The sequence below is a fragment of the Lingula anatina genome, chromosome 9 (assembly GCF_051362555.1).
Source record: "Lingula anatina isolate TDL-2025a chromosome 9, LinAna3.0, whole genome shotgun sequence".
Classification (NCBI taxonomy): Eukaryota; Metazoa; Brachiopoda; class Lingulata; order Lingulida; family Lingulidae; genus Lingula; species Lingula anatina.
The window spans coordinates 13,033,434-13,102,592 of record NC_141775.1 but is presented as its reverse complement, the minus strand read 5'-3'; the positions used below and the strand labels follow the sequence as shown (position 1 = coordinate 13,102,592).

The following is a 69,159-nucleotide window of genomic DNA, read 5'->3' as shown; positions in this document are numbered from 1 at the left end:
AAAATACAAAAATGTAAATAATGATTATAGTGCATAAAATAACATTGCATTATACTTTTCAGTTAAAACAGCACAAACACTAGTACTATTATTTGTGTGGAAATACATAAAATGTTACTAGTTCAGGTCTTTAATGGCACTCACAAGTGACTCTGGAATGGTGTTAATCTTCATTTTCAGATCAGACTTGCTCTAACATGGTCTTAAGCATGAAGGAAATAGTCTTAAGGATATTATAACCCTTTATTATCGTCAATAAAAAGAATTTTTCGTGCATATTATTGTTATTTTTTATTTACAATTCTGCTTATTAAAAACAATAAAAATTCCCTCGAAAATATTACATTTTTTCAGTTGTTAACCACAGCGAATACTGTTGGTTGACTCCACCCTAGTTGCTATGGAATGGGTGGAGCTACTGTTGTGTCACGTGATACGCAGACACCTAAACAATGCAGTCACCGGCGCTGCCTGTCATGAGTCTTACGGATGTGAGCAGTCAACATAGGGAGACGAAAGCGTACCGAGCGAAAAAAAATCAGAAGACCAGAAAACGTATCTAAGAAAAAACCCACGTGGTAGCTGGGCCAACTGATGACAGCACAGACGGTAGAGGGAAGTTTGAGAGTGCCAGTGCTCGAAAGCTGAAGAAAAACGAGAAACATTCTGACATAATGAACATTGACAGAAAGGAGGAATATTTACCTATCGGCAATAGGATTTAGGAATAAACGCATTTTAAGCTCTGCTCAGATATATTCAAATAGTTATGAAATGAAGAATCCACAAGCCTGAAGCACATGTCACCGTAGGCATTTCGCGCAATAGTAATAGTAAATGCAGATTTGTCATAATATTATTTTCATATTTTTTCAAGATATTTCCACCATAACGATATCATGCACATCGTTTGTAGTGCTATTGTTTATGTAGAGAAAACCAGAATCTTACAGCTTCACACTCGTTCTTTTTTTTTAATTTAAATGTTTGATAAAGTGTATATGGAATTAAATATCGTTATAAACTGCTCAACAATATTGTTTGTTCTCCATCTCTCTCCCCCTATCTCTCTCTCATTTTACATTGTTAATTCTGTTTATTAGTATTTTCCAAAATGGAAAAGAAAATGAAGAAAACAAAATATACAATAACGCTTCACACACTCCAGATTGTTGTTGTCAAGTTATGTTTTTAAACAAAACAAAACAAAACTGCACGAAATCATTTTAACAAAATAAATCAGACAAGAACGTGTTTGTGCTGATTTTGGTTTGTGGGGCTATTGAAGCGGTGGAAAACTACAATCTTCTTGTTGTTCATGATAATATTGAATGTTAATAAATGTGGACATCAGTGGTTACTTGTACTTGCCTAAAGTCTGAAACATTATACAAAACTTACCATGTATCCGAGTCCGGGACTTGGTATTTCACGCACCCCTGATTTCTGAAATATCGGGACCCTGGATAATAGGACATTTCTCACTTTTTCCTGTTTTACAGGTACCGGTACCCGGCACTTATTAGTCAAAGAGTTATGTAGGTAAATTATCAATAAGTCGTACCTAACTCGGAAAAATATTTCGAATGTTGTGTTGAATAAGTGGTGATGTATCTGAATATCTTGGCCTGGTTAGACGTCAGGGCTTTCGAGGCTGACTTGCATTATGCATACACTTTACTGCGCCTTAGAAATAACATTACAAGTATACATTATGCGATATAGCACGTTAATGAAGACCGCACTTCTGCTGCTAATGATCCTAACTTTTGTTGAGGCTTGGTAGGTCTATAGAAATTTATTCTATCCGTAGTTACGTGCACTTTAAATATACCGCTTTTATGTTTATTCGATTGGCTATTTAGTCATTTCGGATTTGTAACTGATAAAACTGTTTTCTTCGTTTACCTATAGCTAACCGACCTTACTGTATATAAGGGGTCTTATATAGCTAGCTGACACAAAATGGCCGAAATCCATCAACCAAATTTGTGACAGCTAGAAGGGCCTCTTGTGGAGAGTACACGAGCATCATGTTTCCTTATTCCTCATTTAATGGTAGCTGCAGTCATACTACGCAGTATAAATTCTGAGGGATTTATCCGGAATATTTTTCTTTACAGGGGACTCATGAAAGAACTACCTGCCAACAGTCGGGCAAGGTAAGTTATTTCTACAACACTAGTATTACGATGTTTTTATATAAGCGCTTTTCAAAGGCTATGATATAACAATCATACAGATCAACTTTGACATGTGCTTATCTATAATGAAGGTGGGGAGACTTTATCGACATTTAACAACACTAGCGTTATTAATGCTTGAACATTGGACAATGTGAGACGTCCCCTGACGAATTTAAAATGATTTAAAATGAAAATGAAATATATTAGATTAAAAATTTAATCAACTCTGTAATCTAAACAGAAAACTTGAATTTAAGCTTCAATGATAAAGTACATGGTTTATATCTTGCTGTTTTCTTTGACCACTACAAGTCATCGCAACAGGATTGTCACTGGTATGGAATATTTCAACCATTACACTAACTTAATGAAAAGGTTTACGATTCACATGGTGCCGAGCATCAGTTTATTTGATAATAAAAATAATAATGATTAGTTCTTATATGGCGAATATTCCATTAAAATCTCAATGCACATTGCAATAGTTTTAAATAGCTACATATATGTAAAATATATGTATTACAATTTAAAACAATTTTAAGGAACAAAACATTACAATAAAGATTTGAAATGAACATTACAATAAAGATTTGAAATGATAAAGTTGAGAGCTAAAATAGCAGTTTAAACTTCGTTATAACACTACAGATATATAGCTTATTAATAATCTAAAATTTAAGTTTAAGAGTTAAATATTGTCAATTATGAATACTAGGATCTTAAAGTTTAATAATTACTTGATAATTAATAATGATAAATTGTAAGTCTTTAAGAATGTCTTTAAAAAATCTCTGTCATCCGCTGCTTTTATTTCACCCGGTAAACTGTTCCAGAGTTTGGACACGTTTAGCGTTAAGACCATTTCTCTGTAAAAGTTATCAGGCTTTTTTCTCTTAAACGATATATTCTAAGAGTAAGCGGCTAAAAGTTGAAGACCTAGTAATCCGTCCCTGCTGATTTGGCTTAATTAGATATAGAGTGGTTTGTTTTTGTAACTGCTTTAAAAATTACAAATAGAACTTTTAATAAAACTCTCTGTCTTATGAGAAGGCAATAATATTTCGTCAATACAGGTGTTACATGTTCTAGACTGTACATTCCTGTTTTTGTTAGCAACCTGGTTACAGAATTTTGAAATAAGTGCAGTCTGTTCAGATAATGGTTGGTTAAACCATGTAGGAGACTATTGCAGTAATCTAGTTAACATGTAATGAAATAATATACTAATATCTGAGATGGTTTTTTTGTCCAGTAAGCTGTGCATCTTTCTTAATTGCCAGATGAATATTATGCTGATTTGCAAATTCCAGATACCCGTCTATCTTAAGTTCCATATGTGTCAAAAGTGACATCCAGATCTTCCACGTAAAAAGATATGGTGTAAAAACACTAGATTTTGCTGTTTATCTTAAACCTTGATGTAAACCCTATCAGTTCAGTTTTGCCATCTTTTAAGGCTAACATGTTCGTCCTCAACCGACCTGCATGTTGTTCTGGATGTGGGCTCGCCCCATTGAACACACAGGTGGGGACAACTGCGTCACGTCTCTGCGTTCAGAACACTTAAGCCTCGTTTCAGTTGTTGTGATCACTCAAAAAGGCAGTTAATAATAAGAACAGTAATAATGATCTCATCTTTTAAACATGCTTGGTACATGCTTGCATCTTTGCAAGCTCTGTAATTTTTTGTGTTATTTGATTATGTATTTGTGAGACAAATATTGACTATAGATCTAACGTCTTACATAAATACATTGTAAAGTATATATAAACAGTGTGTTTATAGGTTAAGTGCTTCAGTTGTGAAGGCATCTGTTTATTATATACATTCTACATGTATATGTATATATGTATACAGTGCCTTTCTTAAATATAGCTTGTAATGGGTGGGTGCGTTACCGTATTGACTCGACAGATGTGACATTAGATTAAAGAATCTTATTTTTAAATATAATGAGAGTAAGAAACAAGGTACAAGCTATAGATTTAAACGGCGGCCAAGAGGGGGTAATTCAAAGAGAACCCAGGGGCACACTAAAATTGTGGCATAAATTTTCTTTTTAATTCTTTATCATTATTTTTTGCTTGCACGTTCTCCCTCTTTTTCTTTATCCACCAATAGAATGTTGACTTCGACATACTTCCGTACTCCCAATACATTCTGACCAACGCTGTAATGCTCTGCTGGTTGTCCGTTGGACGGTCGTAACTGGTGTCACATTCGTAAATTCAAACAATTCTTTTGCTTTCTTCCTCAGAGTACGTCCAGATATTACCAAGGATATCATCATGAAGGTCTTCAGACGTGCGGTTGACAACCAGATGATGGAAAGGTAAATTCTTGGTGTTCTGTTTTTGCCTTACATTACAAGGTCTAAGTTGTATACAGTGCAGGAAACTGCAATACTTTGTTCACGTAGCCAGGCATGAAACCATCGGCAAGCAGATGGGGAAGGTCCAAGGAACACATAGGAGAGGGAGACAAAAACTAACATGGATGGATGACATCAAAAGTTGGACAAGTAAATCAATGGAAGAGTGCAATGAAAGAGGCCATTTCACGTCAACCTCAGAAGAGAGGACACACATGGATGGATGGAAGTTGTACAATACTCGGTGAAATTCTGTATCCCCATAAAGATAATCGACAACCACATGAAGACGTACTTAATGCATTTCGATCAGTCATTCAGAATGTAAAGTTTAACACAGATCCACAAAGAAATTGCAAAGCCTACAATATGCAATATACATGTATGAATTTTAAGTCAAACTTTACATAGTACAATCCAAATTATATAAATTCAAATCAATACAGTTAAGCTAAATTGGCAATAATTCTGTAAATAGCTAATCATGGAGTGTTCTGAAAAAGATTTAAAATAACATTATTATATTATATTATATATAACAAAGATATGAAAATGTTACCGATCATGCAATCACCTAACCCTACCGCCCCAAAAGAAAAGCGTCTTGAGGGTTATGCATGTATACGTTAGGATATGTATCCTTATTTCTTTAGACAAAGTTGTCATGTTCTGTAATTTTGTGGCGTTGATTCAACAATCCTATTTTAAATACATGCACATACTTATGTAAGCATTAATAACACAAGTGTTGGCACAAGACGGTCCAATGTTAAGTTAAAACTCAAGATTATTTCTTTCCTCTCAGAGTACCACTTGCAGAGAGATCTTCCCTGAAGAAATCCAAACGTGCTCTGGAAACCCAGAATTTTCAACGAATTTTAGGAAGGTGTCCGCCGAGTTGTGGTAAGGTGTAAGCGGTCGTCGGTCGATAAGATAAACTGATAAGATAAACTTTGATAAGATAGACATTGCGTATCTTAAATGTCGTTTAAGGTCTTAAAATTAAAGACAAACAAAGTGACCTTCATTTAGACCTTCATTTAGCAAAAAAAAATAAATAAAATAAAATAAATAAATAAATAAATAAATAAATAAAATACTGATACGTTCATCACATTTCCAGTAATCGCCAAGGCATAACCTATCCAAAATCCTTGAGAAACCGTTTTTAACGTATTTATTTGAGGCTTTCTTGTGACCTTAAGTTGCTATCCATGTTACTTTATCTCTTGAACATTGTGATTTGTCGAAAGCGTGAGATAACTCTACATCATGTACCTCAGTTGACCTTCTAAATGCAGATACATGGTGTTCGTTTCCTAATTTTTATTCTAATTTCAGTAGGTTAAAACAGTCTAGTTTCAATGGGTGTGAGAATGGATAATCAAAAATAAGATCACACAATACAAATGTGATTAACACTTTCCTTCAAAACTATCCCTGTACAATGGTCTAACGCACGTTGTTTGTCTTTATATGTGCTTGTTTAATAACACAAGATAGCAAAAGTGAAGTAGATAGAGGTATGACGGCACAGGTTTGTTCTCAGTATCTTCACGGTACATATGGAAAAAGCCGTTTACTCATAATTGGTTTGAGTAAGATAATTATGACCATTTTTCGATTTATTATTGGCTTTTTTTGTTCACCTAGTATATTACTTACGTATCCCCTCTTCCCTGTTGGGAACTAGGGTCGCGACACGGTGACGCCATTCTTCGCGGTCTTTCGCTACCTTACCTATCTTGCCCCGGGTCAAACCCATCTCCTTAACTCGGCCTGGACTGTTTTTTTGTCTAGTTTTTCTAGGTCGCTCGTCCAGTATATACTTATCCAAATAATAATAAAAAATACAATAAATGCACCTAAATGCACAATAAGTTTATTATGATATATATTCGGTTAAAGTTCGTACCTTATTTTATTGCAGGTGCCGTGTGAATGAGTTCCTGACAAGCATAGGACCATTGACCAGAGGCAAATTAGGGAGCAATTCTGGAAGAAATCTTGGATAGAGCATCCATAAACATTTCTTGTTGATTAGCAATGCTTGTTATTCAAGAAAGTGCATATTCATGTATTTTGACGTATTTGTTAGTAAGATTTATAATTTTATAATTTGAAACCCAAGTTCTGCGTGCGTACGCATAACTTTTCGCAAATTCAAAAGTAATGTCAAACCCAAAAACATATAGCAGAACAAGGAAAAAGCATTGTTGCTATTAGCAGCATGTTTAAAAATCATTACTTATTTTGTTCTTAAGTGTCATTGCTACAGAGTGATTGGGCAGGAATACATCAAAAATTTTGTAAAACAAAGCAAAGTGTTTTCAAGCTTATTAAGTCGTTATCACTTAACAATGTTTCACAATTAAACAACTTAGAAAAGAACTTAAAATGCTCATCGAAGTTATGATTAACGTAAATCTGATGAGTTTTTTTATTATTACTATTAGTAGTTGTAGTAGTAGTTGAATTGTTGTTGTTATGACTTTATATTTTTACTGCATTTCATTCTGATGAGCTGTAGGGCTCAAGCGTTTCATAAATTGAATTGAATTGAATTTTAATTAAAAAATTTCACAAATAATATGAATCTCATATTGAATGATCAAAATTCCCTCAAGTCATTCGAATGCACTATTTTATACTAGTTGGGATAATCGTAATTAAATGCTAGTTAAATAATTGAATAGACAGGCACCTGGTTCACCAGGATATAAACTCCTCAAGTAAGACAGGTGAATGGGTACAAATCGTTCTCAGTAGTTTGAAAAGTCATCTTTCAAGTAGATAATGGTAGCTCAGTTGACAGTTTACATAACAAGCTGGCTCTCTCCTCCGGTAGCTTGTATGTCGTCACCGGACCACGTGATCACGTTGCTCATTAACTCCCAGACCTAGCTAAAATTGAGGTTTTTCGAAGCTCAAAATTTACAAAATTACCTTCTAATTTGTGTATTATGATAACATTAGTTGGGCATGTTTTCTGAAGAATGTGCTCCATGTAGGTCATTCTGACGGTCTGACGATAAACCTTTAAGTTTTTTCTATGTATTTCTGTGAATATTTTGACAATTATGAAAAAAAAAAGACGGACGGAGACCACAGATATACACAACGCAAATTGAAAATACCCTCATCATGATCAAAACTAACGTTTATAAAATTCTATGAATAGAATTGAAGTGGTATTTTTTCTTAATAAAATTTAAAATTAACAATTGCAATGCTCAGAGGTAAGTTTGTTGTTAATTTTTGACTTAAGAGACTCGTTCAAACGTGGAAACAAAATCATTCTTGGTTTACGTAAAAAAGTAGATAACATGGACCAGAGTCATAACCAACACAGCTGTGTTTGAACTACTTTTGGTTCTCGGGGCTGTCATACAGACATTAATGAGCTAGAAAAGAATTTCATCAGCTGTGTTGGTTATGATTCTTGTATAAGAATAAGTAGTCCTTTCTTGAATCAACAGCTAATATTCTTGAATACTAAAAACTACTAGTATACCTGTATATTACATGTATATGAATATTATGTATATTATGTCATGATTGTAATATATAATCGTGAGCTAGGTCATTATCTTTAAAATCCTTGGAACAAATAAATTTTGTTTTCAACTTATCCGCCTTCTTGCAGTGCCTCACCGAGCCCCCACCTGTTAAGACAAAACATAGGTGAAAATTTTTCGAAAGTTTTAAGAGACCCGAATATGGTGAAGGGAGACGGTTAGAAAATCTTTATTTCTATAAACCTAAAGACTGATTAACCATTTAAAAGAACTACATGTAATTGTGACTTAGGAGAGATGCGGAGACCTACTAGGCCTCAAGAACCGTAACTACCAGAAGCAGCACGCGTGTGGTGTTAATCTTCGTGTTGTATTTTAAGACGATGCTATATCCAAGCTGCAGTGACAATGTAAGTGGCTAAGCTAGTGCTTATATAGCCCTTACACAGCTTATATAGTCCTTACACAATCAGTAGGCAGCTTATCAGGCTGAGTCCTATAGTTGCCTGCATGTCACCGCTTATTAAGCAGGTGCTGAAACTGCTAGACGATCTAGCTTGTATATATTTAAAGCCACTCGGAAAAATATCGTGAATTTGTTACGACGGCTTTTTTTATTAAGAAAAAGATAAGGAGGTTAATAGTAAGTAAGGCAAAAGTTAAAGAACACAAAAAACTTGGTAACTTCAAATAACATTTCAGACCCGTGAGAGGGGGGGGGGTGTAGGGTTCGAAAGAATCACCCCTTTTGCCGGGAAAAGGTACCCTCTGGGTAAAATTTTATCGAGATACATGACGATTTCATGGTAAAAGAACCCCCTTTTGAAATTGCTAGCTTCGGGCCTTAATTTGTAAGGGGGCAAATAGTATATATCATATTATGCTCTCCTTAAGATAACAAAAGAAAAAAATTTATATACCACACGTAAGTCAGTTGCAAAAGGAAAAGAAAGACTAGAACATTAACATGCGCATAATAGCTCGCCCAAGGTATGTTTTTGCTTACCTTGGACGAATAAAACGGGCTGTGCATGACATCTATCTAATAACCTGTCAAACACAAATAGCAAATGTGTATTTTTAGTCTTTTTATTCATCTACAAATGAGACATAACAGGCATTTTGTAATGCAATAAATTATCAACTCCTTCGGAGCATCGTGCATCTAAATATTAAAACAAGGCAGCAAAGCTTTCAAATGCACAGAGCAAAGGCAGAAAATAAGGATGCACTAAATGCTCTTTTTTGTCAATTTTAAACAATAACAAAAAATGCTTAAGAGCAAAATGATCAACACATACCTAAGAGATGGCATAGACAATAGCAATATAACGTCAGGTCCATGAGAGTTCAAATTCACACACTGAAAATACATACATGTGAATAATAATTTTAGTGCATAAAATAATATTGGATAATACTTTACAGCACAAATACTATTACTATTGTTTGTGTGGAAATACAGAAAATGTTACAAGTACAGTGACATGCACAACTGAGCATGTAACGGCGGTAATCTTCAATTTCAGATCAGAAATGGTCAAACATAGTCTTTATCATGAATGAAACGGGCTTAAGGATATTGTATCCCTTTATTATCATCAGAGTGCATAAAAAGAGTTTTTTATGTATATTATTGTCTAATTTTCTGTTTACACTTCTGCTGACTAAAAACAATAAAAATTTCCTCGAAATTATAAGATTTTAATGTTTGCATTTATCCCATTGGTAACCGCAATAAATACTGCCAGTTGACTCCGCCCTAGTTGCTATGGAATGGGTGGAGCTATTGTGGTATCAAGTGATACGCAGACACCTGGGCTCCGTAACTCGAAAGCATCGCGAATTGCGACAGAGCGCAAGCGTCTCGGGATTTGCTGTCTCCATATAATAGCCTCGAAATAAAAGGTGGTATCGCTATTCGCAATTCGCTATGCTTTCGAGTAACGGAGCCCTGAACGATGCAGTCACCGGCGCTGCCTGTCATAAGTCTTACGGATGTGAGCACTTAACATAGCGAAAGCGAACCGAGCAAAAGAAAAAAATCAGAAGACCAGAAAGTGTATCTGAGAGAAAATCCACGTGGTAGCTGGGGCAAACCGATATACAGGGAAACTGATGACAGTACAGACGGTAGAGAGAAATTTGAAAGTGCCAGTGCTCGAAAGCTGAAGAGAAACGAGAACCATTGTGACATAATGGATAGTGACAGCGAGAAGGAATATTTGCCTATCGGCAATAGGGTTTGGTAATAAACGTATTTTAAACTCTGCTCAGATATATTCAAATAGTTATAAAATGAAGAATCTACAAGCCTGAAGCACTTGTCACCGTAGGCATTTCGTGCAATAGTAATAGTAAATGCAGCTTTGTCATAATATTCTTTTTACATTTTTCATGATATTTCTACCATAACGATATCATGCTCATTGTTTGTAGTGCTATTGTTTATGTAGAGAAAACCAGAATCTTTCACCTTTGCACTACATTCTTTTCTCACTTTTATGTTTGATAAGGTGTATATGGAATTAAATATCGTTATAAACTTCTCAACGATATTGTTTGCTCTCTCTCTCTCTCTCTCTCTCTCTCTCTCTCTCTCTCTCTCATTTTACATTGTTAATTCTGTTTATTAGTATTTTCCAAATTGGAAAAGAAAATAAATAAAATAAAATATACAATTATGCAACACACACTCCAGATTGTTGTTGTCAAATTATATTTCAAGAGCCTCGTTCAGAACAAAACTGCATGAAGTCATTTTAACAAAATAAATCGGAGAAAAAGCGTTTGTGCTGATTTTTGTTTGAGGGGCTGTAGGGAAATCTACAGAATTGATCTTGCTGTGCATGTTAATATTGAATGTTAACAAATGTGGACATCAGTAGTTACTTGGACTTGCCTAAAGTAATTAATAATCGTTAAAACCCTATGCAAACTTACCGTGTATCCGAGTCTGGGACCTGGTATTTCAAAGACCCCTGGTTTCTAAAATAAAGGACCCCGGGGTGGCAGGAATGCACGTCCTAGTAACGCAAGTCCGCCCGGACACTAAGTCCTGGGAATGCAAGTCCTAGGGCATGCATTGCTAGGAATGGAGGTCCTAGGACATACGTTACTAGGATTCAATGTCCGTAGGACGAGGGCTTCCAAGTAATGCACGTCCTAATGGGACGTGCGTTCCTAACATTTTAGTAATGCATGTCCTATATAGTTTACACCGAGGCATGACATGAATAAATAGATATAGAGATATGCTAGATTTAAAGATATAATAAAGGTTTGCTTTATTTCATTTTATTTTAATACTTTACGATGTTTTTATGTTCCGATAGGCAGTTTACATACATATTAATGAAGTAACAAAAGCAACACGGTTCCCATAGTTTTCCTTCATTAATTTTATTTTGTGTATTTTTCTTGTAGTATACGCATAGTTTTGTATGAGCCATTGACCTACTTAGGCTTTCAAATGAGGGGAATATCACTTTACACAAAACACGGGATCTCTGTTCTTAGATTAATTTTTCGGTTTACACTAACAGAAATTGAAAAATAACCCTAAATCCAATGGAAATTTGCTCTTGGATATAAGGCAAATCAAGACAGTGTAGAATTTGAAATTATATATAATATTCTGTTATATTCCTTTGCTATGTTGGCGCTTTGAGTTAAAAAACAAAACAAAAAAACTAGTAGTAAGTTTAATAATCACAGAATTTAGAATATTATACATTAAAAACATCAGTAGCTAAAGCAAGGTGGGGGATGGAGGGGGAGGGGAGCAAGGTCACGTCAAAGGTAGGTCTCGAACCTAAGGATGTCACAGGGCACGTTAACCCCTACACCGACGAGCTGAAGTTGCAAACCCTTCATTTTCTGTCTTATATATGGCTCACCAGAATGATTTTCATATACATTTGTAATTGTATCATTTAACCGTATTATTGCATAGGGGTAGGACTTTCAAATGGCCGGACGCCCATTACTGTTATAATGTAACAGGAATAAAAGTCCGCCAGTAATACAAGCTCTACCTACTATAATTATGAGCCAGGAACCTAAGGGTCTATTCCCACAGCTTTAGATCGATCTATCACCGCGGGGAGTCTCACCAGACTACCGTCAGATAATCCCCCTTAAGTGTCCGTCCCCGCCCACTACAAGCCGTAAGGGGCAATTAACTTTCGTGTCCGCCCGGCTGACAGCTATTCAGCGCGAACCCCCATGGAGTTAGGTCGTTCCAAAGTAGGTTGATCTAATCTATGGAAATGGGGTGTAAGTCCCAGTGGGAATACCATTCCCATGTAGGACCTCGGTTCCTGGGGGACTTGGATTACTGTTACACCGGGATAATGCAACAATTCTCACTTTTCCCCTTTCTGCAGGTACTTAAGTCAAAGATGTATGTAGGTAAATTATCAATAAGTCGTACCTAAATCGCAAAATTTTTCCGAATGTTTCTGTTGAATAAGTGGTGACGTATCTGAATAACTTGGCCTGGTTGCAGGTCAGGGCTGTCCTGACAAACAGATACACCTTACTGCGCCTTAGAAATAACATTATACGTATACATTATGCGATATAGCACAATAATGAAGACCGCGCTGTTGCTGATGATGATTCTTACTTTTGTTGAGGCTTGGTAGGTCTATAGAAAATTATTCTATCTGTTATTACATGCACTTTAAACATACCGCTTTTATGTTAATTCGATTGGTTATTTAGTCAAATTTCGGATTTGTAACTGGTAAAGCTGTTTTATTCGTCTACCTATAGCTAGCTGACCTTACTGTATACCAGGGGTCTTATATAGCTAGCTGACAAAAAATGGGCCGAAATCCACCAACCAAATTTGTGACAGCTAGAAGGGCCTCCGGTAGAGAGAAACACCTTTGGGTTTCCCTATTCGCGCTTCTGGTATCTGCAATTCATACTGAGCAGTATAGTTTCTGTGAGCTTTATCTGGAATATTTTTTTACAGGTGGGGGCTCACGGACGAACTGCCTGTCGGCAATCGGGCAGAGTAAGTTATTTCTACAACACTTGTATTACGATATTTTTATATAAGCACTTTTCAAAGGCTATGATTTAACAATTATACAGAGCAACTTTGACATATGCTTATCTACATATACAGTATTGTAGGTAAGAAGACATTTAGTGACATTAAACAACACTATAGCATTATTAATGCTTGAACATTGGACAATGTGAGACATTCCCTAATAGATTTAAATGAATTATAATGAAAATGAAATGTATTAGATTCAAAATTTTATCAACTCTGTAATCTAAACAGAAAACTAGAATTTAAGCTTTAGTAATAAACTACATGGTTTATATCTTGCTGTTTTCTTTGGACGACCACTACAAGTCGTCACCACAGGATTGTCACTGGTATGAAACATTTCACCCATTACACTAACTTAATAAAAAAGGTTTACGATTCACATGGTGCCGAGCATCAGTTTATTTGACAGCCATAATAATAATAAAAAATACCAATTGCTTCTTATATGGCGCATATTTCATTATAATCTCAATGCACCTTACAATTGTTTAAAGTAGCTGTTTAAAGTAGTAATATATGAAAAAGCTAAGTATTACAATTTAAAACAATATAAAAGGGCAAACATTACAATGAAGATTTAAAATGATAAAGTTGAGAGCTAAAATAGCAGTTCAAACTTTGTTATAATACTACAGATATATAGCTCATTACTAATCTAAAATCTAAGTTAAAGAGTTAAATATGTCAATTATGAATACTAGGATCGTAAGTTTAAAAATTGCTCGATAATTAATAATAATAAATAGTAAGTCTTGAAAAGTGTCTTTAAAAAAAACCTGTGTCACCTGCTGCTTTTATTTGAGCCGGTAAACCGTTCCAGAGTTGTGAGGCCATTTTTCCGAAAAATTTACCAGGCTTTTTTCTCTAAAACAGTACATTCTAAGAGTAAGCGGCTAAAAGTTGAAGACCTAGTAATCCGTCCCTGCTGATTTGGCTAAATTAGATATAGAGTGGGTTGTTTTTGTAACTGCCTTGTAACATAGAACTTTAAATAAAATTTTCTTTCAATAATGTTACGTCGATACAGGTGTTACATGTTCTCGACTGTTCATTCCCATTTTTGTTAGCAGCCTGGTTACAGAATTTTGAAATAATTGCAGTTTGTTCAAATAATGGTTGCTTAAACTATGTAGGAGACTATTTCAGTAATCCAGTTTACAAGTAATAAAAGAATGTACTAAACATATCTTTTTTTTTCATTTCTCATTTCTTTTTTTTTCTTTCTAAATCGCCAGAGTGAATATGATGCTGACTTGGACATTCCAGAGACTGTCTATCCAAAGTTCCATATTTATCAAAAGTGACACCCAGATCTTTCACGTAAAAAGATATAGTGTAAAAATACTAGATTTCGTTGTATTTCCCCTATTTATCTTAAATCTTGATGTAAATCCTATCAGTTCAGTCTTTCCATCTTTTAAGGCTTTTAATGTTCGCCCTCATCCAACCTTTATGTATGTACTGGATGTACTAACAACTACCTGTATGTTGTTCTGAATGTGGGCTCGCCCCATTTAACACACAGGTGGCGACAACTGCGTCACGTCACTGCGTTCAGGACATTTAAGCCCCGTTTCAGCTGTTGTGATCACTCAAAATAGGCAGTTAATAATAAAAACATTAATAATGATAATAATATTTTTTAAATGGTACATGCATACATTTTTGCAAGCTCTGTAATTTTCTGTGTTATATAATTATGTGTTTGTGAGACAAATATTGAATATTGATCAAGCGTCTAATATAAATACATTGTAAAGTATATATGTATACACTGTGTTTATAGGATAAGTGCTCACACTGTATAGACAAATGCTTCAATTGTGAAGGTATGAGGTAATTCAAAGAGAATCCAGGGGCACACTAAAATTGTTGCTTTCATTTTCTTTTCAATTCTTTATTATTTTTTCTTTATCCGTCAAGAGAATGTTGACGTCGACATACTTCCGCACTCCCAAAACATTTCGACCAACGAATTTGAATTTTAACCCAGTTTCTGTCACTGTTGGACATAATGAAATTATATTTGTTCATTCCTACTTAACAACGTTGAAAGTACTTGAAGGGTATCATTTTTTAAATTCAATTTTGAAAAATGGTTTATTTCGAGTGTAAATAGTACAATCGATGTTCTTTCTTCATTCATTCATCTATCTAGTTAGTTGTTTATAAGCATTATGTCCATTTGGTTATGGATGTTTCTATTCATTTTTAAATTGTCTTTTTATCTTTATTAATTTTTTGTATATACGACTCATATAAAAATATATATTTTTGTTATCTTAAGAAGAGCATATAAAGCTAGAAACAATTTGCTTCTTTTCGTTCTTCTGAATAAATTTTGCTTAAATTTTTTAATGTTTAAAAAGCTACAAGCATCAATTCAGAAGGCGGCCATGCAATGCTCTGCTGGTTGTCCGTTAGGCGGAAGTAACTGGTGTCATATTAGTCGTAAATTCATACAATTCTTTTGCTTTCTTCCTCAGAGGACGTCCAGGTATTGCCGAGGGTACCCTAATGAAGGTCATCAAACGTGCGGTTGACAACCAGAGGACGGAAAGGTAAATTCTTGGTTGTCTGTCTTTGCCTAATTTTGATAAGGTCTAAGTTGTACAATACTCGGTGAAATTCTGAATCCCCATGAAGAATATCGAGACCGCATGACTACACACTCTTAACACCTTTCGGTGAGTCATTTAGAATGTTAAGTTAACCTAAATCCACATAGAAATTGCAAAGCCAGCAATATACATGTAACAGTTTTAACTCAACCTTTACATAGTAAAATCCATATTATGTGAGTTGAAATCGAAGCAGTTAAGCTAATTTAGCATTTACAATAATTTGATTGATAGCTCATCAGACAACCCTACCTCTCCAAGGTAATATATCAATCCAAAAAGTACTGTAATTAAAATAAATATCAAAAGGGGTTGAAAATTGGTAACTTATCAAACCAAATAATAAAATGATAAAGAGGATTAGAAACAAAATAATGAACGATCTGTAATGTTAAATATACATGCACAATAATATAAAATAATGTTATTAACCGATAATGGAAAAGGTGGCGTCCTAAGGGGGATAGATACGTTAAGATATTTTTCCTGATCTTCTTAGATAATGCAGAAATAAACATTGTCATTTTCATGCAGTTGCTTCACAAATCCATTGGTGTGCATTTGTTTTATTACATACAAATGGACAAACATCTATATACTTATACTAGTAATACAAGTGGCAACAGTGCACAAGGGATGCTCAAAGGTCGCCATAATATAGGTAAAGCTAAGTTATAAATTAAAACGATTATTTCCTTTCTATGTCAGAGGACCACTTGCAGAGAAGTCTACCCTGAACAAAGCCAAACGGGCTGTGGAAACCCCGAATATTATCAGATGTTTAACTATATATTCGCCGGATTGTGGTAAGGTGTAAATGGTCGTCGGTCTAACCATGTCACGAATTACTGATTATATAAGTAAATTAAAGACAAACAAAGCGCGTTAGACCTTTATTTAGCCAAAAATTAATTTTCTTGTAAATTTCATCACATTTCCCATAATGGCCGAAGTATCTCCTATTCTAAACTGCTGGGAGTTCTAAAACGTTTTTAATTAAGACTTTCTTATTTGAGACTCGCGCTATTCATGTTACTTTATCTCTGAAATATTGCGATTGGTTGAAAGCGTGAGAGAATTCCGTTGATCATCGAAATACAGATACATGGCGTCCGTTTCCTAATTATTTATTCGGTAGGCTAAAACAGTCCAGTTTCAACGGGAATAAGTACAGTATCTACAATCAAAAACAATATCCTGGGACACAAATTCGATTAATATTTTGCTTCAAATCTATCCCTATATGCTCTAACGCACGTTGTCTGTCTTTAAGTGTGCTTGTTAAATGACGCAAGAAAACAAAAGGAAAAAAATAGAAACAAGGCAGTACAGGTTTGTTCTGAGTATATACCAGGTACATACGGAAAAAATATGTTTACTCATAATCAATTATCCCCCCCCCCCAAAAAAAAAAATTATATATATATATATATAAGCACCTTTGCAAAATATTATTATGCTCTATTACATATTTGCATTATGATATTGTATGTTACTTTATTGCAGATGCCCTATGAATGAGTTTCTGGAGAGCTTGTTGACCAGAGACACTTATTAGAAAGCCATTCTTGAAGAAATCTTGGAAAGGGCATGAAAGTTACTTGTTGAATAGTACTGCTTTAATTAAGGAAGCTGCATACATACTTTAATATTTTTTTTTCTGTAGAGAAAACAAATTAAGCATAAATGAAAAACACACAATGTAATTTCAATATACTATCATCATGACCAAATGACCAAAACTAACGTTGATAAATTGGAATAGTGCTTTTCTAAAATAGAAATGAAAATAAACAATTGCTATACTCACCGGTCAGAATGTTGTTTATTTCTATTTTAGAGACTTGTTCAGAACGAGGAAACAAAACATTTTTGATTCACGACATAACTTTTGATTCGTTTACTGGACTACCAATAGATGTCGCTGTAGACACTGGAGGGAGAGGAATTTTAAGTTCCAGGGACCGAGTCCTTCCCTCCCTTTCAAAAAAATCTAACAGGCTGTCCCATACACTGGGCAAGTTACTGTACCCAAATAGGGCTAAAAATCACGTTTTTATAGAGTAAATCAACAGTAAATCTTTAAATAATGCAAATAACCCTCTTCACTTCTCTTTCAAAGAAATCTTGGTCCTTCGTCCAATATATTCACCTTTTAACAGTTTCATGACCTGGGTTGTCAAAATTTTAATTAAAATATGTTTAGATACCTCAGATGTTGCACTAGCTCTACACTATTTTAACACGCGCGTTTTCAGTGATGTCTCTCTGATGTAAAAAGGATTACGGTCCTCATCCCTTTCTGATAAACGGTAACGACTATAATCTACCCTTGGCCTTGCCCAATTAAGTTTTCCTTTAGCCCTAGCACTAACAACTGCCGGTAAGTGCAATAGCTTTTAAAAAACAATCTTCAGTTAGAATAAATCAGTGAATCTTAGGGGGTTTCAGGCCCCGGTTTCACAAAATAATAATAATAATAATAATGATAAATAAATAAATAAATAAATAAATAAATAAATAAATAAAAAATAAATAAATAAATAGTAATAATAATAATAATAATAATAAATAAATAAATAAATAAATAAATAGATAAATAAATTTAAAAAAATAATAATAATAATCAGGTTCCCTGACCAAGAACTTGATAACCAAGGTTACATGGCCACGTGGGCACATCTTAAGTCCACATACTAGGAATGACCAGTTAAATGATCTTTTCCTCGACGCTCGGTAGCTACATACTCTAAGTGAATTCCCCAGGTCCGTCTTCTACATGCTCCCAAGATCGTCTCTCCCAATCTCCTCTTTCCCTTTTCCCAAGATATCAATTCTGATCGCTTATACCGGTATACTAAGACCGCATTCACAACGATGTGAGCCAGGCTTTACAAATCCTGGGACTAAATTTGGCAGACGTACATGAGAGGAAAACCGCCTAATCTTTTAATAGTCTCTCCGCCTCTCACACACCTCCCCACACGTCGTCCCTGCGGGGTACAGTCATTAAATCTAGGCTCCGTTCGCCATGCGGAAGCTACCTGAGAAAAAGAAATGAATCGGCTCGTAGAGCAGCTATGAATCGGGATCAAAATCGTGAACCCCCCCCCCTTCCAGTTCGATCAGGCGTAGGAAACAAGGCAAACATCAGCATCAGAACGAACTGCGCCCTCTGACGAGACTGCATACGCAAAAATTCTGCCCTCCTCCTCCTCCGTCTACTGGGGCTCCATGAATGTCTCCGTAAATATCTCTGGTGACATTAGCTCCGTAGATAGACGATTCATTGCTGCTCTACGGGCCAATTCATTTCTTTTTCGTCTCCTTTTTGAAAGATAATAGAACAGAAGAGCTTTTTTCCTTCGATCGCCTCCATCCGCCATGCTTTCTTCACCTCGAGTTTTATTGATGAGCATGCGCACTTAATATTTCTCAGGTAGCTTGGTGGGTCAAAGCTTGTCTTATATGATATGTAAAGTATAGTCATTTTGATAGTCAACCGACAACACTTCCGTTATTTTTAAGAGAAAAATGCCAATGTGATTATAAATAATAATACATGTATAAAGATGTCACCAGTAAATATTTCATTCAATCTAAGTAAACTTTTGGTTTAGTTTAACAAATCGCACCGTGCCTATATTGTTACTGGTTGATTTGTTGCCGAACTTCTTAAAGTAAGGAAGTTAAAATGGCAGTAACTGCTTGCCTCTCGTAATAGAAATGAAGTCTGGTGGAATGTGTCAGCTGGTTTTATCACAGTGGCGGATAGTACGGTGACCCACCAAACAAAGATTCAGTGTATCAATATTATATTCTTTGTGTCTTGATTTGAGCTTCGAATGTATTATAAATATATACCTCATCTCGTTACTTGACTTTATGGGAGACTGGGGTTAAGGCTGTATTCCCAGAGCTTTTAGATCGATCTATCCCCGCGGGGAGTCTCACTAGATTACTGTCAGATAATCCGGCTTAAATGTCCGTCCCGCCTACTACAAGCTGTAAGGGGGTTATTAACTTTCGTGTCCGCCCGGCTGACAGCTATTTAGCGTGAACCCCCAGGGAGTTAGGTCGATCTAAAGTAGATCGATCTAATCTCTGGAAATGGGATCTAAGTCTGCGGTTTAGGTAACGCGAACAAGTGCGTGGTCACACTGTAAAATTGTTACGGTTGCATGATGTACAGTGCCGCCGGAATCTAACTTTACTAAAAAGCCGCATGGACTCCCAACCCTTACCCGCATGGTTCAACAACAGAGTCCGCATGACAATTACAGAGTAGGAGAATCGGCAAGTAATCCTTATCGGACATCCAAATTAGTCGATCCAACGAACATAATCTGCTCCTTCTTAATTGCCTCACGTTAGTTTCCCTTTTCGATAATTTAAAGAAATTGCTATCGACGTGAGCAAACAATAACGGATTATGTTGCATCAAGTGCAACAAAAGACTATCTAGAGTAAAGGCAGATGGAATATGAGAATAAAACACCGAGGAACAAGACGTCTTAATTTTAAAACATATATGCCATTTTTATTTAACTTTCACTTAATTCATTATAATGAGTCACGATCAATACTTACATAGCTAAAATGAATAATTTAAAAGAGTTAATACCTAAAGTAAAAAGCAATGTTTCAAAATGTTTTCATAACATGTAGTGCTTGTTTGTTGACGCACGACCTTCCCTCTCAATTCACTTGGCAGGTGAAACGATTACACAAAAAAAAAAAAATCAGTAATATAAACATGTTATATTTTACAGAAATGCCTAATAGCCATTTAGGAAGAGGGAAGTCCAGATAGGCAAACAATCTTTTTGACACGGGACAGTTGATTGATAATTAGGTACGACTGAATAGTTTGGGTTGAAAAATTAAGTGTCATCGCAATGTTAAAGTGTCAAGTGTTAGAGGAAATCGTGCCGAGTTATTTACAAAGATGGTAACATTTAATGGCGAAGAATGTTTATTCCCATCGTTAGATTTTATTTGGAGAAATGAATATAAAGGCAGGCGTTTGATGTAAAACTGGTGTGAACAGAAAGTTAATTATTTTAAGACGACACGTGTCACACAGCTGTAGGTGACTTGTACCACGCGACTCAAGGTTACATTGTTTATGTTAGTCTTACATTCTGGGACAAGGTAACGCTTACTGAATCGTAAATTGATGTTAGGCTGTATATATGAAATGTGACTTTTTATCTACAGGCTTGACATTTAATATGGAATATTTTCTCCAAATCATAATTCATCAGTTTTTTCCTATTTTGCTGACTGATAAATGAAAATATAGATTAAAATTGTGTTTTAAAAAATTTTGATAATCTGTGCGATGTCATTTCTGACATCAGTATATTAATTGAATTCGCCAGTGAAGCAAACAAAAATACATTGCCTATTTTAAGTCATACTACAACCATTGAAAGCGATATTTTGGATCTCTATATTTTCCAAATTATCGTCTTTAAAAGAGTTACACGCCCCAACATGGCCCCTGATGTCAGTGTCTAGTCACAGCAATGGTCGCTGTTACGCCGGACCTCATCTTGCTGCTACCAGAGCTTTCAAGCGGCAAGGCATTCCTTAGGATAGGTTTTTAGAGTTTAATCTGGAATAAAATTCCAGGCAACGGTTTAAACTTGTCCTTTTTGGTTCAAATTTGATGTAGGACCGTTGATTCGGCGAGTAATGACCTACCCACATGTAGGCTATATGGTTCAAATATGGCGATTTTGATGACCAAGGTTGCTGCTCATTCTCTTGGTTCTGTAAGTAATCTGCTATTAAAAGTGTTCTGTGTGAACCGACAAACTCATCGTGCAATCTAAAATTGTTCCTAAGGTGTCCCCTATCAAATGATGGTCAAGCGGTTCCCAGAGTATTCCTTTATTTGATCTGGTTCAGATTTTCATCGATGGCTTCCATTAGTGTTTTGGCACCAATGCGGTATCCACTCCAAATAGTGACGTTGTGAATGACCCTAGTCACTTAAGAGGTGGCACACGCCTTGTCGTAGGCCTCTTCAGGATGTCTGTAAACTCTGTTTTGACCAGTTTAGCGGTACGGGTGAAATCTGACCTCTATAAAGAAAGCCATGCGGTTTCAGTGTTCTACCCAGAAACGGTCATGGTCCCCAATTCATTAGAGAAACAGACTACGCTGTTTTGCTGTTTACAGTGGCCTCCACAGAGGTCGCCTGATATCCTAACCTGCTGAAACCATTTTGGTGTTCGCTAAGAGCCTTGAAAAATGCGTTCTGGTGACAATTTGCCCCTCATTTAAAACGGACTGGATGGTTTTGGTTTAATTGCAGCAGCACATCCTGAAGGACAGTGAGTCCTGTACCCTGGTGGTAAGATGTCGATACATTGAGTGTGACCTCTGTGTAGGTACATCAGTTTGGGCATTACTCTATAAAACTGTGCAGACCATTCCGTTTGCCACATTAATCTGTCTGGCAATGTCTGTATTTTTCGCGCCATTCTGGCACAGCTTAACAATCTTATAAAACACTGCTTAATTCATTGTACGCACTGCAAAACCAACAGCTTGCATGCAAAATTTCAAATTCTTCGATACAGTAGTTGCTGACATATGTATACTTTTTTGACAGAACCATGCTTCATCAAAACCAAGCTTTGACCAGCCGAAAGGAGCACTAGCCAATTAAATCACTGCATACTACTCAATGCAGCAGTGCAACAGACTTGGTACTCACTTAATTGGTAGCGACACACCTGATTTCATACTTTTCCAGTCAGATGTCTTATGTGAGATCTGAGTTTTTTAAAAAGAACGCATTTTTACCTAGGTATACCTTTAAAACTGAAATATTCCATATTAAATGTCAAGTCTGTATTTTGATACAGAGGTGATTTTTCAAGTCAAATGATGGAGAGTTAAAGTGATAGGCCAATTAAGTTATAATACTCGTGATTCGTAACCCATGACAAAAGGTCGGTTCTGCCATTTTAATACCACCAGAGCTAGACAAAGCAAACCATGGTTTTGGGTAGCGAAATTATTGTTAAATTTTAATTTAATTTTAATTAATATTAAAATGTTACTAATATGAAAACTAAATAGTACATATACATAGAGGGAAAAGTAAGCATAATAAAAGGATCACCGTCTGGTATTTGGTCATTATATTTTTTTTCAGGATGACCACGCAAGAAATAGCCGAAACATTTCTTTTAATTGTACCAATATAAAATCAAACTAAAAAAATATAGGTTACCGAAGATGTTATATAGGTTACCGAAGATGTTAAAAGGGCTTTACAAAGGTACTTTTCGGGTTTACCGCCACAGCTAATAACAATGTTTAGCGTTCTTAAATTACATTCTCTCTCTCTCTCTCTCTCTCTCTCTCTAAACAAAAATCCGCATTTATTTAGCCTATGAACTAACACTCGCTGAAAAAAATCACATTTCTTTATGTGTCATCCTGATCAGCAGTAAGCTGGCTGGATGCGATGACGTAAGCACTTACTGGTATATTATCACTCCTGCTAACACGTAACATCATTCCACGATAAAGCTCTAATAAGATGAAGACCAAAATAATGTTGATCTTGTTCTTTTTGGCTGTTGCAGCAGCTGACATAGGGTATGTGTATATATGTTAAATATCTGACCCGTAGTTACCCTAAACGTTATATGTAGATTTTTCTTGATTGTTTATTAAGCCAGTTCTAATTTGTACCTAAGATCCATTGTAATCGTCAGTCGTAACTCTCCAAGCTCGGCTGAAATAAGTGGTGATATACCTCCTTTATTACTTCACTGGTCAGTGTGTACCGTCTGGAGGCGAATAGAGGAACACTCGAGGCAGGCTAATGGTTTTCAACAGTAGGCCTATTATTTATTTATTAACGCGACATGTGAATATATAAGCACATAAATCACCCGGTCTAATTGACAGGTATTTTACAGTATAAACTGCATAATGATAATATTTACACGCAGAAGTGAGAGGCAAGAAAAGGTAAAATGTATAAACTTACGACTTACATACATGTACATACTTATTTCGTCTTTTTGCCCCACGTATAATTGGAGCTAAAACCAAGAAACTGGTAGCAGGTGTCATGTCTTTGCACAGACCGATGAACATGCATGTAGATATGCATGTAGATATGCACTCGCAAAAAAGTGTGGATGCTCGAGATGTTTATTTAATTATTTTCATTGGTATTTGGAAGGTCAAACGTACATACAACTCATTCCGTCACACTATCAGGCCTACCCAACTACCAGACTCGGCACCTAAGGATCCTGAATTAACCGGTATATCGGACCACACTACCCGTTTTCAAGGTGTGTGTCAGTTCGTATTTCGGAGTATCATACCCCAGAACAAATTTTGTAGGACGACTGCGAGCTCATCCACGCTCGACTGAACAACCTGAAACAGTACTCTTACTTTAGAGTACTCTATTTCATTGTCTCTATGGGGGTAAATGGGGACTTTACGACATTCGGTTTGAATGTTTTAACCACTTTTGATAGGGCTATTTTGCATTGTATTATATTAATGTGGCAGTCTAAGGTTCATCTAGGTGGCTTTCAAATTTATGCACCCGGTTTTAAAATCATAAAGCGATTAAATACGACAATCGTTTACTATCCAATCAAGGTGACAGCCGAGCGTGGACTCATCCTGTCGGTGTTCTGACTGATACTCCGAAATGCGATCTGACACACACCTTGAAAACGGGTAGTGTGGTCCGATATACCGGTTAATTCAGGATCCTTAGGTGCCGAGTCTGGTAGTTGGTTAGGCCTGACTATCTGATTGTCTAAATGGCACCTGATAGAGTGGACGGCGTCCTTTCTGCGTCCTTCTTGCCACAATGAAACTGGCATCGCTGTGGTCATAGAAAAAAGGCACAAGCATCGCTGTTGTTGTAGATTAAGAATAAATGCTCAATGATCGGCCAGTTGTTGGCACCTTTATTATTTTTTTACTCTCAAACAGACCCGTACTACGGGACACAGAGAGGATGCCGACCAGTATAAAAGGGGCTTTATGTTATTTATCAAGCACTGCGGTAGAAATTTCGAAACGTGGTGGCAATACAAATCTGTTACGGATGACAAATGCAGGCTATATAACGTCTTTCACGAGACCATAGTCACATTTTGCATGTCGAAATTCTATTTAAGATTAAGGTAATTCTTCATACTTTCATACTCTTGTCGTGTGTTTGTAATGAAAGGGATTTAATAGAATTATTGTCTTATACTGTTACCAACATTACAAACATTACCTAGCGGGCAAATTATGTTGTTTTAACGTTGAAACAACGTTGAACCATAACGTTGATAAGACGTTAGATAAACATTGGATTTGAAAGTTGACCCAACCTTAGATAACAATATTGTATCAACCCCAGTTGTTATACAGCATTCTTGCATGAAAAGACATTAAAATGACCTGAAATGTTTTTTTTTTGGTACACAATTAATATCGTACACTGAAAAAACATCCAAGTGCCTGCTTTGTCTGATTTTTTCAACGCATTTAGCTCCTAAGCATGTTTTGCACCTAAGCATGGTACACCCTTTTAGCCTGGATGTGTTCAGCAGTAGGACATGTTTGATGGCTAAATATATGTAGGGTATATATGTATGGCCTTTAAGTTAAAATTTCCAAGGTTTAGATAAATATATATAATAGTTAGTTATTTTCTTATATATATATATATATATATATATATATATATATATATATATATATATATATATATATATATATATATCTCTCGAAGAATTAAGTCAGTTCACCGTGAAAAAGTGCTCCACCCATGGCGGCGGCCCGTGGGGAGCTGGTATAATCAAGGATGTGAATAACTTAGCTTCCTCTCTCCATTTTATTTTTAAAAAAAGCCCTACGGCCGTTTCGGCCCTGAGGCCTCGTCAGGGGCGAAAACAAATTACCGAAATTTGTAAACGTAATGTAAATAATTGATAATTGTAAACGGCAAAATAGCCCTATCAAAAGTGGTTAAAACATTCAAACCGAATGTCGTAAATTACCGAAACGGCCGTAGGGCTTTTTTTAAAAATAAAATGAAGAGAGGAAGCTAAGTTATTCACATCCTTGATTATATATATATATATATATATATAACAAAGTCACAGTCACCTCAACCTGTCTATCTAGGGTACCGAGAACTGTCAACTTTATTTCACTTCACTCCATCAAATTTACAGCAAATTATTCATCCTAGTGTTAGCTGAATAATTTGCTGTAAATTTGATGGTTAATTGGAATGTATTTCTGAATAACAAGTTAAGAAAATTCACTAGTTCACTAAAGACACAAAACAACTGTCACTTTTACTTTAAACATTTTTTTTTTATTTTGATAAAGTTAGTTACAGTATTGATAAACAAAGTATCACGTTTTCAACAATTAATATTTTAAATTACAATCCATAACTGCAAGGTTGTGTCACTGAGTCAACGTCACATTATGAAGGTGTTTCGACGTGGCTGGATCAACGTTGATTTTACGTTGAATTTAGGTAGATCAACGGCAATTCAACGTATCAACCTGTTTTCAACGTTGATCCAACGCGACTATGCCTGCTGGGTATATTATAAAATATTGACTTCTCTGTTTCAGACACGCCGGTGATTATGACGAAAATGTCATCCTGAATGTTATAAAACGTGCGATAAACAACCAGAAATACACCGTAAAACCGAGAAGAAACCCTAGTAAAATAGGAAACCGCGTGGAAATTCATGATGCTCATAATCGAGGGTACTCAGAGAGCACACTGTATTTCACAAATGGTCTCCAGAATTCTTTAGACTTTTAGTCGATCAGAATGTATCTTATTGTGTTCCTTTTGCGAATTTCATGGCATGTTGTTTGAAGACGCTTAGAGTTTCACGAATTTCAGCGGGTTAGTGCCCCCTTTGCAAAATATCAAAATGAACCTTTTCTTCGTGTCTTCCATTTTAACTGAAACAATGGAGAATGTTGTAGTAGCAATATACTGTGAGTGGTCATGGTGACAAATAATGTCACATTACTGGTAGCTACAGGTACCTGTATGTCAAGTACATTTATTATACGTTATGGAGATCATTTGTGGAATGTATTTAGAACAATATCACAGAATCGACTTAACATTGTCGACATTCTGATTTAGGCAGAGTAAGATGTTTCCAAAAAATTCTGCATAAAAAGAAACTGTCGCAATATCTTTATTTCATCAAACAGTAATTGCCCTAAGTTAAGAAAGGAATAATCGAATAAAACTATTTATTAGTTTGGATTTATGCACGTATTACATGTATTATTGGAGTTTTTTCTGGTTTTACAGCTCCGAGAACTCATACTACAAAGATACGCCCCTCCAAAAGGTTGTCGAACGCAGCGTGCTGCAGACAAGGAAGTAAATGCGCATTTAGAAAGGTGACAATCCAAACTTGTAGATTGAATTAGAGACAGGGATAGGGAGAAGCGATCTTAATGTATTTTGAAATACGGAAGTAGTTTTTACCCATTAAAAGTTTAGACGTCAGACGCTGTTTGCCATTCAATTTCTTTAGAAAATATGTTTTTTTACCATAGTTGATACTGATATAGTGATTTAAAACATGGAGCTTAACAAAATGAAAACGCGGCATTTGTGGCGCTATCTATTTACTAAAAGGGGTCGTCCAATTTTCTTTCGTTACAGGTGTCTGTTAAACTTCTGTCGAGAGAGCATTTGCAAACTTCCTGTGGAGAAACAACGAAGCAAAGACAAACATTTACTACTATATAACACTGTCTTTTATTCATGGATTACACCAACATTTATCAATTAACAGTTTCTATGTACTGATGTAATATATAAAAAAAGTGTCTGAATCCAGACTATAAGGATATTGTAACCCTTTATTATTATCCAGCTACCGAAAACGAGATTTTTCCTGCATCTAATTATTCAATAAAGCATCTACACGTATGTTTGTGTTGATTTACAACAATAAAAAATTGAAAATGTAAAATATTGCCTTTTATATTTCTCGTTGTAATGTACAGTATATGTATAGGAAACTCAAAGCTTTAATCGTCAGTTTAACGCCATTCTATTTTAAGGTGAGATAGCAGTCGGTATGCAGGGGCAGGTCCAGAGCTATTTACTGACAGTCTTCCAAATATCTTTGTTGATTCATCCTCAAATTTTGACCGTCTTCCAACAGAAAAAATTAGATACCCGTCAATGTAAACTTGAAAATCTGACCGTCTTCCGGAAGACCCAGAAGACGGCTTAAATCCGTCCCTGGGTATGGGGTGTAACTTCATCCGTGAACAAGATTTTATCACGAAAATTGGCAGAGTTGATCACGAGTGTATGGAATACAATCCCGTGCCGTCCCTTGGGTTTAAATGTTTTAATTATGTAGTTATATGCCCCTAATTACAGAATTTCATTAAACAAAGGTATTATTTTGATTTATCAACGGTAAAAGCTTACTAAGGAAAATCGCTGGCATGGGGTTTGGAATACTATATAGTGCCATCTACCTGAATGGAAGCCAAACTAAATTTCAGCATTAAAAAAAATTAAAGCATCTAGGAAGGCTCCGTGTCGGCTTCTCAAACAAGGCCTCGTGTGCATCATGAGGTTCAATGTTGATATGTTGATGATAAGACCATGCATGCTCAGGGACTGGCGTGGCTCGGGATGAAATGCATTTGTACGGCACCCGGGCTATCGCTTGTAATTGCAGATATAGCCTACACATACTAGTATACTGTACATTCAAACTGGTCCTCTCCGTGAGAAGGTAGAAAGTTTTCATATGATCTGAAGTCTTCCAACAAAGCTTCTGCGGCTCCGTGGTAACTCCGCTATCATGGACACAGTTAGACCCCATTTCCAGAGATTAGATCGATCTACTTTAGATCGACCTAACTCCTTGGGGGTTCACGCTAAATAGCTGTCAGCCGAGCGGACACGAAATTTAATTACCCCCTTACAGCTTGTAGTAGGCGGGACGGACATTTAAGCCGGATTATCTGACAGTAATCTAGTGAGACTCCCCGCGGGGATAGATCGATCTAAAAGCTCTGGGAATACAGCCTTAGATACTTGTACGCGGGTACGAATTATAGTATGTTTAATGTATTTGTTTTTGTCTAGAAATAATTTCTAAAATTGTGTTTGATTCGGTAGAGTGCGCGGCTGCCAAAAAACTCAAAGCCATCATCAACCATGGTGACGAAAAGTCAGCCAGCTCGAATCCCGGATAACGCATGACTTTCCGTCACAACCACGACCTGGCCTCGGGATCGGGAAGTCGCGTGGGTCAGGGCAAATTACCCTTTGCATAAAAAAACGGCAATGTTTAGAATTAGTGTTCAATTGGACAACAACCCATTGCTGGTCATTATCATAAAATCTGCTTAGTCAATATCATCAGTGAGCCAAGTCTATGTGAAACAGTCTACATTACATTCCTCATAATGAAGAAAATTTCGAAATGCGAAAATAGAGTTCATTCATTTCATTGAAATGGCTTAATTTGTAAATGTAAGTTAGCACGGCGAAAAGTACAAGAAGCAGTAGGTATTAAAAGTGACAGGCCAGTAATGTAGAACTAACAAAAAAAAAAAAAAAAAAAAAAAAAAATATATATATATATATATATATATATATATATATATATATATATATATATATATATATATTCAATTTGAAATGACAAAAAAAAAAAAAAAAAAAAAAAAACGGATTGGGCAATGATTTGTGAGCAGAAATATTATTTTACAGTAGGCGGAAAATCTCGAAAGGGTACCAAGAAAAATTAGATAAATAAAATTTAAAAAAAATAATAATAATTATGAAAAGGGAACTTGGGCTGTTGGATGTTTAGAAGTATAATATCATTTGAAAAAGGTGGCATCCATAACTAAGAAGATTGTAATTGACACAACTCGTGTTTATCCCACTCACGCTACATCTACCTACATGGGCTCGTTTGGGCTTATTTAATTTTTATTTATTTATTTTTTAGCCTACTCTAAGCAATTAAAAATCCTTCAAATTACAAATCTTTCCCAAATCTTTCTCAAATATTAACACACATTTTTTGAAACTATAAAAGTACCTGATATCGATAGTTCCTTCTAAAACGTAAAGGAAGGAGTGGTGGTCTAAACGTCTAGCCAGTCATTTAGAAATTATATAAATTGTAAAATTAATTAATTAATAAATAAAACCTCAAACCCAACGGGACGCGTCGATCGATGATTTGTAGGAGGGAGAAAATTGCTTTTTTCCGCGAGGAAAATTTATTTTGATGGACAGTTCCGGTTGAGAGTACCTAAATTATTTTTTTATGTTTTTATCCGGATAGGAAATAAGTTATAATACTGATACATCTGTGAAGATCTACTATAAAGATGTATAATATGTAATCCAAGCGTTCGGACCCTACAGGCCTTCTTCAGGGATTTTGAAAAAAAAAAAAAAAAAAAAAAAAAACTCCTAGGATACGTGACGTCGGTGGTGTTAAAGTGTTCATCTTTATAGCAGATCTTCATAGATGCATCAGTATTATAACTTATTTAATTGTTAAAGATCTATACGGTGATATATGTATCTGGATAGTATAGTATTTTCAACAGTAAAATATAGTGGGCCTTAAACGCCTATTTGATTGATTTTGACTCTCTTTTTTTAAAACCTCAGTCTTATTAAATTTATTTCAATCATCCCCCCCCCTTTACTCTCTCTTTCTCTCTCGATCTCTCTCTGGCCCGCACGTTCAATAATGATTGACAGGCGTCGCGCGCAGGCTATTCACAGAAATGTACAAATAGCCTCATTATGAAACTAGGTTAATCACGCCGAAGAAAGGAAAATCGTGTCAAAATGGAGGACGAGGGAATTCCTCATTTGTGCAGCTGACAGTTGGCATTTTGTCTCGAACAAGTCTAGAGCAATCACTTCAACATGGAGCGCAAGGAGGTATCTGCTTGTTACAGTCTGTTGTGTTCGATCGATGTAAAATTTTAATTTTCTATTAATGATCATATTATTATTATTGAATGGAGTGCATTTTGAGGCTATACACAATTTGAACATTATACTAACTGCTATTGACGAAGCCGCCTCTTCTTCAACATACAGTGAAAAGCGAAGCCAAATGCAAGTAGCATTGATTAAGCCTTGATATAATAGGAACAATAATAGCAGCACAAATGAAACATCATGACTTGCTCGTACATACAATGTATAAAACCAAGAAGGTGGATAGTAAAACGCACTTACAGTACACAGGAAAATTCTCGAGGGCCAGAAACCCCATTGCCTTTGATTGTATAATTGATTTACTATAATTCCACATTCACTTTATTTCCCTTTAGTGTGATATAAAATATATAATGTAGATATATTCCTGGATATATATATTATGACATGCCAACCAAAGCAATGCTAATGTGAACTTATATATTTCCACCTGTACAGGTGTTTTCTGTTGATTTTATTTATAGCTGCTGATCGAAATTACACACCAGTTAGACTGCAGTTTTGTTGTACCCTGGTTTCCACGGGTCACTGGGAACTCACAGACTGTTCTGTTGTCTCCAGTCTGTGACAAAAGTTGTGCACAGGGAAGGTTATTCGATCTTTAAAAAATATTCCAGTCCATTTCTCCTACTGGCCCAGAGTATCACAGAATACGTAAACTGCACAGCAGAGTCTTGCTGATAATGCATAGAGAAGTTGGATCTTAGTGGCATCTGATATACAGGGTGTTATCTTGTGACCTCATAAGGTCTTTGTTAGTCCACATGATCTTGTGATTTAGCTTTTTAGGTGACTAATCTTGAACTGACTTCAAGTTGCCTTTTGTGAAATTTGATTGTTGTAATCAAATCTAAGCTGGATAATATTGACTTAAACAAACATATGGATATTATCATTATATTTGTACCACCAGCGTTAGCGCTGGCGGTACACATGGTTTTAGTCCCGTCCGGTCCGTTCCGCCGGCTCCTGCGGCTCCGCCGGCTCCGCCGCCATGTTACCGTTACCGCTTCTCCTCCTAGACGGTAATGGCCCCCATACCCATCTCTTGGATTTAGGTCACCTATAATCTCAACTCGTTCCACGTAAAATTTGGGCTTTGTCGGTATTGGGGTCTAGGTGTGGCATTCATTGCAATGCACCCTTGTCCAAAAATGGCAAAATTAAATGCTAATTATCTCCCCTACGGAAGGAATTATGGGAAAAAATTCTACAGACAGCTTTCCAAAAGTCATATGTGTAGATTTCAAATATGCCCTTGGATTTGACCTTTGACCTTTATTTCAAGGTCAAACAGGCCAAAATTTTCAAAAAAACAAAATTTTTGCCGAAAAAAAAATGATTTGCGCTCTTATTCAGACACCACACAGACTTAACTAACAATATTAATGGAAAGTGTTACATTTCGGGTCATCTTTCATCTCCGTGAATTTGGGGTCAATCAGTGCATTTTCACGGGAGTAACGGCCATAAGATATCGAAACTGAAAACTGTCTCTAATTCGGGAACCGTTAATGCTAGACACTCATTCTTTTTTGCATTTTGTAGAGCATGTAAAGCCCAACACTGGAGGTGGTCTCCGTTTTTTTGTATTCCATACGGTTTTCGAGTTACGCTGTATCAAAAAGTACATATTGGTGGTGAAAGCAAAATGTGCAGTACGGTAATGGATAATAAATTTTGAACTCCGGAAAAATAAAACATAAGGCTTGGCAAAGCAGACAACTTGTGGTCAAAAATGACATTATTTCATCAAATTTGAACATCTGGAACTTCAGAGCACCTCCCATTTCAAGAATTTTGACCAAAATGACCTTTTCTTTATTTTATTTAATTTTTTCTGTAGGAAATTTATGGCACATTATGGTAACTCCAAAATTATACCATTTAGTCCCTTATATCTCCAAAACTGGCAGAGATAGGTCCATAGTTACTATTGAAGTTGAATAGGAAGTCATATACTGGCAATCTACATGTGACCTTAAAATTGACCTTTGACCTACTTTTCACCATGAACTGAACTTTGCATATTTTGCTTCCCTTTTATCTCCAAAACTGGCAGAGATAGGTCCATAGTTTCTATTGAACTTGAATAGGAAGTCATATACTGGCAATCTACATGTGACCTTAAAATTGACCTTTGACCTACTTTTCACCATGAACTGAACTTTGCAAATTTTGCTTCCCTTTCATCTCCAAAACTGGCAGAGATAGGTCCATAGTTTCTATTGAACTTGAATAGGAAGTCATATACTGGCAATCTATATGTGACCTTAAAATTGACCTTTGACCTACTTTTCATCATGAACTGAACTTTGCAAATTTTGCTTCCCTTTTATCTCCAAAACTGGCAGAGATAGGTCCATAGTCTCTATTGAACTTGAACAGGAAGTCATATACTGGCAATCTACATGTGACCTTAAAATTGACCTTTGACCTACTTTTCACCATGAACTGAACTTTGCAAATTTTGCTTCCCTTTTATCTCCAAAACTGGCAGAGATAGGTCCATAGTCTCTATTGAACTTGAACAGGAAGTCATATACTGGCAATCTACATGTGACCTTAAAATTGACCTTTGACCTACTTTTCACCATGAACTGAACTTTGCAAATTTTGCTTCCCTTTCATCTCCAAAACTGGCAGAGATAGGTCCATAGTTTCTATTGAACTTGAATAGGAAGTCATATACTGGCAATCTATATGTGACCTTAAAATTGACCTTTGACCTACTTTTCATCATGAACTGAACTTTGCAAATTTTGCTTCCCTTTTATCTCCAAAACTGGCAGAGATAGGTCCATAGTCTCTATTGAACTTGAACAGGAAGTCATATACTGGCAATCTACATGTGACCTTAAAATTGACCTTTGACCTACTTTTCACCATGAACTGAACTTTGCAAATTTTGCTTCCCTTTTATCTCCAAAACTGGCAGAGATAGGTCCATAGTCTCTATTGAACTTGAACAGGAAGTCATATACTGGCAATCTACATGTGACCTTAAAATTGACCTTTGACCTACTTTTCACCATGAACTGAACTTTGCAAATTTTGCTTCCCTTTCATCTCTAAAGTTACACTGTATCAAAAAGTACATATTGGTGGTGAGAGCAAAATGTGCAGTACGGTAATGGATAATAAATTTTGAACTCTGGAAAAATAAAACATAAGGCTTGGCAAAGCAGACAACTTGTGGTCAAAAATGACATTATTTCATCAAATTTGAACATCTGGAACTTCAGAGCACCTCCCATTTCAAGAATTTTGACCAAAATGACCTTTTCTTTATTTTAATTAATTTTTTCTGTAGGAAATTTATGGCACATTATGGTAACTCCAAAATTATACCATTTAGTCCCTTACATCTCCAAAACTGGCAGAGATAGGTCCATAGTTACTATTGAAGTTGAATAGGAAGTCATATACTGGCAATCTAAATGTGACCTTAAAATTGACCTTTGACCTACTTTTCACCATGAACTGAACTTTGCAAACTTTGCTTCCTTTTTATCTCCAAAACTGGCAGAGATAGGTCCATAGTCTCTATTGAACTTGAATAGGAAGTCATATACTGGCAATCTTAAAGTGACCTTAAAATTGACCTTTGACCTACTTTTCACCATGAACTGAACTTTGCAAATTTTGCTTCCCTTTTATCTCCAAAACTGGCAGAGATAGGTCCATAGTTACTATTGAAGTTGAATAGGAAGTCATATACTGGCAATCTAAATGTGACCTTAAAATTGACCTTTGACCTACTTTTCACCATGAACTGAACTTTGCAAATTTTGCTTCCCTTTTATCTCCAAAACTGGCAGAGATAGGCCCATAGTTACTATTGAAGTTGAATAGGAAGTCATATACTGGCAATTTACTGTGACCTTGGAATTGACCTTTGACCTACCTTACGATGAACTTAACTTTGATTGTACCATTTTTAGTTATATATATATTTTTTGCATATTTTGAAAATTCTTGTTGATTGCATTTTTACAGCTTGTCAAGCACAAGACTGGTGGCTGTGTTCCTTATTTTGTGTATGTGGGGGTCTGTACGAATGCGCTTGCTCCAGCTGGTGGTACAATATTCGGAGGCGGTATCGCCTTTCTGATCCTCTAGTTAATTATAGTGAAAGACAAGAGATTTTTTTCATATTGTCTTATAGTAGTACTTCATGAAATCAGAATACTAGTAAGTGCATTTGCCAAATGCTTACTGCCAGACTGCCTGTACTTGTACACCAAGATATTTCTTCTTCAAAGGCTTAGATTTTACATTTATGTTGCGTTTTGATGTTAGATCTTTACTATGTAAGTATGTCAAGACCACAATCAAATGACAGTTTTTGAAATCACTTTGGCTTACTGGTATACATACAGTAGTCTGTTTATCTTGAGATAGGCTGGCTAGTCCTGGGGCCTGTTTCAACAAAATGTTGGTGTTTTAAAACTATTTACAAAATGCCTTTTCTAGGTTTGCCTCCCCTCCACCCCCTCCCCTCCCCCCTCCAAAAAAAAAACAAAAAAACAAAAAAAAAAAAAAAACATGAACAACAATGCTATACACCAAGCAAATTTGACAGTTTTCTGCGTGCCTTAATTTTATTTTCTCATCTCACCGCCATCTGATTTATTTTCACAAATACCTTACAAAGTGTTGCTAAATTAATCGGGCATTCAGAGAACAAGTTGATCTGGGGTTTAACAGATCCGTGGATCAAATATGGCCGACCCACATAAAAGCAATGCTGATTAATCTGGTGATGGTCTCCCCACCTCCATACACACCATTACTAGTAAACGGATTAAATCATGATTTCAAGGTTTAATTGCTAGGCTCCTGCAGGGACAGCGCATGTGGAGGTGATCAACTGAGGGACCATTCCCACAGATATTTGGATCGATGTATCTCCCTGGGGAGTCTTACTAAATTGCTGTCAACTTGACACGCGTAAGTATCTGTTACGCCTAGTAAAGCTGTTAGGGGGTAATTATCTTTACCCCCTAGCTGATTCGGTAGCCATGACAGACATTTAAACCGGTTAGTTGACAGCAATTTAGTGAGACTCCCCAGGGAGTTAGATCGATCCAGATGGATCGATCTAGGCATGGGAACCCAGTCTAAGCAGTAAGTCTGTAGATCAACTTATTCTGAAGGCCTTCAAATTTTATCCTTGTGCTCCCCTTTAACAAAACCTAGGGACTACCTGAGCCTATAGAATAGGAGAGACTGGAATCTATATGAAAGTCAACCTCGTCAGTTTACATATTTAAATGTGCACTATGAGGTGGAAAGATGTGAGGGGAGGGTGTGTGTGTTGTACTGGTGTGAGAATTGACCACATAATATTTAAAAAAAATATACATATATTTACATGAAAATTTTTAAAAATTAATTGTCTGAATACCAGTACTGAAATAATTTCTCCTTAAACTAAGCAGTTAATGTTGCACTCAATACAAAATTTATACCAAAACCTTGCCTTATAAACGGCTTAATTTATAAATTAAAATTTATGTAAATTATTTATATCTGACAATTATGGATAATTTAAGAGAAATACATCACATATAGTGACATTATAATATATTTGATAATACCTGTGTATATAGAACTTACAAGTTCTAGCTTTTACATATTTTCTCAAAGTAATCTGCCTAAAGAGTTACTCATTAATACGATAAATAATACTCGATAAGTAAATTATTAATTATCTCATGAACATCTTTGTTGTCACTGGAGCATTAGGTGTTATTATGGAGGGTATAACTATTAATTTGCTGCAAAACTAAACGTAGAAGTGTCCTGATATATAACATCATCAATATCAGAGCAATCAAGGCCATGCATGGGTAAAGGCCAAAATTAGGCTCACCAAAAAATTGTGATTTTCAGCCATGAGCATCACTTTTGATATAGATGTCTTTTGTTTTAATGAGCCCTTCAAAATAATCTAGATTTTTATTTTTAAAAATTCAGTACAAAAAGATGTCTAGGTATCAATTAAGAGAACCTGTCACAGCCCATATTTAATCACTAGCTCAGTTAAAGTTAATAATCTCACATCTCAGTGCCCCTTCTAGAGCCCCCTGGCAGTGTCAGATAGGTGAAACTTTATCTTCCTGGCAGAAAGATAGGAAATCATTTTAGTTGAAGCTGTGGACGGATGCTGCTCCAGTGTGGGTACTTCTTACAGTCTACAGTCGTCTTTTAACAGAAGGAAAACTGTTGGAATTACTGTTGTTGCTGTTACAGTACTAGTAATATTGTATCTGTGGACGGATGCTGCTCCAGTGCGGGTACCTCTTTAAGTCCACAGTCGCTGTTTAACAGTAGGAATACTATTGGAATTACTGTTGACGTTGCTGTTACTGTAATTCTATCTGTGGACGGATGCTGCTCCAGTGTGGGTACTTCATACAGTCCACAGTTGTCATTTTACAGTAGAAAGCCATTGGAATTACTGTTGACATTGCTGTTACTGTTCTTGAATCATTTTCTAACTGTGTAGATAGAGGAATTCAGAGGTCCCTGGTGATCAAGTGTTAGTAATCAGCAGTTGTTGTTTTGTAGGTAAGTTATGAATACCTGTCAAATATGTAACAATTCTGATCACTATTTGTTGTTGGGTAATGTAACTGTAAGATTTGATCTTTGAGGTAAGTTGCTGTCAGTAGCAATGAATAATTCAGGCCATTTATTAGTTACTAGTTGGCGTAGTATTACAGGTAAACATTTTGTATAAAGTGGTCTTTTGGTGCATGTCTTACTCATGGTCTTCACCTAGGGTGCAGACCTTGTATGTTGACTTGTGATGTTGAGCTAGGATGTTGACCTGTGATCAATAAATATTGATCTATAAGGAATTTGACCTGTGATAATATAACAGTGAGCAATTTATTATGATGACTTTCCCCTTAGTATTAAAAGATGATAATGATAAAAATGATTTAAAAAGGAATATATATTAAAATAAATTTCTAATACTGAATTTTAGAATTTTGGGATAAAGTCAGTAATGATTTTTCAGCATAAAAAGTTATTAGAGCTAAAATCTGTTTTATTTTCCTTTCCCTGGTTTCTCCACATTTACTTCAATAATGGATGTTAAATAAGGCCATAAACTTGTACATAATTTTACTTTCCCTTTCCCATTAAGATAATTTACATGTGATTATTAGTACCTGTGTGACTTTGAACCCATAAATGCAGATCTCTCCTTTCTGCACTCTACTTTTGAATGTCCAAACTTTACTTAATTTATATTCATCCATATAGTTATTCTTTATGTTTGAGGATAGGGAGGATGGCCAACCATCACGATTTGCTGTATTGGTCATCCAAAACAAAATAGGCACAGTTGTAATTAAAAATGTGTGTGTGTGTTTTATTATATATTTATTTATTTTGATGAGATGTTGTAGTCCACTGTGCTGTATGCGACAGAGTGCCTAGTGTTAATTTTTGCTGTGCCACAATATCATCCTGTTTGGTGTTTCAGTATCTGTAGACATAAATACAACTAGAACTCATCAACACAGCCAAAACACAATTTTAACCTTATTTAGATACCAGCTATTAGTTATTTATATATTATAATATATTACAGTTTTTTTTTTTTTGGACTGGATTTACATTGTTTAACAGCTGAAATAAGTTAATCATGGATACTAGAATTGTTTTAAAATTATTTTCCTTCCTATTATTTATTTAAATATTTATTATGAGGGACTTCTCATTTTTGCAGTTTTGCTTTTTAGAACAATTTATATTGCAAACATGAGCTAAGAGGTGCCTCTGAGTCTACATAGTACAAAAAGGGCAGACTCAGTTACATAAACGATAACCTCGTTGTTAAGTGAAGTCATTGACCTAGATAAAAAGTATGAAAAGGTTTACTGAATCTGATACTCAACTTTACAAAACATTATTTACGTACAGAACACGCAGTTACAGCAATTTGGGAAGAACGTTATAACTAAAAGCTTTCAGTGTGGCACATCTACCCCAGTTACTAGACATTAATGCAACTGACATTTCACTGGCAATTCTCTGATTCCGATAAAAAAATACCCATCTGCTCCCATCTGTATGTATGTATGCATAATGTCTAGGATTGTTCAGGGGCGGATCCAGATATATATTTTGACAGTCTTCCAAATTATCTTTGTTGATCTATCCTCCATTTTTGACCATCTTCCGACAGAAAAATTTGATACCCATCAATGTAAACTTGAAAATCTGACCGTCTTCCGGAAGATCCAGAAGACGGCCTAAATCTGCCCCTGTTGTTGTAAGCGAAACAGCAGTTTTACAAAACAGCTACGTGTATGGCCCCAATTTTGGTCTAGACCTTTTCAGACCGAAATGTTGGTTGGCTTCAAAACCCTTGGTAGTAGTCTACTTTTAAAAAAAGAACTAAATAAGGCTCTGAAACAAGGCAAATCTTTCTTGCTGTTAAACAGGTGCAAAATTCATTTTATGAACTACTGGTGATATATCTGGTGTCAGATAAGATGAAAATTTGATCTTAAAGTTACGCTTGGACAGTTTTTCAATCTACTTAGTATCTGTATGGCTTTTTAGTAAAAAGCTTGTCAAGTTTGAATTTATGCCAAAGTTAACTCAGTATGATAAATGAGGGAAGCATATGTTTACTGTGGGGTAAGATGATACGTTTGATCTCTGAACGTGTCTACCATTAACCTTGCTTGTCAATAGACTTTTCCGTTCTTGGCTTTGAATGCTACAGACTGTACACAGTGTTTGCTTTGGCTGATCCTGAGAGTTAAGAAAAGCTCATCCAATGATAAAGGGAGAGGTACCAGTAGGGGGGTGGTGGGGTGGTTATAGTAGGACATTGTGAGACAATATAAATTATTCTTTTAATTTAAAAATTTAGAAATGATAACTATTTGAATGTATGATAATCTTATTCCCTTCAAAATATGCAAAATTAAGAAAGTAAAAAAAAGAATTCCATCTGTAGTGCAATTTTGCACAATTTTCAAGTTTAAAGCTCTATAAAATAATGAATTCATAAATTACAGGTAAATCTTTTTTTAACCCACGCACGGAAAATGTTACTTTTGGTTGATTTTTATATGTTTGAAATTTTTATGCCCAGGACACAAAAATAATGAAATGCCCCATTGAGAGTAGAGTTGACTTATAGAAATAAAAAAAATTAAATCCTGTGGAGGGAAGGGAAATACTAGTAATTCAGTTCTGCCAAAAAATAGTATCATGAGTAATTGTCACAGGTTGAAGAACGTGTCTGCATCACATGAACACACATGGGATGACTCAGCAAAAATTAATTAAAATTCCAGATGAGGAGGGAACAACACTTATAAGTTTAACTCATTTCGACTGTAGTAATAATGTTTTGTAATTTTTTTAATTTTCAGATAGTTTTGATATTGTTATTATATCATATATATCACTTGTAGTACAAGTGTATAGCTTGTAGTTGCAAACAAATGTAACAAAATAATTATATCATATAAGAGCTCAGTCAGCTAATTTTTATGTACAGACACAGATGTGTCTGTACATATAGCCATCATCTGCGTCTGTCGTCGCCGTCGTCGCCGTCGTCGCCGTGCACTTTTACCGATAACACGATAAGTGGAAAACCATTTTACCTTTTGACTTGAAACTTGCAGAACTGATGAATATTCATAATACGCAGGTCAAGTTCGAAAATCAGCATGATCGGGTCACTTTTAGGGAATTTATGCTGTTTTTTCACTTTTTTCAGCATATATGCAGCACCGATAACACGATAAGTGGAAAACCAATTTACCTTTTGACTTGAAACTTACAGAACTGATGAATATTCATAATACGCAGGTCAAGTTCGAAAATCAGCATGATCGGGTCACTTTTAGGGAATTTATGCTGTTTTTTCACTTTTTTCAGCATATATACAGCACCGATAACACGATAAGTGGTAAACCATTTTACCTTTTGACTTGAAACTTACAGAACTGATGAATATTCATAATATGCAGGTCAAGTTCGAAAATCAGCATGCTTGGGCCATTTTTAGGGAATTTATGCTTTTTTTTCACTATTTTTAATATAAATACAACACTGATAACACAATATAAGAAAAACGGATTGGCCAATTTTAATTATACTCACAGGAGTGGTCAATCTTACTAAAACGCAGGTTGAGTTCGAAAATCAGCATAATCGGGCCATTATTTTAGAAGTTATACTGTTTTTCACATTTCCTCAGATTCAATTATTAGGCATGTTAACAGTCTCATTATTTAACTAATAAGATGCCTAAAAGTGTTTGTTTGATATTTCCTGCATCTTTACAACATTGTTAGTTGATTATGTAAAAAACATGGTAAACTTGTTATCATGTATTGTGTAATAAAGTGTCAAAAATGGAAATAAACTCATATCATTGCAGTTTGTCAGATTCAATCATCCACTATGTTCAGAATCTCAGAATGGAGGAAATTAGACATTTAACACTGTTCTATTGATACTTTTCCCATCTCATCAATTTTCTTAGTTGGTCATATAAAATGGCAGTAAAATGTTTATTTTGTTTTATGTTAAAAAAGTGTTAAAAATGGAAATAAACCCATTTCAGAACAGTGCTGTCTTGTTTACATTTTGGCATTTTCAAGGCGTGACTTTGAAGTTCCATGGGCCTGAAGACCTTGCTAGTCACATTTTCTGAATATCTGTGAAACAAATATTTTATAATTAAAAATTGATGGTCATTAAGCTGTTAAACATTATGTAATATTGCATCAAAATTTGAAGAAACCCCTATTTTGGGCACTGCTTCCATGATGACCATTTAAGGAAAATCATGTCACTTACTGTTCTCAAACTTACAGGAAAGAAACATGGGACTAAAATACAGCTTCAGTAGGCAAGGCAGTCTGTTTGGTATTTTATTTTTATTTTTTTTTATTTATTTATTTATTTTTTTTTTTTTGGCAGTTAAACAGTTTTTTGTGAAAATTTAATTTTTCACATATTGGCATTTTCAAGGTGTGACTTTAAAGTTCCATGATCTTGAAGACTTTTGCTTGTCACATTTTCTGAATGTCCATGTTACTAATATTTTATTAATAACATTTGATTGTCATTATGCTGTTAAACATTATGTAATGTTGCATCAAAATTTGAAGAAACCCCTATTTTGGGCACTGCTCCTATGATGACCATTTAAGGGAAATCATGTCACTTACTGTTCTCAAACTTACAGGAAAGAAACGTGGGTCTAACATACAGCTTCAATAGGCAACGCAGTCTGTTTGGTAAATTTTTCTGGCAATTTAACAGTTTTTTGTGAAAATTTAATTTTTCACTTATTTGCATCTTTATTTTCTGTTCTTTGTCTGTACATTTGACAGCTTTGCTGCTTTGTTTCTTTTTCTCTTTATTTTTCTTTTTCTTATTATATCTATGAAACTAAAAGTAATATTTATTGTGCTATTTCAGAGACAAAAATCTCCATTACGTGCCTTAGCTACCGAAACTCATTCCTACTCATTGCTACCAACAAGTGAAATAAAGGCAACAGGGGAGACAGTAGTTGATGCCAGTGACCAAAAGATGGCAGCACCTGATGACCATAAAGATAAGCTTATAAAACAGGAAGATCATGAAGGTTAAAAAAAAAAAAAAAAAAACACTTTTGTCAAAAATGTAGGAGGTTGCTTATTATTTCATTAAAATAAAGGAACACATTTTTTTTTATTAGAAAGTACTGCAAACAGCACATGTGCAGGGTGGAATCCTATCAGTTTTAAGATGCAGGTGATATTTAATTAACAGATATATATATATATATATATATATATATATATATATATATATATATATATATATTGGTGTGGGTAAATAGGTGCCAATAGTAACCTTTCTCTCCCCAACACATGCTATCACCCTGAATATCATAGTTCTGAAAGTGAGTTTTTACCCAGCTCAATTTCTCTGTTACCCTAAGTTTTATTGTATCGACTATCTTGCCCTCCCCCCCTCCTCCTTTAATTGTTTTCTTTCATTTATACATGTTTACATTTTGGAAATAGTATGATAGAACTGCATTAAATGGAAACATGTTTACAATAGACACTGACATATTTAGTGTGTATGCAACAACATCAGCTTTCTAATTTTAATTAGAAAAAATTTAAATTTAATTAAAATTAATTAATTTAATTAGAAAATTTAATTAAATTTTTTTTCAAAACTGATTAATTTATACATTCTGGATTCTCTCTCATTAGGATTTTTGATAGGAAAAAAAGCTAGCAAAAATAAACAAAAATATTGACTTAAATTTAGTTTTGCAGGGTAACTAGTAGATTATTAATTTCTCTGTAAAGTAAGAAATTATCAATTTTCCAGGCTACACCAACCCGGTGTCTGAAAAGCCTGCTGAGGACAGAAGTATGGATAAGAAAGCTTCAGAGGGCGCAGAGGTCGACGCCATGTTGGAGGTCAGTGACATGGGCACGCAGACATTCCTGTGTCGCAGGACGGGATTGGACATGGCAGAAGTGACGGTGAAGCTGAAACAACATGGAAACCAAGAAGGCCAAGGTGAAGGTCAGATAAAAGTGTCTTCAAGGTCAAGTTGAAGGTCATTTCAGGGAGGTCAGGTAGTGACAGGGCATTTGATGTGGTTGAAATGGTTGTCTGTCTAGACTATTTTGCTGTCTATTTGCAGACTAAGAAATCATTTCTGTTATGAGACAAAGTCACTATAAGGAGCCAAAAGGCCATGTTAGAGGATAGATAATTTATGGTTTCAGATGAAGTTCTGTTTAGTGTTTGTTTGTTTTCCAATGACAATTACCTGGTCTTGGTAGTGCATGGTCATTGTGTGAAAATTATTTGAGCAGATGAAAATTTTGTAGTTTTTTAATTAAGCAGTTTTGAATTGAACGTAGTGGTTTTAGTATATAATAATGTTAGTAGATGGCGCTGAGAACTAATCAAAATCATATCAAACATTTAAAAAGCAAATTATTCTATCATAATTATTAGTACCACCAGCGTGTACGCTGGCGGTACTCATGGTTTTAGTCCCGACCCGTATCGTACGGCTCCGCCGGCTCCGCCGGCTCCGTAAGCTCCGCCGGCTCCGTGAGCTCCGCCGGCTCCGCAGGCTGGCGTGGGATACAAGTCACCGTTACCGCTTCTCCTCCTAGACTGCATGGGCCTGTGTCCCCATCTCTTGGATTTAGGTCACATATAATCTCAACTTGAACCCCCTGGTTTTTTTGTCTCGATTGGTGCAATTGCCTGGGCATGACGCTCGTTGAAATGCACCCTTGTCAAAATTTTTGAAAATTCAATGCTATATATCTCCCAAACTGAAGGAATTATGGGAAAAATTAATATAGAAGTCTGACCGAAAGTCACATATGAGGATTCCAAATATGCCCTTGGATTTGACCTTTGACCTTTATTTCAAGGTCAAACAGGCCAAATTTTTCAAAAAAAGGGAATTTTTTACGAAAAAAAAATTATTTGTGCTGATATTCAGAAACTACGCAGACCTAACCTCTAATATATTTGGTAGTTGTTACCCTTCAGGTTATCTTTCATCTCTGTGAGTTTCGAGTCAATCGATGCATTTTCACGGGAGCAGCGGCCATTAGATGCTGAAACATAAAACTCTCTCTAATTCTGGAGTCGTTAATGCTAGAGACCTTTTGTTTTTTGCATTTGATAGAGCATGTCAAGCCCAACACTGGAGGTGGTCTCCGTGTTTTTTGTTTTCCATACGGTTCACGAGTTATGCTGTATCAAAAAGTACATTCCTACTTTTCACCATTAACTGAAGTTTGAAAAATTTTAGTCTCTTATATCTCCAAAACTAGGAGAGTTGGGTCAATAGTTACTATTGAAGTTGAATAGGAAGTCATATACTGGCAATTTAACTGTGACCTTGAAATTGACCTTTGACCTACTTTTCACCATGGACTGAACTTTGCAACTTTTTTCAGTGCTTATACTTTCAAAACTGGCAAAGATATGCCCATAGTTAGTACCACCAGTGTGTAAGCTGGGGGTATTCGTGGTTTTAGTACCAACCCATATCGTACGGCTCCGCAGGGTGGCGTGGGATAAAAGGCACCATTACCAATTATCCTCCTAGATCGCAAAAAAGGGAATTTCTGCAAAAAGATATTTGTTTGTGCCAATGTTCAGAAACTAAGCAGACCTTAGCTCTCATATTATACTGAGGGGTTACAATTGCAGACTGCTTTAATGTGTGGAAGTTCGGGGTCAATCGGTGCATTTTCATGGGAAAAGCAGCCATTAGATGCCAAAACTGAAAAAAAAACAACAAAAAAAAAAACACCTTGTTTACTACATTTCCTGCAGCTTGTCACCCACAACCATACAGGTGGGGCCCCACTTTCTTTTTCTTTCCCATACAAATGCGCTTACCCCAGCTGGTGGTACAATATCAGGAGGCGGTATCGCCTCTCTGATCCTCTAGTTGTTATATGCTCTCCGGTTGGAATTTAATGAGTTCAGACTTTAACAGAACCTCCACATTCACTTTACAGAAGAAGACATTGACCTGTCACCAGAAGTAAAAGCAAGTGACCTTGACCCCGCGACCCAGACCAGTGAAGATGGATTGCAGCCACCTGGGGACTCTCCTCAGCGTGTTAGACGCTTGAGCAGCCAACCAAAGCAAGGGGTAGATCACTGTGCAGCTGAGACCCAGACGGAGGCTAGAATATTCTGCCGCTGGTACATGTGTCCCCCGGGGTGTGAGACACCCGATTTGGACCTCCCGCCTTTGGTGCCTGCAGTTAACATCATCGATGAAAATGGAATTTCTACCAGTCCCGTTGATGAGCCAGCTTCCCCGACAACACAGCCATCCTATTGCTGCCTCCGAAGCAAGAAGAGTGCACCATTTCCCAAAGATCCCACCAGCCGCTTTGGTGACAGTGTACAAGAGCGCTCAGCAAATGTTATCTCTCGCGACATGATCGTGGAGTTTCCGAAATCGGCACCAGCCAGTGGAACAACAACACCTAATGGTCATTTGTCTCGGACTCATTCACTGGATAGCTGTATGCGAAGAAGAATCCGTCTGAAGGAAGTGGCGCCATCTCATGTTAGTCTCTCTGATGCACTGGGTAAGTGGTAGAGTTTGAGTATGTTTTTTAGAATGCTAGTTTATTTTTGGATTAAGTTTGCCAAAGAACGTTGGCTAAAAAACAGCAACATTTGGCAACAGTCATTGAAGATCAAGCAGGAAATAAGGTATCAAATTTATTTGATATCATTATTTTATTATCATATTATGACTTTGGTTTAATTCTACCAAGAGCAACAGAGAGCATAGACATCATCTTCTACAAGGTAGGTACAGAAAAAAAATTAAAAGACATAACCTGCCCTTATACAGTTGAATGTGGACTTGATGTGCATTTCATCGCAAGCTGCCAGTTGTTACACAATACAGTCTTCCAGTCATGTGGCTTGCCACATATCACCTTAGTCTGTGGTTTATATAGAAATCTCATCCACTGATAGATATATAATTTCTGTTTCATTATAATTATAGGTTACAGTAGCTGATACATAATTGGTAATAGGCTAGCAGTCTAGTCCTGAATATTTAGAGTGAAGACAGTAGATCTAGAGCTACAGTAAATATAACAGTTAGACCCCATTCCCAGAGATTAGATCAATCCAACTAGATCGACCTAACTCCCTGGGGGTTCACGCTAAATAGCTGTCAGCTGAGCGGGCACGAAAGTTAATTACCCCTTTACAGCTTGTAGTAGGCAGGACGGACATTTAAGCCAGATTATCTGACAGTTATCTAGGTAGACTCCCCTCGGGAATAGATCGATCTAAAATCTATGGGAATGCGCCCTTATAGTCTAGCCAGACTGGTGTAAAATATTGGACTACAATATAGACTTAAGAACATTAGATAGACTATAAACATAGTCACTGGGTAGACCTCGGTGAATTGGAGCATAAAACATAGAACCTAGGTGGATAGGGGCTCAAAATGGACTTACCAGCATACAGTGCAAGCCCTGAGTTTGGATTTAGTTTATGGTATACACAGATCTCAGCTTCCCCCATGTATTCAGATGACGTGGCACTGTGATATATATAATACCTATTGTGTGATTGCACTTCATGATAATTGACCAGCTGATGTCCAGCCTGCTCCCATTCTGACCAATGGCCTGTCACAATATGAACTATATATAAATATATATAAAGGGATGCATATGAGGCCAGATTACCTACCAATGGCACTATAGGTTTATTCAATTCATGATCGAGGTCTGCAAGGTTAAACAGCTGTGGTAATTATCTTTTGCATGGTTTAGGTCATTAAAAAACCTTGATGATATTTAAGATTCAAATAGAAGCATGTTTTCAAGTTGCTCATGGTCATTTAATATCTAAGTGACATTTGAGAAGCAAAGATACGCTGTTTTAATTTAATGGGGTCACTTAACACCTTGGTTACTATTTAAGAATCAAAGCCAGACATGCTTTAAGTTAACTGGGTCAGTTAAAACCGTGATGGCATTTTAAAATCAATAGATGTATGTGTTAAATTAATTTTGGCACTTGATACCCAGGTGACATTTTAAAGTCAAAGACAGAGACATGTTTTACATTCCAAGGTCCCCTTGCTTTTACTTGATGACAGTTTAGAATCAATAAAAAACTTGCTTTACGTTACTTAATAATTGGGGCACACTATATAAATACCCTGGTGACCAAATAAGGCAGACATATTTCCATTAAATGGGGTCACTTGATAGCTTGGTGGACATTTTAGAATCAAAGATATACATAGTTTAAGTTAATTGGGTCACTACTCACCTTGACCGTGCAACTTAAAATCAAAGACAAGCGTGACTCTCAAACAGCTGATTCCCTCTGATGGATGAGTATTTGTAAAATTTACATCTCAGACGGCTGGTTGCTTTTGATGGATTGGTATTTGTATCATTTAGATTAAAACTGGATATTTCAGAGCATATTTCTGGCCATGGTGTGCAGATTTTGTGTACAAATGTAGGTGTAGGTCAGTATAGCAAACAGCTGACTGCTGAAAACAAATGTAGCAGTCCTGTGGGAATTAAGGTATGTTCATATACAGATACATGTATATACATGTACATATGTACAATAAGTATTCTCAGTGTGAATATGCATGTATTTATGGGAAGGTATGTTCATGTACAGATATATATTAACACATATATACAATGTATATTATCAGTGTGCATATATACATGTGTATAGATTCTTATGTGTGGAAGTTATATATACAAACTTGTTCAAGTAGTATACACACTAACATCAGTTATAGAGTATTTGCAATTTCAAGTCTGTTGAGCATCTTTGACAACTCTACCTGTATAGATGTGTCTGCTTATAGATAGGTATAAAGTGAGTTATTTTATTGAGGCCAAAACTCATAATTAACCTTGGTTGTGAGCTCTGTTTAACTTGCAGGATGTTGCGATGGGGGCATTTATTTTCCTAGATGAGGCATGCAGCACAGTTGATGGCTGAGAATAATAACAGGTGAAATGAATTATATGTAGATGAACTGAATCTTATGTTGCACATAAATAATACAGAGATGATGGAGGTATCTTAACTTACTTTGCCTAAGTACAAATGGAATCAGTGTGAACTCTAGTTAACAAGTTGATATTTTTATTTTTAAAATGGGCATGCTGTTTATATATATCATTACAGTTATACAGCAAAATTCTATAGGGGCTTAATGGTTCTTTTTAACTTGCATTAATTGCAGTTCTCCAGCTTTATTTCCATATTTCGATATTGATGTCTGATCTAGCAGCAAATGTTCATTTCTAGCATTAAATCCAAAAGCACACTCAGGCGGAATTATACAATCAGTATGTAAATATGATTAGGTGAAAGGCTCGGTAAATTGAATATTGCTGTTACAGTAACTGAAAAAATGTAGCTTTGGAGGCATGACATAGCTCTCTAAATGTCATCGCACAACAGGAAATCACTCAAATCTTTGTGGAAGAATCAGGATTAATTATTTCATTAGTGCTGGTGGCTCATTATAAAGCAGTGGCAGTTTAAAATAATTGTAAATCAGTTTACTTGCAAATTAACTTATTCATTATTTAGCAATGCACTTATAACTGCAAGAATAGGTTAAATAAGATGTCAGTTTTCATTAATTTGGAAACATTGACATTTAGAAGCATTTTGACTGGAAATATTGACACGTTTCTTTCTTTGAGTGGAAAGCTTTTTGTTCAAATCTGAAAGTCTGCCATCCGTGGGATAATTTGCCTTGATATCAGAAGAGGAATACTGCATTACAATGGTGTATATTAAATGGTATGAAATAGGATGTCCATTCACACTTAAGTGGAAATATTAAAGAGTGACAATGATTGCTGGAAATATTGTTCCGTTCAGTACTTTGAGTAGTAATGAATTGATGAGAGTTAATTGCTGTGACAAAGTTTTAAGCAAGAGTTACTTTGAGTGTGCTAAATATGATATAATACATTGTACTGTTTTTATATTTTAGAATAGGTAAATGTTGGTGTGTGTGCACATGTACTAGTGGGCTGGAATTAGTCTTAAAGTGCAATATAAGTTCACAAGTGATCTTACACGATCTTAAACATTACAGCAGTAGTCTTAAAATGGACTGAATCTGCTTTAAGACCAATTCAAGCCCACTAGTGATGTGTGGGTGTATATATACTGCATAGCCTTTATACTTGGAAGTCCTGGAATCTAAAGGTAAAAATGTGAATGCGTGTGTGTGTTTGTGCATGTGTGTAATCATGTGCATGCTTGTGTGTGTGCTCGCATATGTATGTGTGTGGAAGTACATAACCCTACTGAGACACACCTGTAGGAAATTTTGAAAAAAGTTGACACTATTTTTATGACTGATGTGCTACTTATATATATATTATTATAACTTATATATATTGCTTATATTGTAACAGTTAAAGAAATGAAATGACAATGGGAAGGACATGTTAGTAAAATCAAAGATGACATGCATATGGACAATAAGGCTGTCAGAATGGACACCAAGATATGGACATACGAAACAAGGGAAGCTTCGTAAGAGATGGATGGATGGTAAGATGAGTACTAGAAAAAACCAAACTGAAAGAGTGAAGCCCAAGACAGAATACACATGTGGGACACTGAAGGCTCTGAATGATGATCATGATGATTTTTATGACAAATTTCTGATAATGCATCAAGGAGTCAGGTGTGATCATATTGTCCTATGCCTAAACCTTGCTGATGAGGCGTGTGTTTGACTGAAATTACGATGGATGTCCAGAAACCCATTGTGTATTCATGCATGGCATGCGTGTATGGGAAATACATAACATGTGGGTCCTTTAGGCGTAATTGGATGCAATTTGCTATATCCAGAATTGGTTATCGATTGCTTATTAATGTAATAAAAATATGCCATGTGATCTACATTATGAGGAAGATGACTCCCTGAATGAGAAAAGAAAATATGGTAAAAGTGGTGTGGTAGATTATTGTTGGATAAAAAGTGGCAGTGCACAATGAAAATTGTTGGATACTGGTGCCGTCATGTGTAAGAACCAACTCCATAAACTTGAGCTTTATCAGTAATGAGGGATATTAATAGATATTTGCAGTGTTGTTGAATCAAATGTTAGTTGGTCTTATCAATGTTTGAACAAGAAAGGCTGCAGATAAAGGTTTGAACTTCTCTAGCTCTATACTCTTTGCATAGTTTAGACAGGTTTTTTTTCTCCAGGTCATTTGTCAATTGTATTGATTTTTAGCTTACAAGACTAAGATAGTGATGGGAATTAAGCAATGTTTTAATGTGTTAATTTTTGCCATTTAATTTTTTCAGCCTGAGAAAAATTAGAGGTAAAAATTAACAAACTGGATTATTCACCCAGATGGATGAAACTGAACGTATAAGTACCCTAAAAAACTGAACTTATTACAAGCTGTGCAGATCCAGAGATATTTTCTGACAGTCTTCCAAATTATCTTTGTTGATCCATCCTCCATTTTTGACCCTCTTCCAGCAGAAAAAGTTAGATGCCTGTCAATGTATAAACTAAAAAATACTGTCCATCTTACAGAAGACCCAGAAGATGTCCTCTATCTGCCCCTGTATTAGTACCTAAGTCTGATAATATTTTGGTGTTTTTCACTGGGTTTGCATCCCTTTAGCAAAATGAAAAGTTTGCAGCATAGTTGCAGCAATATCGCTGCAAACTAAAAGCTTCAGCAACAAGTTTGCAGGAATTTGACCATCTTACAGAAGACCCAGAAGACGTCCTCTATCTCTCCCCCCTGTATTAGTACCCAAGTCTGATAATGTTTTGGTGTTTTTCACTGGGTCTGCATCCCTGTAGCAAAATGAAAAGTTTGCAACAAGTTTGCAGGAATTTGCAAGAAAAAATTTATTGCTGCTAATCTGCAGCCATATTGCAGCAAATTTACTGCAAGTTTGCAAGAAGGAATTGTGGTTTGTGGCAGTATTGCAGTAAAATTGCTGCAAATTTGCAGGGGGCCTGAAATTTTGCTAAGAGTGGTCAGGTCACCCCGCAAGAGACTTGATTGATAGGTAATTGAGGTACCAGTAGTAATGGAAGATGTTTTTGGGATACTTTTTCTGGCTCAGTGGGTTATTTAAGGACAAACAGTTTGCTGAACAGGTGTTATTTACTGTTTCATATGATATTGTAGTTTCTTAGAAACATTGCTTTTTCAGGTTTTAGGAGAGCTGGTATTAAATAAGGAGGGGTGAGTGGAGGCCAGTTTTTGTTTAACTATGAACTGGACAAAGGTTAGAGAGAGATGACCATATTGCTGTTATCAGTTTCTATAAACACTGGTCAGTTTGTTGAAGAATATTTCCAGTTGAAAAGTAGTAAAGGGGAGTCTTCAGACTCAATCTGCGCCATTATATATATAGCATATGGATAAGACTCTTAGGTTTACCTAAGATGAAAAATTGATTCCCTGTCTGAATAGAGCCACAGAATTATTTTTCAGTCTCCTCTTTGTGTTTTTTAGGTTATGTCACATTCATTATTGATGTAAAAAAAAGACTGAATGTCAGAAAGTTGAAATGAAAGATGGATATCATTATGGTATTCTAGTGAAAGCAAATATCGTATCAAGGAAAATACTTCTTTTATGTCTCAGTGGATTTCTTTGGAATAGTAGCACTACTTTTGTAACAATTTAGTGAGACAAATGATATCTGAGCCCAAATTGATTTACTAATGAAAACTATTGAATATCAGTTTATAACTAAGGGTCCTCAACACCAAAAAAAAAAAGTGTGCTGATACACACACAGACACACACAGAGAGAGAGAGAGAAGGGGGAGGTATAGAGACATTGTCTCTATCTTTATTAATGATGGTTGTTCCTTATGGCATTTTTCTTTAGTAAAAGAAGTCAGTTACAGATGTGTAGAGACATACAGACACTAAACATTGCCTGACTTTAAGTATACACTCTGTCACCATGCCAGGTGGAATGATTCCTCACTCAGTCCTAACTGGGACACGGGTGACTACAGAGGGTATAAAGCTTGCATATACAAAAGGATTTATATAATTTTATGTGGCAATAATTGACATGAGATATTTGGCATACAGTCATAGTAGTTCTTGCAGAGATAAATATACCAGGTATTTTATGGTGTTCTGTGACACATTTTAAGGACATTGCCTAAATAAATGTAAATGTTATAGAAAATGACACTGACATAACCTATTATGATTTAAGGTTTTAGGGAGACTTAGATTTATTAAAGGAGATATGCAGGTTGATTCATAAAAAACAACCTATTTCAAATTGAGATGAAAAGGAATATAGGCCATTTTTTCTTTTTTTATGGTGCCCTGTCTAGTTTTAGGCCATGTGTGGTGTGTAGAGTTAGAAACAATGAGATGGACAACAAAATTTTAGAGGTTTTTCTGTCTCTTTACTAAATGCCTAAAATATAAGGGTTCACAAGTGGTATGATGCCAATAGGGCATACATATTTGGTCTTGAATGCAAGGCAAGCTTCGTTTCAAAAATAATTTTGTAAAACAGCTCCAAGATCTCTCTTATATCCAGTTCATCTAACCATGGCCAAGTTTTGATAGAGTTTAATTTTGTGTCAAACATTTTCAGACACCCTGTAAGGTATACAGTGCATGTTAACAGTAGTTGATATTCAAAACCAGTAGTACTTCACACTTGCAGAGAATCCCTACTGTAAACTTCAGCTGTGTAACTTCTAGCTGTTGGATTTATTTCAGAGAATATTGTATTTATCTTGGAGATGTTACTTGAATAGGCGGGTTCAGCTAGGATGTTTTTTGCCATGAAACTACAGTAATAACTACATATTTTTATTCCAATTATGTATGTTTGCTGTTTTTTACTGCAAAGAAGGTAATGACTCAGTGATCTCAATGGGGAAAAATCATCAATTTTTCAGATTCCTAATTTTGGAAACACTAAGAATTAATAAATTTCTGTGTAGCATTTGCAGTAGTTTTGCTATTTAGAATAAAACTACAAAGTAGCCTTTTTTTTTTTTTTGCTGTTACTGGATATGAGCGTTCTACTTAAAAGAATTCATGACTTAAAAAAATGAAGTACTAGTATCTGTAAAATTCATGATTTTCCCAATTGAAAGGATCAAGTCATTACCATATGTCTTCACAAGAACTAAAAACAGAGGTATGCTTGACTTGCTGGCTCTATGGACAGTTCATATTTTTCCAGAAACAGCCAAGGTACATGTATCTACACTGAAGATCTTATATTAAGCTCAGGAAATGTTATGAACAATGATAAAGTGCACGGGTTATTAATTATGTGCCTTGTTTACATGGCAAGTTCTTCGTGACTGGAAAATGCAGCAACATTGACTCCATTTTAAGTGTCTGGGGTTGCTTTAGGCAAGAATCAAAATGGTAGCCGACATGCTTAAGTATGTGTCGATGTTGGATTTGCCAACATACGATCCACAGGAACTTGATTTCGATAGAAATGCAGTGGCAGTAAGCAAGTCTGCTGGGGGCTTAGACGAAATGCACAGATCAGAGCAAAATGTTCGCAGAAAAGTTGTTAATAGACACTTCTGTCGCTGTCATAAACCATTGAACCTGGCATCGAAGTTGCCAAATAATACTCATGTCTTGAAGAATGGAGGGCCTGCTGAAAAACTGCTTGTAGCAGATTTAAGAGGTAAGTTTTAAAATTGCAGGATAAAATACTTTACAAAGTGAGAAATACAGATAAAAGAAAGAACAATTCGGATTTTCTCTCTCTCTGTAGATATATATGATTGTATATTTGAGACTGTAATCTAATATTAAATTAAAAGTAGTATTATATATACATATGAAGATAGCAAGTACAAAGTAATGTCGGTGATTGGGCTTGTGTTGGATATTAATATTGTTTAATTTCAGTTTTTTTGGTCAATGTGGTTGGAAAGGTTTTAATTAACCAATCTCCTGACTTTTGGTTTTGGATTTCAATTAAAATGCCACAGCCTTGAAATGTCATCTTATCAAATTTGGAAAAAAATATTGCGATAAGATGTCAGATTGACAATTACTAGTAAGTGTTTCTTATGAGTATTTTAAAATGTTAGTTTGTGACAAAAAAAAAAACAATTTAGGTTGAAAATATTCAAGCTTGGTATAATTTGGATTCATATTATTCACTTGCAGATAAAGATGATGAGGAGAAGTCAGCATGGCCCTTTTCCATCAACATGTTCACTTCCAAAAAGAGGGGAAAACAGAAAGAAGATAAAAAACTACCAAAATCAGTCAGGTACCTTGAAAAAATATTTTAAGTTTCTTCTTGGATTGCTTCAATTGGTTCTTATTTTCACAAACAAGCATATTTTTAAAACTCGACTTATTCATTTCAAATGATATGTACATGTACATCATTTATTGAAAGGAACAAATTAGGGCAATTTTGGCACTAATAGAGACAAAGATAGTATTGACACTTTCAGGCTACCAGTTAATAAATAAGGGCAGTTTCTAACATGTTTCTTTATTGAAAACAATTCCAGGCATTTTTACAAAGCTCAGGATGAGCTGATCGTGGAGTTTGAGGATACTCAGCATCTCGATGTAGATCTGCAGACGGAGGAGACAGCAAAAAAAGAACGGAGTAAAGCCAGCCTTGTAGCTAAGATTACCTTGGGCATAAATATAGTAAGTTAGTATATTCTGCAGACTTTTTCACTAAACAAAAAAACTAAGGTTCTAGCTAAAAAAACTTAAGTTCGTTTGTGGAAGGGTCCCCTAGTCATTTCCAGCTTGACCTTCAGTTGACCTTTGTTAAAAATCTTTTTACCTCAGCAGGATTGTTTATGTCTATTTGTATCGTTATAGGTTCTGCTGATAACCAAGGCAGTGGCCTTCATTTTACCTTGAGATGACCTTTCCCATAATTCTTTGTACCTAATCATTGTTGTTTATTCCTGTTTCTATAGTTACTGATGATCGCTAAGGCAGTGGCGGCAGGATTGTCTGGGTCACTATCGGTCATCTCCAGCCTGGTGGACAGTGTGGTGGACCTGCTATCCGGACTGGTCATTTGGTGGAGCAGCAGAGCCATGAAGAAGAGAGACCCCTATGTTTATCCACAAGGTGCAAAGTTGGCATACCTTTAAATTCTTGATTGACTCAGTGTGCCAGTGTGTGTCCTGTTGGTTTCTGATTCTATCTTTCTCTCTCCCTCTCACACTCGACCTTTTCCTTCCACTAATATTCTCTCTCAGCCTGTCACTGATTCACACTCTATCCCCTATCTCTGTATCTTTCTTTTTCTTACTCTTTCTCTCTTTCACTCACTCTCTAACTCCCTTTTTATCTGACCCTTTCTTCACCCACACTCTTTCTCGATTTCTCACTCATTCACTCTCTCTCTCTGTCTTTGTCTTCCACCCTCTATTTCTCTGTCATTCACTCACTCTCCCTCTCCCCTCCTCTCTATGTCTCCTTTCCTCTGTCTTATTCTCTCTGTCACTCTCAGTCACTCTCCTTTACCATATTTTATCTGTTCCCTTGTTCACTCCTCTTTTACTGTATTTCTCCTCTCCCTTACACACACACACGGCTTTGTCAGTTGTTTAAGATTTTAAAAACGGCCTTCCTAAAATTATTTAAAATTCCTCCAACCAGATAACATTTGCAACATCCATATTGCAGGACGCACAAAACTTGAGCCAGTAGCCATCGTCATCCTCTCCGTCATCATGTCTCTGGCTTCCGCACAGCTGATTGTAGAATCCATAGAGATCATTGTCAGCCTTGCTCAGGGAAATCCAAGAACAGTTAACATGGATATATCAACTATTGTCATCATCTGTAGCACCATTGGTAGGTTCTTTGTCTGCTTCTTCATTCTTTTTGGTGTTATTACAATTATAATTATATGCTATTTTGGAGAATTGAAATACCTAATATGAAATTTGTTTATAGTGTCTTACAGCTTGATTTTACTGTTAAAGATTTGTCAGTGAGTCTTTTAGAATATCAAAAAGACTATTTTTGAATCTTTTAAACAACATGTAATGTTAAAATATAAAAAAGTCTATATTTGACTCTAAAAATCACATAAGTGAAGAAAAAAGACAATTTAACATTGTATAGAAAACTTTATAGATTTTCTAAATAGTTGTTTGCTTATAAATTTGCATTTTTTTGCTGAACAAAAAAGTGTTACTTTTATCTTAGCCAGTAACTCTTGCTTGTTTCAGTCATCAAGTTCATATTATTCATATTCTGTCGGCGCATGAAGAATCCCAGCATCCAAGCCCTGGCTCAGGACCATCGCAATGACGTCCTCTCTAATCTGGTCGCATTAGGCATGGGACTTATAGGTAACACTTCAAAGTCTTAAAATTTATTGGGCTAAACTTATGCCTCATTCAGATAAGGGGACTAACTAGTCAAATATGGCCAACCCACTTGACTACTTCGCTACAGGATATCTATGCAGTGTCTATTAGCGGATTAGATGACAAGTTTTGTCATGGGTCGCCATATTTGACCTTGGGACTAGTTAGTCCCCTATTCTGAATGAGGTTGGTGGATCCTAAGACTGCTTAAATCTGGTAGCAGGTTGTATACAGTCAACTTCAATTTTCTGTATTGCTCTATGATATTTTAAGAATGATTTGCTCACAGCATATGATTTGAAAAACCTATTTTAAAGTGAATAGGCAACTGTTACCTCCTGAGACCAAGAACTGTCAGTTTTATTGTTATTAATAAATCTTGACACCCAAAAAAGGGTTGGATAGATGCATTCAGATAAAAGTATTAAATGATAATGATAGGAATGTGTTAAATATCAAAAGCAAGATAAATTTCCACTATTTAAATTTAAAGTTTTTAAAGTTTCAACAAGATCTTTAAGATAATTAATGTAAATGTGAGATGTACCTTCATCAGCTAGGGCTTAGGTCCAAAATCTGACTGTAGCCTTTTTTCAGAAACTAGACACTCTTCCACATAAAAAGCTTTATCTCTGAAAATGGCCTGAATTCTTAGACCCAATATGTGACATACTTTAATTCAAGACAAACCCTTAGTCTACTTAAGTTAAGCAAGCATTGGCCTGAAACTTTAGCCATATAGTTGTCCTTCTTGTTATAAGACAGCAAAATTTTTAATTTATTTGGACTAATACTGATTTGTCTTTGCCTGGGTCAAGTTTAGACCAATTTTCAGACAATGGTGCATCTATAAAACAGGCTCAAGGTGTGTATTGTTAAGCAATTGAACTATTTTCCAGCCTTCCTGCCTTTAATCTTTTAAACACCCTGTTTTCAAGTAACTATTAATTGAGATATTTTTATAGAATTGTTTGTGGCATGTGCACTTAAGGATATGGAAACACATGATGCGTGTTGTGCAGATGAACAGGTTAAAACAAAGATTCAGGCCAATAAAATTACCTCGGATAGTTTTTCAGTGGTTGCTCTGGGAAAAGACACAGCACCTTCAGTTAAGGTGCCCCTTCAAGCTTTGGAGGAACCTTCTCCCTCCCCTGCCCCTAGAATATTTTAATGAATTAATTCATTAAATAATAATAATGATAGTAATGTTTTTCAGCTTATAGGTGTTACATGTTAACTTTGCTGGCTGTTTGTATTATTCTAAACAAAAAAATGCTACCTTATTAAAAACATATTACAAGTAAGAAAAAAGAGACAAATAATTTAAAATGGTAGATACTTGTGTATTAGAATATAAATAATAATTCTGCAAATCAAGTTACTGCTTTAAGGGATTCTGACAGGTTTAGTAGGATACATAGTTTCTGATCATTGTCTACCAAGTTATAATTTTGTCTCTCTTTGGCCCCATTCAGAATAGGGGACTAACTATTCCGAGGGTCAAATATGGATGATCAACTTGAATACTTCCCCACGGGATATGTATTTAGTGTATCTTAGGGGATTATACAGCAAGCTTTGTAGTGGGTTGCCATGATATTTGACCCTCAGACTAGTTAGTCCCCTATTCTGAATGGGGCCTTTGTTTGATAGGGATTTTAGCATGTTTTCTTGCTCCTTGATATATTTATTTGAAAAGAAGGATGACAAGCAAAAATAAACATAACCAAGCATTTTTCTTGTGATGTCCCATTTCCTTCGTATCAAAACATGTGCAGCCTTTAAGTTTTTGTTGTCTTAAGAATGCATCCCAAGAGCTTGAAAAATGAGAGGTTAGAATGTTAATTTGTTCAAAAATTTAAGTTAAACGTAAATTGAACATCCTTGATTTGTTCAAGATCATTTAGTTGGGACTCTTGATTGTCATATTAGGCAATGTTTTCATTAGTTTCAGCTAAAACCAAAGAAAAGATGAGAATAATTGGAAGTAATAATTTGAGGTAACAAGTTATGCAGGATCTACTGTATATAAAAGAAGAGTTCCCTGGAATTTTTAATTATATGTGTCTAAACAATGTTTTAGATTGTAAAAATAATTGTTGTATTCGTGTCTACTGCAGGCGATAAGCTGTGGCCGTATGCCGACCCCATTGGCGCCATCTTGATTAGTTTGTACATTGCCTTTAGTTGGTGGCAGATGGGATACGGTATGGAGATCTATGTTTGCACATTCATTTGTTTTCTGCGTGCGTGTGTGCATGCATGCCTGTGTGTGTGTGTGCACATTTCGTCTATGTAAGTTGCTGTGTGCATGCATGATGATGTGCTTTATTTGTCCACATGCACATGCAGTGTGTGTGTGTGTATGTGTGTGTGTGTGTATGTGTGTGTGTGTATGTGTGTATGTGTGTGTGTGTGTGTGAAGTGTATTGGTATGTGTGTATGTGTATGTGTGTGTGTGTGTGTGTGTGTGTGTGTGAAGTGTATTGGTATGTGTGTGTGCATGTTTGTGTGTTCTTTATCATGTTTCAATATGTTTGTATAAATACTGTCATTGTCATACGAATGACATTCAAGACCATACTCTTTATGTGTTAACTAAAACAGAATATAGGTGTTTTAACATTTCTAAAAAGAAATGAGATTCAATTCCATTTAAAATAATTAAATTAAATTTGAAAATGTTGTTCTTTGTTAATGTGTTACATAAACACATTTAGCACTATGTCATAGATTTGAGCCAACTGTTTTTACTGGCAGTTTTCACCATGAGGGGCTTGCACTGTCACAAAAGAACTATAGCCCAGACATTAATGTTGAACTAAATTTTCAGTCTACTCGGACTCGAGGTAAATTAGCAGAGAATCAATACATTTTATGTAACACATATAAACCACCTGTATTAGTTTCTTATATGACTAAAAGGAAATGGACATGCCCATGGGTGAACCAAGTTAATTCACTTGATTAGCCATTGTAGAACTTTAAAACTGCTTCCTCTTTAAATTTCTGGGCGTAAATTGACCTGCTTATATTATCTGTTCCTCATTTCATTACAAAAATGACTTACTATTAGTACTACAAGCATTGTATAATCATCATTCCATTGAATGGGTGTAGCTTAGCTTAGTATGAAACATAAATCCAAGTTTTGGACAAAAGTTCTTTTGTGATGGTACTTACCATAGGTTGTAAAATTCCACTCATATTAACTTAGTTATCAAGTTGCTGGTCTTCAGTTTTACTGAAATGTGGTGGTGGGGGATCAGTACATGTTCATGTCTATTGCATATGGGATAAATTAATAAATAACAATAATAAATATTATCATAAATTTCAGAGCAAATCAAACTTCTCACGGGCTACACTGCAAATCCAAAGTTCCTACAGAAGTTAACATGGATCGGATTAAACCACAGCGAAAAGATACAACAGATAGACACTGTCCGTGCATTCCATTTTGGTAACAATTACATCGTAGAAGTCGATATTGTTCTTCCCGAGACTATGACCTTGAAAGAAGCGCATGACATAGGTGAACCATTACAGCAGAAACTGGAGCGTCTTCCAGAGGTGGAACGAGCGTTTGTGCATCTTGATTACGAGTTTGAGCATCGCCCGTCAGATGAGCACAAAGTAGTGTAAAGAACATTGCATTTTTTATTTAGTAACATATTTCCCCTTTTATAAACAAAAGGATGCCATTACCCATCATTGCACATTTCAAACATCCACAGTCAGTTGATCTTTTAGAAGATGGTGAATAAAATAATTGATTTTTGTAATTATCTTTTGTAGAAATCCATTTATAGAAAAGCAAAACAATACATAATTGTTACTTTCTTTTTTTTCTGAAAGTTACCTGTGATGCAGTACAAAAAAAATCAATAATATTAGATCAAAATATATATTTTACTATATACTTGATAAAAAATACTGCTTATTATTTTAGTACTATAATCTAGTATTAAGATTATTTAAAGGGAGAATATTGTAGAAATTGGGTTTAGTTGTTGCAGGTGAGGGTACACCAGGCCAAAAAACCCTCATTTAGCTTCCGAGGTACCCCTTTTCAGGGATTCTGGAATTGAAAATATTTTTAAAGTGGATATGATGTGACAACATTTTCATGACAAAGGACTCCTCATTTAGAGTGCCTAAGGGAAATCCAAAGCCCTGTATGATTGTTTTTCCCTAAGTGTTCAAAGTCTGATATAGTTTTTTTTCTAATTTGGTTTTTTATCACTTTAAGGTCATGTGTTTGTCCATATAAGGTTGTGACCTTGAACTAGGTAAACTTAGGTGCAAATGTAACAATAGTTACTACATTTTTGTTGATTGTTAATGCTGCAGGTGGGAAGCAGTATTACAAAAGAGAGACTTGTACCAAAAAAGGGGAAATTTGTCTTTGATAATTTTCCATTGTGTTACTCAAGGTCAACAAGGTTATTGCAAAGGCAGTCTTCTCAAAACGACTATGTAGAGTATACTCAGTGGATACTAAATTTATTTAATTGTCCCTGAAACCTGTATGTAAAGATATGATATCATTCTCTGTTGAGACAGTGGTGATATCAAGGAAGCTGACCTTAATATCGTAGACACACTGGGGAGGGATGGGAAAATTGAAATCAGAGACAGTATGATAGGAATTGTAGTTTGCAAGGAACTGTAGTCCATTCCCCACTACTTTGTACATTGACAAATGTCCCATACATGGCTACAAGTGCAGGATCATAACGTGTCCTTTGCTCCCATAAAAAATTAATAAGGGGCCATTCAGAATGAAAAAAGCTGTAACTAGCTAGTGTGCACTAACTCTACTGGTGATCTTGCTGAATGCAATCAGATTAACAGACTAACATGCCCTCCTGATGATGAGTAGAAAACAGAAGCTGGTGGTTTTGAGGGTTCGTTAAAGTCCATTTAGCGGGAGTCTCTGTGGAATTACATGAGGTGTGCACTAGCTTGATAAACTCAACTCTTTCTGAACAGCCCCTTATGCATTAGATAGCACATCTTAAGTAACCAATAAAGCAGTCGTTTTTGTTACTTGTACCTAGAAGTCATTAGTTATTGTTAAGTTTAATAACCAGAATGATCCTTACATATATACTGTGGTTATTATTAATTAAATATCATATAATTCTGTTTGCATCCATCATTTGTCTTTTTTTTTTCCTTCTCTGATATCATTTTTTTCCGTTAATGACTAAGATCTGAATCTATAAAATGAATTATTTATAATCTTTCTAGTCCTCAGCAAGTATCTTATTACTAAGATATTTATTCGGATGTGGCAAGAAAAAAATCATCTGTTTTATAAGGTTGTATAAGCATCTAAAAGATAATATGGATTTGCTTTGAAAAAATTTTCCCCTCTTCCTAGTCCAGCCACCTTATATATAGAGAGAGAGAGGTTCTAAGGCACACTGCCTTCATACATTATACTTGCAAACAAAGCCTGTGTAGTGCTACATTTACTAATATTTAGGACAAGTCACGTACAAGTATCTATACGAATGCTGAGATAAATTAGACAAGTTAGAGCAAATATAATGGATACCTTACCATATCCAGTAATACCGGTACTATATTATTTTTGACAGAAAAAATATAATCCAGTTATGCATATTAAGTATATATGAATGTGAATGGAATAAAATGTCACAGAGTGGAACACATCTGCAGGCCAGTGATAAATAAAAAGTTTTTATTCATCTTTCATCACCAAAATTTGACTTCATTTGATTTTCATGTGTTCTTTATTCCATTATAGGAAATAAATGCAGCAAAATGAAAAATTCACACACACACACACACACACACACACACACACACACACACACAAAATAACATAATTAGGCTGGGTTTCAAAACCAAGCTGCATTTTGCCTATGATTCTTACTGTCACTTTGAAAACAAAATAATTTTCCTTGATAATAAAAAGCCGCCATGAAAAGTGCATAGTAACGATAGCCACAGGTGACAGTGATTTAACCAGACGTACACCGCACAAAGTGGCTTAGCAAATCACATTTAATCAGCAATTGGTTTTAAATTCTAGGTCTCGGTCACAGCTAACATTTAATAATTACATGATAACCGACAGCACTTTAAGCAGGTGCAAGCGACCCAAGGCTCCATGAGCTTACACTTCTTTACTTAAACACCTTACCAGCCGAGTAGGCCTATATGTGCGTGATAACCGAGAACTGCACTGAATAACTTGTCATGAGAAAATAATATACTGGAGTCGTTCAGTGATGTTGTACTTTGAAATCATCGACTGACAAAACAAATGATAGGGCAAAAAGATTCGTCAGATCTATGTCAAGGAGGCTTTGAAACCATGCAGACAAATTTTAATTATTTAACCCTGTTCGCACCGGGTGGTGTCGCGTTTACGACCCCAGGCGCATGTCTGTTAGTGTATTTTTTTATTTATTTATTTATATATATTTTTTGCGTACCATGTGTTTCCATGAGATTTCACGAATTTGTCACATTTTGTCAGCTTTCAGGAGATATGTTAACAGATTTTGTATCGTTTATGGTTATTTTATAGGGGCGGAACCAGAGATATTTTCTGACAGTCTTCAAAATTATTTTTGTTGATCCATCTTCTAATTTTGACCGTCATCCAACAGTAAATAATATGTGCCCGTCGATGTAAACTGGAAAAATTTCTGACTGTTTTCCGGAAAACGCAAACAAAATGGCTTCCGTCTGCCCCTGTCTTACGTACTACCGTAGAAACAAAATAGTGCTGGCGTCGTAAACGACCCCACCAGGATTCCTACACTACCTATGTACATGCTATTTTATTCTAAAAATTCCACTCAAAGTATTTATCAGATCAGAATATGACAAACTAATACAAAACAATGAAATACTCGAGGAAGAGAAATATCCAGAATACCTTAGAGGGGAAGAGTTCCACAGATGAGAGTGATTCGTACGAAGCGTTTAAAGGGACATGCAAACAAGCAAAAAAAAAAAAAAAAAAAATCATCCGTCAAACTCAATATCTATTACGTTCGGTCGCAATCTTTGCGAGGGAACGCAATGATCATACATGCCTATGCGTCCCCGCACCGATACTCCCCCGCACCGGTACATCCCCGCACCAATACTCCCCCCACAATTACAGATATACTGAGGGGGAGTATCGGTGCGGGGATGTACCGATGCGGGGATCTATCGGTGTGGGGTCGTATCGATGCGCATAATACAAAAAATTACTAAGGGGGAATATCAGTGCGGGGGAGTATCGGTGTGGGGGAGTATCGACATGACCCCATCATGGGGTAAAGTTCAAACGGAATCTTTATCTTTAACTCCAAGACGGCGACAGCCTTGTCTTCATGTTACGATTGCGGGTTTTCTCACTGTGCTAGAGAGGATTTCTCATTGTGCTAGAGAGGATTGCGGGTTATCTCATTGTGGAGGAGAAAAACGATGCGCCTGTGTATTAACTGGAAAATGTGTTTGTATTCCACATCTTCCAAAAATGATAATTTTACAACACGGTTTTTAAAAAATCTTCTGGAAAATAATAACCACACACGAAATGCACATTTTTCATGCAATGACAGAATAATACACAGTAAGAAAACATTACTTTTAACTTGGACATAAAAATGATTATGTCCAAAGCTTTTAACGATGAAGAGATGACGATGATCTGGGTATCAGTTGTTGCCCATACCCTGTATCTGCTTTCCACTTGTTGTATTTACAGTTATACCAAATAAAGTGCATGCTAGCAATATTGCAACTTGTAAAAATGGCACTGACTCTGATATCGCATGGTTCACGTAAAACACCAGATAGAAAGACTAGAGGCGATCGGTGGAGAATATACTTACTCTAGACTCACCTGCACAGAAGTCGTTTAGTCCTGGTACAATATCTACTGTCGTGCTGGAAGCCATGTTGGGGCAGGTGACAGTACAGGCACAACTTCCAAGACCAAGGGTAAATCCTAGATCAGAATTGCACCCTCCCGTTTTCTTAGAGAACGCAGTAAACTTGTCCTATTTCACTGCTAAACCGAAAGTTGATCGATGCATGCTCATAACTGGTTTGGCCGTAGATTGTCAACACATGTTTATAGTGGACAAAATAAATTAAAGAACAAATGTATCCTCACATGCTGGATGATTCATGTTTAAACCATATGATGTGGCTGTGTCACATATAGTCACCTGTATATACATGTAGCATCACAAGATGACAAATGTATCCAAGTGTTTTCCAATAGAGGTCAGCACCTAACAACCATGGGTCAGGGTCCACTGGAGGATCCATGGGGTATTTACATTGAACAGACAAAGTCATGTGATGGTTTGTGACAATAAGAAGAAATCTATCTTCACGTTCCATGCAGACAGTGGACAGCTCCTGAACACTATTCCACTCAGTTTGACTCAATACCCAATGTACATCGCAGTGAACAGTGTGAATGTATAGGCCTACGTCATGTATACATTGTGAAATCAAACTTGGACAGAAACTGTGTACTTACAATACTTTGAGAAACGCATATCCTTGTAATCTTAACTTATCCTTAATTTCATCACCTCTCCGCAAATAAATAAAAAAGTTAATATTATCATCACATTTATCATCTAACATATATATGATCTTGTATTATTTTTTAATTTCAGCAAATAATCGAAGAAAAGACAAATTAAATGTATGTTTATTTCTTTTTTTATGAACATGGACTTTTTAAAAGTAATGTACATTTATTTTTAATTTCTCCTTTTCAAACACTGGCATATTTTTGCATTTCTAAATCGGTAAAACACAACACTGCGCACAGACTTTACGTGTACGTTTATGCTTGAGAGCAAGTGTACGTATAAGGAGTATAGCAGAGGACATCTATATAGGTTGTATTTCCAAGGTGGGGCTTTGAATTCCCATGAATACGAAGCCCTGTATTTGTCACCTTTAATAGATTTCCACAGTAACAGAAGAGCATAAAACGTGGTGGTAATTAGATCAAGCAAATATTTCCCATGGTTTAGCTTCTGCCCTGTGTGAACTTGTTCACACCCCTGACCCAGGTAAACGGGCCTAAACTGCCCTGTGTGAACTCACCCACACCACTAACCCAGGTAAACGGGCCTAAACTGCCCTGTGTGAACTCACCCACACCACTAACCCTCCTAAAACTTCCGCTTAATTTGGGCACAGATTGCAAAGTTAATATGTAATAATTATCACCAGGATACTCATTCTATTGACTGAAAACAATACTTAATATGTACACTGTACTTTCATTTTGATATAACAGCTTTCACATTATATGTCTCTGCGATAGAATCACGCCACACCTTAACAGGGGCACTTTGAATGTTTTCTTTCACATACTTTCACACAAAGCAAAACAAATAATAACAAAGGCTTAATATTCCTTATAGCCTGTTAGCTGCTTTTAAAGTAAACTTAAAGGGGTTTCGATATGTATGAATTTTTCGTACGTTTTGGTTTAGAAAACGCGAAAATAAACTTGGTCGTTTTGAAAGATAGTTCTGTCACATCGAAGAGACATCAGCATAAACTTGCCAATTCGAGCTAATGGCATATCAAGCAAGGTTGTGAAAACCGTAACATCGTGTTCGACCCAAATGATTGTATGTGCCAAGACTGTATGACCTAACTGTACGTACAGTTTCGATTTATACAGGTATGTATAATTAGTTTAAGTGCTGGCCCAGCCTTAACCCGCACGAAAATGCAGTAGTATCGAAGTAGCAAAGAAGCATTAACGCAGTAGTGGTGTGGAGCATATTTGCAGTAGAAATGCAGTATAGCCTACTGCAATTCTACTTCAAAACAGGGGCGGATCCAGAGAAATCTTCTGACAGTCTTCCAAATTATCTTTGTTGATTCGTCCTCCATTTTTGACCGTCTTCCGACAGAAAAAATTAGACACCCGTCAATGTAAACTTGAAAATCTGACCGTCTTCCAGAAGACCCAGAAGACGGCCTAAATCCGCCCCTGCAAAAAGTATATAGGTTTGTACAGAGAGGAGCATTAATGCAGTAGATTAGCAGCATGATAGAAGCATGTTTCAAATATGCTAATTAGCTCCCACGTCGAAGCAGATTTGAGGCATGTTTGCAGTATGATTGGAGTATCTACTGCGCTGGAGTATCTATTGCGTTTTCGTGCGGGTTGGTGTGTTGTGCACAGCTGTGTGTGTACCCCCACACCCAAGACACACGCCCGACTTGTTGGCGCTGTTTTCTTGCTGCATGATTACAGTACCTTTGCAGTTTGTCACATGCACGTCCATTTTCCAGCGTGTTGAATTTACTTTGAAAGATCTTTGTTTATTTTTAACTTCATTTGATCTTAATGATGGGAGTAGACCTTTAAGGCAGAGGGTGTGTGGGTGGTGAAAAAACCAGCAAAACGGGGTCTTTTAACTCCATAAAGTTTTTCATTTTATTGCACTAATATAAAAATAAATATTTGACATAAAAGAAATAGAAAAAAGAGACTATTGTCAAATGTAGGCATTTATAGGACTGTCGTACCACTTTTTTGTGGTTGATGAGTGGAATCGCCATACTGCATTTGGCAAGTATTACCCTGTAAGTTAAAAACAACAACAACAACAATAACAACAATAATAATAATAATAATAATAGCCCCAAGAATATAAATGTACTGGGAAACTTTCCACTAAAATCCCTCTAATATAGGTGTGCCAGCAATTATGGATGCGTATTTTTTCAAAAAAAAAAAAAAAAAAAAAAAAAAAAAAAGGGAGACACATCCGTATGTATGGACCTATTTGTTCCATATTAACCTGAACCTGAGAGTACCCGGTTAACCCAATGCGACTACATCAACAACCAACACACAATAACTTTTCCAACTGACCTGACAGTTGCTATGGCCAGGCCAGCGACAGGTAATAAACATGTTTTGTCTTACTTTAAACTTTTATAAGGGGAATAGAAGAAGTTATATGACGTCGACTGTGGAGATTTTGATAACAACGGTACTTATGCCTGAAAATCTGGAGTGACATAAGGTTACTTTAAGGATACACTGAGTGTGTGCTTATGCTACTGCAATCGCTATTAATCAAGGCTACAACACCAGCAGTGAACAGAAAAAAATTACCTATCATTGACCAAAACTAGCTAGGTTGTTAGAGATCAATAGAGATTTGTATATTTGAAAACAGTCATATAGACATGGCACGGTTCACTTACATGTAAAACCTCTGATTGCGAGCCTGGCAGCTATACCTGCACCGATACCAGACCCACCTCCAAAGATATTCTACAGCCCAGGTAAGATATCTACATATTCTGGCATACAGGAAGCCATGTCAGGCCAGATGACAGAACAGTCACAACCTACATTGGCTGAACAAGGAACAAATCAAGAATCGGATATAAATCTTTCTCCTCTCTTGGAGAAGGCAGTGTGTGTGCATTCCTTCAATCCTAAACAGAATGATGCAGAAAACATATCCATTAGTGGACTGGCCATTTATAAACAACATATTTTTCTTGCTGAAATCACAACTAACAGAACACTTGTATTTACAGATGAAGGTCACTTTCAGTTTGACATAAAAGTAAAAAGCCCATATAACGTTGCTGTGTCACAGACTGGTCACCTGTATATAACATCACCGGGTGACAAATGTGTCAAAGTGTACTCCGCCATTGGTCAGCAGGTGGCAACCATGGGTGAGGGTCAACTGGAGATGCCATCTGGCATTACACTGAACAGACAAGGTCACGTGATGGTTTGTGACATGATAGAGAAATCCATCTTCACGTTCCATGCTAGCAGTGGACAGCTCATGGATATTATTCCACTCAGTAAGTGTATTTATCCTGCGTACATAACAATGAACAGTGTGAATGATAACATTGTGATATCAGACTGGGGCACTAAGAGCGTACATGTGCTGTCACCTACCGGTGATCAGCTGTACCAGTATGTCACACGAGACAGTGGTGATGGTCAGGTGAAGAAACCAGACGGAGACAGTGGTGATGATCAGGTGAAGAAACCAGACGGAGACAGTGGTGATGATCAGGTGAAGAAACCAGACGGAGACAGTGGTGATGGTCAGCTGAAGAAACCAGACGGAAACGGTGGTGATGGTCAGCTGAAGAAACCAGACGGAGACAGTGGTGATGGTCAGCTGAAGAAACCAGACGGAGACGGTGGTGATGGTCAGCTGAAGAAACCAGACGGAGACAGTGGTGATGATCAGGTGAAGAAACCAGATCGAGGCAGTAGTGATGTTAAGCTGAGCGTACCACATGGAGTATGCACAGATAACCATGGTCACATCTTCGTTG

General features: G+C 36.0%; 1 protein-coding gene and 3 long non-coding RNA genes across 6 annotated transcripts; all 4 read left to right on the top strand.

Moving 5' to 3' along the window:
* Positions 1 to 1,668: 1,668 nt before the first annotated feature.
* On the top strand, positions 1,669 to 8,189 carry LOC147759938 (uncharacterized). The gene is made up of 5 exons (XR_015331244.1): positions 1,669 to 1,782; positions 2,124 to 2,162; positions 4,445 to 4,519; positions 5,364 to 5,461; positions 6,489 to 8,189. It is a non-coding gene; the product is annotated as an uncharacterized LOC147759938 (long non-coding RNA).
* Positions 8,190 to 12,586: 4,397 nt separating this feature from the next.
* Positions 12,587 to 17,581, top strand: LOC147759937 (uncharacterized). Its single transcript, XR_015331137.1, has 5 exons — positions 12,587 to 12,721; positions 13,061 to 13,102; positions 15,637 to 15,711; positions 16,480 to 16,577; positions 17,278 to 17,581. It is a non-coding gene; the product is annotated as an uncharacterized LOC147759937 (long non-coding RNA).
* A 9,527-nt stretch (positions 17,582 to 27,108) lies between these two features.
* LOC106159455 (uncharacterized) lies at positions 27,109 to 27,800 on the top strand. Its single transcript, XR_015331203.1, has 2 exons — positions 27,109 to 27,219; positions 27,488 to 27,800. It is a non-coding gene; the product is annotated as an uncharacterized LOC106159455 (long non-coding RNA).
* A 2,837-nt stretch (positions 27,801 to 30,637) lies between these two features.
* Positions 30,638 to 62,533, top strand: LOC106158623 (uncharacterized). Of its 3 annotated transcripts, none has more exons than XM_086994946.1 (11): positions 30,638 to 30,769; positions 42,314 to 42,482; positions 43,226 to 43,420; positions 45,403 to 45,987; positions 54,611 to 54,716; positions 54,967 to 55,111; positions 55,393 to 55,549; positions 56,111 to 56,281; positions 56,662 to 56,784; positions 58,926 to 59,012; positions 60,146 to 62,533. In XM_086994946.1, the coding sequence occupies exons 1-11, from the start codon at positions 30,755 to 30,757 to the stop codon at positions 60,448 to 60,450; spliced, it is 2,058 nt and encodes a 685-aa protein (XP_086851072.1). In that variant the 5' UTR covers positions 30,638 to 30,754; the 3' UTR covers positions 60,451 to 62,533. The 3 variants fall into 3 exon arrangements, with proteins under 3 accessions (XP_086851072.1, XP_086851071.1, XP_086851073.1); XM_086994945.1 differs by having other exon boundaries at positions 43,226 to 43,426; XM_086994947.1 differs by lacking the exon at positions 30,638 to 30,769 and adding an exon at positions 37,390 to 37,408 and having other exon boundaries at positions 43,226 to 43,426.
* Positions 62,534 to 69,159: the final 6,626 nt, after the last annotated feature.

Bases quoted from the DNA above. Each gene is read 5' to 3' on its own strand.
- LOC106158623 (XM_086994945.1), top strand. The intron at 45,988-54,610 runs GTAAGTGGTAGA...ATTCACTTGCAG, and splicing joins TAGTCTCTCTGATGCACTGG to ATAAAGATGATGAGGAGAAG. The intron at 59,013-60,145 runs GTATGGAGATCT...CATAAATTTCAG, and splicing joins TTGGTGGCAGATGGGATACG to AGCAAATCAAACTTCTCACG.